The sequence below is a fragment of the Pongo abelii genome, chromosome 8 (assembly GCF_028885655.2).
Source record: "Pongo abelii isolate AG06213 chromosome 8, NHGRI_mPonAbe1-v2.0_pri, whole genome shotgun sequence".
Classification (NCBI taxonomy): domain Eukaryota; kingdom Metazoa; phylum Chordata; class Mammalia; order Primates; family Hominidae; genus Pongo; species Pongo abelii.
This window is the reverse complement of record NC_071993.2, coordinates 47,784,047-47,836,912: the sequence shown is the minus strand read 5'-3', so window position 1 is coordinate 47,836,912 and position 52,866 is coordinate 47,784,047. Positions and strand designations below refer to the sequence as shown.

Sequence of the window (52,866 nt, the reverse complement as noted above, 5' to 3'; positions counted from 1 at the left end):
TGGGAGGCCAAAGCGGCTGGATCACCTGAGGTTAGGAGTTTGAGACCAGCCTGACCAACAAGGTGAAATCCTGTCTCTACTAAGAATACAAAAACTACCCACTACCCAGCTGTGGTGGCAGGTGCCTGTAGTCCCAGTGACTCAGGAGGCTGAGACAGGAGAATTGCTTGAACGCGGGAGGTGGAGGTTGCAGTGAGCTGAGATTGTGCCATTGCACTCCAGTCTGGGTGACAGAGCAAGACTCCATCTCAAAAAAAAAAAAAAAAAATTTCCCAGTCCAGGCTGGAAGATGGCTAGCAGAGGTGACACTTTAAGAAACAAACCAGAAATGAAAGCAAACACACCCCAAACCTCGACCTCCCCTCTGACTCCTGTTCAATCTCCCCACTGGCACCTCCTCCAGTCTTTGATAAAGTGTGGAACATCCTCACCCTCTCCCATTCCTTATCTCTGATTCACAATTTCCCATCTTGATTCTCCAGTCTCTCTTTCCTACCATCTCCTTCTCCCCTGTGACCTCCTCACTTAGTCAGCAAGTTCTCTATGTCCAAAAAGCCATGGGAAGTTTTTCAGATCTTGGAAGTTGTCACTCGCATCCCCTTCCTTTAGTGAATCTCTCTAACCCCTCACTTCAGAAAAACCCCCAAGGCTTCTGATTCTTCAGTACTTTCTCCTTATACTCCCGGGGTTCTCCTCACTTGACAGAGAATTCAGTGGATCTATCAATCAGGTGAATTTGTCCTCCCCAGCACTCACCAGACTGCTCACTATGTGCTGATCTCCTGAGCAACCAAGTGGGGAGAGAGAAACCTGGCTTCATGAGTACCCTGGCCAGTGGATTCAGGGCTGAATCGCCTCTGCTTGTAGATAATGTATGCTTATTTCAGCTGCAATTTGTATATGAGATAACCCTTCCCTTAAGAACTCCTTATAAAGTGAGAATTGTGCATCCTGTTCCCACTGAGGAGGCCTACATAGAAAGCTAAAGACTGAGACATCAGGCGGCTGCCCTGAGGAAGAACCTCACTCTGTCATTACGCAGTGAGTGGGCAGGGGTCCTGGCATGGTGGAAGCAGGAGCCTCTGTGAAAACCACCCCTCCTCTAGTCACAGAGAGGATAGCCTGTGGGCCTGCCCTGAGGGGACCTGTGGGGCTCTCAGCTGGGGAAATGAGGAAACAGACACTGATCCTGGCCTCCGCTCAGGACTCACTGGGCTAGAAGCTGAGTCCTCCCTGGGACCCTGCAGAGCCTCAAGCCAGGCTGAGCACAGGCCCACGCCTCCCAGAAATGACACCCAGCCACAGGGCAGCAGGAAAGACCCAGCGAGGGTTTGGTTGGCCAAGGATTTGCATGAAGGGCCCCTGTTTCTCCACGGTCTGGAGGGTGGATAAGAGGCCTGCAGCATGGCTGCCTCGGCACAGCACTAGGGTTATCTGGACAGTGGCATACACCCTACTCCTCCTCTTCATCCTCCTCCTTCAAGGGACAGGCCAACATGGTCCTTGGCATCCTGATCCCTGGCTCACTCATGGTGGAATTTTCCCCTCTTCTCCTTCCTCCACGATGTAATGAGTTTGTTTTCAGGTTCCCTCTCCCAGCCAGGGAGTCTCCGCCAAGCTCACCTGCACACTGAGCAGTAAGCATAGCACCTACACCACTGCATGGTAGCATGGCCAGGGAAGCCCCTTGGTGTGTGATGTGGCTTAAGAGTGATGGAAACCACGGCAAGAGGGACGGGATCCCTGACCACTACTCAGGCTCCAGGTCTGAGGCTGACCACTCCTTAACCATCTCTAACATCCAGTCCCAGGACAAAGCTGACTGTATCTGTGGTGTATCTCACAGCACTGCAATGCCATGTGAATGAAGCACAGTGACACAGATGAATGGAGATGTGGGACAAAAACTGTTTTCTCCACTACGAAGTCTGCCACACAGCTCTCGGAAAATGTCTGGTGTCATAAATTCCAGGAAATGTTGACGGATTTTTTGTTGTTCCTGTTGTTTCCTTTTCAATTTTGTGAGGAGTGACATAGATGCATTCTGATTCCTGCCAAGAGTTCCCTGGGAACCAGTTTGCTACACAGATCTTCAGTAATGCTGCAAATATTACAACAGATCTTGACACCCCTGCTGGTCATTGTCTCTGCATGGGGGATGCAAGGCCATTCACTCTCCTCTTCAGATATAAACACTGGGACTCAGCTACATGCCTCCCTCCTACCACATCGTGGTTCATCCTAATGACCACCCTTTGAAGATAACACCTTTATCTTTTTTTGACAATTTTAAAAATAATTTCTATTTTTATCTTAAGATTCATGGGGTACATGTGCAGTTTTGTTACATGGGTATACTGTGTGATGCTGAGGTTTGGGGAACGGTTGATTCTGTTATTCATGTAGTGAGCATAGAGTGCAACAGGTAGTTTTTCAACCCTTGCCCTGTGTATGTTTAACCCAGAAAGTCCAAATTTGGTTTTCACATTTTGAAACTAAACGTTTCATTCAATGTCCCCTTTTCAACTGGTTTCTCCGTTGTTTGTGTGTAATGTTATGAATGGCATGAGATTCAGTTTTTGGTGTGGATCTCTGGATGAAGGCTATCAACCTTTCTAATCTGTGTAATGCTCTGTGCCCAGTTAATCATGGAGTCTGTATCCAAAAGTACAAACACTGAGTGACCACTGGGACTCAACACCTTCAACCTGGTATCAATAGAAAGCCTGTATCTGCATCACAGATGTGAATCCACAACAAATCCTTCCCATGGCTTGGAAACATTTCTCTATACCAGGCTGTCTCCCAAGAGAATCTCAACAAAGAATCATTCTGAACTCAAGTCAAAGGATCCCCTTCAAGCATTGTTTAAGCAGAACTCCTACCCTGGCATACCAACCAGAGAGCAACTGGCCAAAGAAATCGGCAGTCTGGAGTCTAGGATACAGGGGGGCTTGTATTTCCATTTCATTTCCTTGGAGTCAAAGAAAAAAGACAAGCTGGGCTAAGCAGTCTCCAGTCATACCATGTTAAGAATGAACTGAAAGTAAGACCCCTATCTCTGCCTTTTACCAATCATGGGAACATGTGGTCTGGTGTATTAAATTGGGCCTTTCTCCTGGTAGGAGAAAATTAAATCATATTTGCATGCTCTAGAGGATATAGGTAATATGGTCACCATGATCATGATAAGTTGTCATTGATACCTGGCACCAATATTATAGAATGCTCAGATAATAGGTAATATTGAGGACAGTGAGGTCAAGGCTGCCATAAAGTCTTGTTTCTCATCCCATGGTTTTTGTTTCTTTTCTACTGTTTTGTTTTGAGACACAGTCTCACTCTGACACACAGGCTGGAGTACAGTGATGCGATCTCAGCTCACTGCAACCTCCACCTCCCAGGTTCAAGCCATTCTCATCCCCTACACTCCCAAGTAGCTGGGATTACAGGTATGTGCCACACCTGGCTAATTTTTGTATTTTTAGTAGAGATGGGGTTTTGCCATGTTGGCCAGGCTGGTCTTGAACCCCTGGCCTCAAGCGATCCCCCCACCTTGGCCTCCCAAAGTGCTGGGGTTACAGGAGTGAGCCACTGTGCCTGGCCTCTACTGTTTTTATGTGGGCTTTACACACTGCAGAGTTTAATGCCTGATCCCATTTTGGAATATTTTGAGTGGAATAATGGATATAAAAATAAAACCGGCTGGGCGCGGTGGCTCATGCTTGTAATCCCAGCACTTTGGGAGGCCAAGGTGGGTGGATCACGAGGTCAGGAGTTCAAGACCAGCCTAGCCAAGATGGTGAGACCCCCGTCTCTACTAAAAATACAAAAATTAGCCAGGTATGGTAGCGGACCCCTGTGGCAAAGAATTGCTTGAACCCAGGAGGCAGAGGTTGCAGTGAGCTAAGATCACGCCACTGCACTCCAGCCTGGGTAACAGAGCGAGACTGTCTCATTAAATAAATAAATAATAAAATAAAACCATTCTGTTTCTCCAGTTAAGAAATAGCTGGAAAGATCACAATCACACCAGGAGAAGTGTATCCAGACTGTCAACAACTAAGTAAAAGGGACTCTGTTGAAGAAAAGTCTATGGTCAGGGTTTTATATCAAATGCTATAATCCTGAGTAAGCCCTGGGATACAGGGATCTGAGTTTCAGGCAGGCCAAGTGAAGACATATTTCCTTCTCTTTATGCACCCAGTCCAGGTGTCAGAGTGCTACATCAAATCCCAGAACGAAAGTGTGGCCCAGGCTGGGGGCAGTGGTTCATGTTGGTAATCCCAGTGCTTTTGGAGGCTGAGGCAGGAGTTTGAGACCACCCTCGCCAACATGGTGAAACCTCGTTACTAAAAATACAAAAATTAGCCAGGCATGGTGGCATTTGCCTGTAATCCCAGCTACTCGGGAGGCTGAGACAGAAGAATCACTTGAACCCAGGAGGTGGAGGTTGCAGTGAGCCCAGATCGCACCATTGCACTCCAGCCTGGGCAATAAGAGTGAAAATCTGTCTCAAAAAAAAAAAAGTGTGTCCATGGGAAGACATGGAGATTGGCTGGAGCATTGGCAACCAGCCCACTGGAATTGACGGTGTGGAAGGAAAGCACAAGAAACCATGTGGAATGAGGTTGGATCCGCCAGGGTGTTCACTAATGTATTTGTTGCCCCCACATTTCCAGCCATGTTTAAGACTTCTTTCCTGATCGTATTTGAAGTGACATATTGAGAGAATAGATGAAACAGTTTTACAGACTGCCTGGGACATAAGAGCAAGTCAACAGGTATTGCTTGTCTTTTAGGATAGAATCCTTATCGTGAGTTATCAAGTCCCCACATGAAACACTAAGGAATGATTAAAAGCACATTCCTGGCTGAGCATGGTGGCTCATGCCTGTAATCTCAGCACTTTGGGAGGCCGAGGCGGGTGGATCACCCAAGGTCAGGAGTTCAAGACCAGCCTGGCCAACATGGTGAAACCCCGTCTCTACACAAAATACAAAAATTAGCCAGGACATGATGGTGCATGCCTGCAATCCCAGCTACTCGGGAGGCTAAGGGAGGAGAATTGCTTTAACCCGGGAGGCGGAGGTTGCAGTGAGCTGAGACCGCACCATTATACTCCAGCCGAGCATTGCAGAGAGACTCTGCCTCAAAACAAACAAACAAAAAACTGCATTCCTCTACGCCCTCCAGTAAGGAGGAGGCAGCCACAGGGTTTGATTATGACAGTCACAGTCTATTCAGAGTTAGGTTTTTGGCTCATAGGAGTCTCCTTATCTAGTACAGCATCTGGAATGAATGAACTCTGTGGTACATATGAATGATTCCAGGCTCAGCAGTAAGTATTGGTAATTAGTGAGCTCCTCTTTAAATGAATTTTCATCAGAGGTCCCTTCACATGGATTGCATGTTATGAAATGCCTTTGATTATGGGGAGATGACAGACAGCCAAGGAAAGTCAGTCAGTCCTTGACCAAAGCCTTTGTGAGACCTAAAGAGTGAGAGGGAGGCAGAAAGAGCAAGTGAGCGTGAGACAAAAACAAGTGTGGGGTGGGGAAGAGGTGAAGGAAGAGTGGACACACACCCGTCGGCCAGTTCTGGCTTTAGGATGCCAACCAGTGTCTCCTAACCCAGGGACCTTTCCTTTGAAGACCACAGATGGGACAGAGAAGGAAGTGATTCTTGGTGTTGAGCTCAAATAGATACTTAAAATTATGTAGACTAAATCGGATAAAACTTGAATCTTCTTTTCGCACTTAGATTTGGCCTCAAAACCAGAGAAGACACCTGAGGCTGAGCTGGCTGCAGTGTGGATGCTCCTCGGGAGGACAGCAGCTCCAAGGACACGAGAAGCCTCAGCCCTGAGCCCCAGGTGAGTCCCCAGCAGTGCCAGTGCACTTCCTCAGTGCACCTCTTTGAAGTAGAAACATCTCTTTAGGTTATTTCCAAATTTGTTGCAGAGAACGCTGATGTCTCTTCCACAGCACGCTAGTGTTGGAGATGTGACCACCATCACCACCTCATGGGAAGGTAGTTTGGAAGAAGGGAAGGCCATGGATCTTTCAGTCCTGGTGTGGCAGGCAGTGCAGAGTCCTCTTCTTCCAGCACTGCAGGGGTTTAATCCGAGGTCCAGGATCACTGCATGAACACCTCAGAGGCCTGGGAGGGAATAAGCATGGTGAGAACAATATTTGAAAATGTCGGTCTTAGGGTTGATGTGAACATGGCCTGAAAGCCCTCTTTTCTTGTGTTTTCCTACAGAATGCTTAACCAAAGGAGGGAGACAAAAGTGATGCCATCACTAAACCACAGACAGGTGTCCTCCTTCAAGCTTTTCAGAGGAACCGATTCCCTGGAACTTCCATCAAGGAAGAGCTGGCAAAACAAACAGGCATTCCAGAATCCAGAATCTAGGTAAGTTTTCTGTCTGTGGTGCACAATTTGGGTACTAGATAAATGGGAGGTGGTATCTTCAAAGAAGTTGAGAGTTCTTTGTTATGAGGGTGCTGTCTTATGTGTCTTATTCATCTTATGTCATATGTGTCTTATGTCTTAAGTGACCTTTATCTCCATCCCAGGCTTCTAGGCACTAGACAACAGTATAGATCTTGCCCCTCCACTAACCCCCAGGTGTGATAATCTAATAGTCTAGGGTCTTCATTTTTGTGGGAAAATCTTGCCATTCTAGCAAATCAATGTGGCATCCATTCACGGGCCAGTGCAATAATTCCCTTAACTCATCCATATTTTGCAGACTAAATGTTATGTACAGACAGAATCACCGAGATAAAGCCCAACAGATGTCACTTCTGCCTCACAGATGAGGGAATGAAGCTGGAACCTCTTACATCTTCTGACATCCTTGTTTCCCTTTCTCTTAGATGTGGGCTCAGAACCGAAGAGCTCAGCCCACAGGCCAGAGCAGAGGCAGCCCTGTGAATTCCCTGACAGCCCCAGTCACAGACCTCACCCTACTGCTCAGCTGCAGCACAGCAACCTGTCCATTGCCCAAGCAGCTCTGCACACAGTCCTCCCTCCAACTCCCCCAACAGCCATTGGTCATCTGTACCAGCCCTTCCTCCACTAAGCAGGTCTGTGGAGGCTGTGTGAGCCAGGCACCAAGGGCCATCCTGCACCAGTCCACCTGGGTTGTGCCAGGAGATCTCTCCTCTCAGGACCCATGTGTCAACAGTACCAACTCTTGAAGGGGTACTCTCACCCACTTAATCTCCTTTCTGGGAAGTGTACCAATGAAATTCACAGAATGACAAGTATAGTGATGGCACTAGCCTGGGAGTTCTGCCCTTCAAGGACGCTACTCAGCCTCCGTCTGGTCATCCTGAGCAAGGATCGCAACAACAAGGTCTGCAAGACAGCCCACTTAAGCAATGGTGGCTGTGAGCAGTCCCAGGGTGTGGTGATCAAATTGCCACCTGGGGACAGGGTGCTGCTCCACAACGTGCTCACATGGACACACCTGCAGCAGCCTAGGGCATGGCCAAGCAAGGGGCCATCCCTTTCCTTTGAGCTTTTTTTTTTTTTTTTTGAGACAGATTTTTTCTCTTGTCACCCAGGCTGGAGTGCAATGGCGCCATCTCGGCTCACTGCAACCTCCGCCTTCTGGGTTCAACCAATTCTCCTGCCTCAGCCTCCTGAGTAGCTGGGATTACAGGCACTCACCATCATGTCCTGCTAAATTTTGCCTTTTTAGTAGAGACGGGGTTTTATCATGTTGGCCAGGCTGGTCTCAAACCCCTGACCTCAGGTGATCCACCCACCTTGGCCTCCCAAAGTGCTGGGACTACAGGTGTGTGAGCCATTGTGCCTGGCCTCACCTCATGCCTTTTAGATGAACTCCTGACAACCTCAGAGTTTCAGAAATCAGCATCACCAGTTAGGATTAGGACAGGAGAACCCTCCATGGCCTGCAGCCAGGAAGAGTTTCAGGCTCTGCTCGATGCCCTGCAGAGCTCACTAGGGCTTTGGGTTTAGGAGGGAGAAGGCGTCTTTCTCACCATCCCATCCGGCTCCTCCTCAGGATGAAGAAGTTGTGTGACCCACAAGAGGATAAACAAGGGGACACACCATGTTCTGGAACAAGACTAAAGCAAGAGGACACTGACCACTTGGAAACCCAAAAGGAGCATCTTTTCTCTGCCTTGTGGACACCACTTTAGTCTCTGGCCTCACTTCATGGCCTACGTGATTGTTTCTAAGCTCCAGACTGTCCTGCAGGCACCACGGACACCAGGCAGTGGGTACCTTTTCTGAATCCTAAGAAGCCAAAGTGTTTTTATAATGAACACGACCTCTCCCTGCGATCATCACATCCTGGGCAGTCTGGACAATGCACTAACTAGAACTGAACCAAGGAGAAAATAGGTAAGAGAGACACATCCACACTTCACTCCCTTTGGTGGGTTCACAGGGTGAGCCTGAAGTCAGGCTGATGCAGAGAAAATGGGGGTGCTATATTTCGTCTTGATGTCAGTTCATCACAAAGGGTGTGCATCTTAGCTCTTACCAGAGAAGATGGGAACTAGAAGTTATCTCACTAGGTATCTACCAATGATTGATAACACAAGCTTAGATGCGTAATACTGAATAGTGTTCACATGTAATCCTCCCTTTAAACATGTAGACAGAAAACATGACAAGGAAATGCAAAACAGCAACTCCATGAAATCACTGAACAAAGTAGGATGTTCATCTTCTGACACTGTTAGCATTATGTATATATTTACATGTACCTTGCTGCCCTTTTTGTTATAAATAAATTTTTTGGCAAGTTTAAGCCTCTTGGTTGTCTTTGTGTCTCCTCTCTTCCATTCAAGTGGTACCTTCTGAGAATACATCACAGATTACCAAGCTGTGTGTGCTTCCACTAGTGCCTTAAAAATATCTTTAAAAAGGAAATGTGATTTATCAAGATGCCTGTCTTTCCCACAATTATTTCATTCATTTGTGCTGTCTCTTTCCATGTGAACCTGTGGGACCAGAGTCAGGATGCCTTGTTCTAGTTCACAGCTTGAATCTGCAGATGCCAGTCTGTTATTACTACACACAGATACAGATGCATTTTGCTTTAGGGTTTCTCTAGGGTGTGCATACTCCAAACCCAGTGTTTACTTCCAGATGATTGGCACAAGATAATTTTCCTCAGAATTTTTTTTTTTTTTTTTTTTTTTTTGAGACGGAGTTTCACTCTGTCATCCAGGCTGGAGTGCAGTGGCACCATCTCAGCTCACTGCAGGCTCCGCATCCCAGGTTCATGCCATTCTCCTGCCTCAGCCTCTCGAGTAGCTCCGGCTACAGGTGCCTGCCACCATGCCTGGATTTTTGTATTTTTAATAGAGATGGGGTTTCACCGTGTTAGCCAGGATGGTCTCGATCTCCTGACCTCATGATCCACCCACCTCGTCCTCCCAGAGTGCTGGGATTACAGGCATGAGCCACCGCACCTGGTCTTTTCTTTTTCAAAGAGACAGAGTCTTGCTCTGTCACCCAGGCTGGAGTGCAGTGGCACCACCGTAACTCACCGCAGCCTTGAATTCCTGGCCTAAGCAATCCTTCAGATTAACTATTAACTGGGGTATTATAAATTTCTCTCCCAGCCCCACCTCACCTACACATAGGCTGCATGCACACACATGCACACACAGTCATACTAGTCTTACAGTTTCCCCTGAAAATAATCTGACAAATGTCTTAGGCAGCATTGGGACCATGCCATTAGGTGTTGAGTTTGATTTTTTCAGTAGTGTCCCAACATATTCCTCATATGCAGAGATGAGAGTGTAGCATGGCCAAATGCCAAATTTCCAAGAGACATTTTGTCTTCATCCATTTGTGGGAACCATGGACTATAACAAACCACCTGAGACTAGGTCGTTTATAAACAATAAAAATTTACCTCTCACAGCTCTGGAGGCAGGGAAGTCCAAGATGAAAGCGCCAAAATGAAAGGTGAGTATCTTGTGGGGACCAGGTCTCGGCTTCAAAGGCAACCCCTCCTTGCTGTGTCCTCTTGAGGGGAGTGACACTGAGCATGTCAGAAAGGGGAGGGGCAAAAAGGGGCCTAGTGTGTTCTCTCCAGCTGGCTCCTAAGATCACTAATCATTCATGAGGTGGAGTTCTCATGACCTTACCACCTCCCAAAGGCCAAACTTTTGCAAGCTGTTGCACTGAGGATTCAGTTTCAACATCACTTGCTTTTTGTTTTGTTTTGTTTTGAGATGGAGTCTTGCTCTCTTGCCCAAGCTGGAGTGCAATGGTGCCAACTCGGCTCACTGCAACATTCACCTCCTGGATTCAAGCAATTCTCCTGCCTTAGCCTCCCGAGTAGCTGGGATTACAGGTGCCCACCACACCCAGCTAAATTTTGTATTTTTAGTAGAGATAGCATTTCACCATGTTGGCCAGGCTGATCTTGAACTCCTGACCTCAAGTGATCCTCCTGCCCCACCCTCCCAAAACGCTGGCACTTGTGCTCGGCCTCCCAAAGTGCTGGGATTTCTTCTTGGCCTCTCAAAGTGCTGTGATTTGTTGAGCCACTGCACCTGGCCTCAACATGACTTTTGGAGGGGACACAAACACTCAAAGCACAGTGGATGTCACAGTCACTCTCCCTATGCTCAGGGTAAGGTCATATAGGCTGTGGCCCAGGTGAAGGCCATCAGGTCCCATGATTCCAAGGTTCACCCTGTGGCATGTTGGCAACTAGCAGTGCCAGGCCATGCTCAGGCACACTGGTGAGGGTTTTGCATTGGGAGAGCAGGAGAGTTACTTCCTCTGGTAATCTGGTGAGAACTGGTACCTTTTTCTCTTCTCATCAGCACCTGGACCATGGGCCACCATGCATGTGCATCTTGACATTCTTAGGGGTCAGGAAAACATGTGTGGTGGCAGCAAGTGATGGAGCAGCACAGGGTGCAGGTACTACCCTCCTGAATGCCTCCTCAGGCAACTGGAGTGCCACACTCACCTCTCTCAGTTGTCTCATGCCTTTCCACAAACCTCACAATAGGCCATCTGCATGCACAACCCAGGGGTGTGCAATAACAAACAACAGTCTATAGGGATGTTCCATGCAGTCAGTGATGATAATCAGAGAGCTCCAGCCAGTCCTTTGGAAAGTGGGGCTCAAATGCTGACCAGTTTGTGTGCAGTGTGATCACTACCTTTACAGGTGGGAGCCTCAGAGACCAGCTGCCAAACAGGCTGAGCCCAAGTCAAGTCATGCAGGGATACAGCCAATGGGAGAGCACTCTTGTCCTGAACACAAGAGCATTTTAGCATGGGAAGAGATGTGACACTCACCTCCCCTAAGAAAAGTGCATTACAGCACAGGCCAAGTGCAAACCTGCCAGCAACTGGTGGTTCTGTCCAAGAAGCCTTTGCCATAATATGGAACCTGTCAGTTAGCCAAGAGCAGTTAGTTAAAATTGGACTAGATGACCCTGGCTTTGGATGGGCCATCTTGTTTATGCCAGTGGTTGTAACTGCTTCCTTTTCACCCTGATGGTGAAGGAGGGATCCCCACTCTGATGCTATAGAAAGGTTGAACACTGAACACCTGACACTGAACAGTTAAGATCTAGGTGAGTTTGTCAGTCACACCAACTCTCAGAAAGGTGAGGAGGACACCACATGCTGGGCAGAGCCACAAAGGGTTCCACTTGGGAGCAGAGTGGAAAAGAAGGGGTTGTGGTGAGCAGCTGTATTATCCAGAGAGTACAGTGACCACTGTTTGCTGTGGGAGGATGTGAGGGGTTTGGTGAATAATTCCAAGAGCTGGTAGGGAAGCAGATCTTACTACTTAGGAATAAGCAGGAACTGTGCCTGGCCCCCCTGACAGGGAGGACTGTCTGCTAAGGTACCTCACCTGTGGAAGCAGAGTGGGGATGGAAATGAGTTTAGGTCATTTGAGGCTCTTTTGGCTTCAGATGTCAAGAGAACCAAGAATACTAGTCCTTAATTTCAACTCACAGTTACCATAATTTAAAATATATTAAGGACATATAAAAGCAATTCAAATATTCATTAATGGTGATTTACAGGTTCAGTCAGAAACACACGACTAACAAAAGAACACCTTAGTACAGAAACAAGATGTTCCTCAGGGTTGGTTGGTTATTTTCTTATTTATTTACTTAATACACTTCATTTTTAGAGTAGCTTTAGGGTTACAGAAAAATTGAGCAAAAAGTACAGAGAATTCTCACATAAACCTTTACCCCCCCATCCTCCACAGGTTCACCAATTATTAACATCTTACATCATTATGGTTCATTTGTTACAACTGATGAGCCAATAGTGGTACATTATTATTAACTGAAGTCCAGAGTTGATATTAGGGTTTACTCTGTGTTTTCTGTTCACTGTTTTCCATTCTCTGCATTTTGACAAATTACAGTACCCTAGAGAGTACTTTCACTGCCCTAAAAATCACCTCTCTACCTGCCATCCTTCCTTTCCCCTCAACTCTCAGCAACCACTGGTCCTTTGACTGGCTCGTTAGTTTTGCCTCTCCCAGAATGTCATATAATTGCAATCATACAACATAGAAAGCCTTTTCAGACTTGTTTTCACTTAACAATAAGCATTTAGGGTTCCTATATGTCTTTTAATGACTTGATGTCTAATTCTTTTTTATCATATACCTGAGGACTATATTCTGCAACCCTGCTATAATTGCTTATTAATGTCAGCAGGTTTTTATTGTTTATTTAGAATTCTCTACAATCATGTTATTTGAGAACAAAGACAGCTGTATTTCCTCCTTCCAAATTTATGTGCATTTTATTTCCTTTTTTTTTTTTTTGGTATCACTGCATTAGATAGCACTTCCAGTACAATGCTGAAAAGCAGGGGTGTTCCTTGCCGTGTTCTCAATCTTAGTAGGAAAGCATCTAGTTGGAAACATCAAGGATGATGCTAGCTGTAGGGTTTTTTGTAGTAGTTCTTCATCAAACTCAGTAAGTTCTCCTGTATTCCTTCTGTGTTGAGAGGTTTCATCATGAATGGATATTGGATTTTGTTAAATGCTTTTTCTGTACCTATTGATATGATCATATTTAATCTTTGAACTGCTAATGCATGCAATGGATTGCACCAAATATCAAATGTTGAACAAGGCTTGCATTTCTGATTTGCTAATATTTTGAGGATTTCTGCATCTGTGTTCACTGGAAATATTGATCTGTAGTTTTCCTTTCTTGTAATGTCTTTGCCTGGTTTTGGTATTAGGGTAATACTGGCCTCACAAAATGATTTGGGAAGTGTTATCCCTGCTTTTATTTTCTGAAAGAGACAGTAGAGACTTGGTATCATTTCTACCTTAAGTATCCCAAAAAATGCACATCGGTGAATCCATCTGGTCCCAGCACTTTTTTTGGAAGGTTTTATTATTATTTTTATTGAGATGGAGTCTCACTCTGTCACCCAGGCTGGAGTACAGTGGCACAATCTTGGCTCACTGCAATCTCCACCTCCCAGGTTCAAGCGATTCTTCTGCCTCAGCCTCCTGAGTAGCTTGGACTATACATGCACGCCACCACGCCCGGCTAATTTTTTTGTATTTTTAGTAAAGTCAGGTTTTCACCATGTTGACCAGGCTGGTCTTGAACTCCTGACCTCGTGATCCACCTGCTTCGTCCTCCCAAAGTGCTGGGATTACAGGTGTGAGCCACCGTGCCTGGTCTTGGAAGGTTATTAATTACTGCTTCAATTTATTTAATAGATATATATGCCTATTGAGGTCTACCTTGCATGAGCTTTGAGAGAATGCATCTTGCAAGGAATTGATCCATTTTAGCTAAGTTATCAAATTTATGGACAGAGTTGTCCATATTTCTTTCTAATCCTTTTGGTGACCATAGGATCAGCTATGATGGCCTCTTTCACTTTTGGTATTAGCAGTATTTGTCATCTGTTTTTTCTTAATCTAGCTAGAGGTTTATCAATTTTACCAACCTTCTCAAAGAACAATTGTGGGTTTTATTGATTTTCTCTTTTCAATTTCACTGATTTTTACTCTAATTTTTTTCCAGGTTACTTTGGATTTAATTTGCTCTTCTTTTTCTAGTTTTCTAAAGTGGAAGCTTAGATTACTTGTGTAATCTAGGGTCACCAGACTGTATAATCTTAGGTTATTTGTATGATCTGATCATGTAATGTAGTGTACAATCTTGACACTGTCAATAAAAGCCCCATGCCAGCTTATTCTGGCTCTGCTCCAGCCTCAACCCTCCTCTTCATATTCTCAAAAGTCTCTGAGGGCCCAGATACCTGTCTGGGTACAATGAGCCATGAAATGACAGTCCAACAGCCCTGGGCAGCAACTGGGCTGTATGTGTGGGCCTCTTTCCAGAGGCCTGTCTTGGAGAGCAGCTGCTTAGAGAAAATTTGGACTATCACTTACACTGAAGGCTGGAGTGTTCACATACGTACCCTAGGCACTTCATGGCATGGGATGAGCCACAGGTAGGAAGAGAAAGGGAGTAACATGGAGGCAGGTCTAGATCTTCACACATACAGGATAGATTTTTTTTTAGATAATTTGTTATTTTGATTTATAACTTTTAAATGGATAAACATTAGCTCTGTGGGTCTCTTTTTAAATTGTTTCAGAACATGACAAACACCTGGGATGGGCCTGATGAAGTAACCACTACCAAATTAGGATACCTACTTCCTATTCACAATTATGTTAAATACCATTATGCATATGAAACACACGATTTATATCACATACCACTTGTACATATGTAAGTCCTATGAACTTCAGGGATAATTCACAGATGTGTTTAATGTTATTGCCCTGATTATTCAATTTATCTGTGCTTTACAAAAAGTTTCATAGTCAAGTGGATGCCAGGGATAGGGTTGCAGAAAGGGTGTGATTATTAATACAACAAGGGAACTACTTGAGGCTAAATCCTGATTCCTTTGTAATCCTGAAACAATACAGATCTCAGACTCCTTTTCCGTTCTATAAACTAATTGTTTTGATGGTTACTCAAATGTAAAAGTGGTAAAAGTTTGATATAACTACACACACACACACACACACACACACACAAACACACAGGGTGCACGCAAACCATAGCAAAATCTGACTAAGTCTGTATCTACTAGCAAGGTAACATCGATTTCTTGGACTTGACCATATACTATGATTATATATTATCCTTAGAGGAAGCTTGGTGAAGGGTACATGGGAATTCTCTGTACTCATTACAACTTCTTGTGAGGTGATTATAATTATTACTTTTTAAAAAATTCTTAAAGCTTTACATTCCACAATGTACATCTATAAATTATTGTTAGGTACCCTAAAAAATATTATGGTATCAAACTCAAAATAGAACTTGTCATATTTTATTTCTAAGCAAAATTTTCACTTTAGATTTCTTAAATTGACAATTTTCTCCTCAGTGTAAACTCTAACATAATCCTATTTGTAGTTTTGCCAAAAACTTTCACAAATTCAAAAAAATCTGTGAGGTTTTATGCCAGTATTAACCATCTGATATTCAACAGAATATCACTTCCTAACAAAAGCTGTCCTATAGCTGTTGCAGTCTATGGGTTTATCTCCTACTGTTACTTTGGAGTAACATAAGGCGAGTTTGTGGATAGTTATTGAACATTCAGGATGTCAACAGGGCTTTCTCCACATTGTGAATACTCTGAGGCATTACGGAGGCTGACTTGTGGATGGAAATTTCTAATATCCAATTCATTCATAAGGTTTTCCTCCTATGTGTGTTCTCTGATGTACAATGAGATTTGACTTTTGAGAGAAAGTTTTCCTGCATGTGTTACATTCATAGGGCTTTTCCCCTGTATGTGATCTCTGATGTTTAGCAAGGTCTGATTTATGGTAAAAGATTTTTCCACATTCATTACACTGACAAGATTTCTCTCCTGTGTGAGCCCTGTGATGTACTGTGAGTGATGACTTGTGACTGAAGGATTTCCCACATTCATTGCATTCATAGGGTTTCTCCCGCGTGTGCTTTCTCTCATGTAAAATAAGTCCTGACTTCACACAGAAAGATTTTCCACATTCATTACATTTATAGGGCTTTTCTTGTGTATGGGTTCTCTGATGTACAATTAGAGCTGACTTATGGCAGAAAGCTTTTCCACACTCATTACATTCATAGGGTTTCTCCCCTAAGTGAATTCTCTGATGCTGAGTGAGTTGTGACTTCTGGCAGAAGGTTTTTCCACATTCATTACATTCATGGGGTTTCTCCCCTGTATGTGTTCTGTTATGTTTAGTTAGGTATGATTTATTGTAAAAGATTTTTCCACATTCATGACATTCATAGGGTTTCTCCCCTGTGTGTGTTCTATAATGTTGAGAGAGGGTTGACTTATGGCTGAAGAATTTCCCACATTCAGGACATGCAAAGGGTTTCACTCCTGTGTGCATTCTCTGATGTACTGTGAGGTCTGACTTCAAGCAGAAGGTTTTCCCACATTCATAACATTCATAAGGTTTCAACCCTGTATGAATTATCTGATGCCTGGTGAGTACTGACTTGTGGTAGAAAGTTTTCCCACATGCATTACATTCATAAGGTTTATCTCCTATGTGAGTTCTCTGATGCTGTGTAAGATGTGACTTTTGACAAAAGGATTTCCCACACTCAAGACATTCAAAAGGTTTCTCACCTGTGTGAGTTCTCTGGTGTACTGTAAGGTGTGAATTCATAAAGAAGGATTTTCCACATTGATAACATTCATAGGGTTTCAGCCCTGTGTGTGTTCTCTGATGTTTAGTGAGGTCAAATTTCTGGTAAAAAGTTTTCCCACACACATTACATTGATAGGGTTTCTCCCCTGTATGTGTTCTCTGGTGTAATGTGAGGGCTGACTTATGGCTAAAGGCTTTCCCACATTCATTGCATTCAAAAGGTTTCTCCCCTGTGTGTGATCTCTGATGTTTAGTGAGGTTTGACTTCTCCCAGAAAGTTTTGCCACACTCATTACATTGAAAGTGTTTCTCTCCTGTGTGCATCCTCTGATGTCGAGTGAGATGTGACTTCTCCCAGAAAGCTTTCCCACATTCATTACATTCAAAGTGTTTCTCTCCTTTATCACCTTTCTGAAGCGTGACAGACACAATTTCCTCCTGAAATTGTTCCCACTTTCACCACAATCATAGTGTTTCACAGGTACCCCATGATGTCTAGGAAGGGTGGACTTCACACATAAGAACTTCTCACAGTCACTAAATTCATAGTGACTGTCCTTTGACGGAGGTATCTGATGGAACAAGAGGGATGAACTATCACAGAAAGTTCTCCCAAATTCATTATATTCACAGTTATTCTCTTCTGTGTTCTCTCTCTTCCATTTGTTGAATACTGCCTTTTCAAGGAGGGTTTCCTGAGATATACTGTATTCAAAATTGTGCTCTAAAGTTTGAATCTTCTCATGCTGCAAAGTGCTCTCGTGATGATTCAGAGTGTTCCTATTTTTCAAAACTTCATTTTTCTCTCGAGTATGAGTTTCATCATGCTTAATATTGAGTAACAATTTCCCACACGCATTAAATTCATCAGACTTTTTTCCTAAATAGTTTCTCTTACTGATAACCAATTCTGAAACAGTGTTGAAACTCATTCCACATGAGTCACACTGACAGAATATTTTTCTGGAAGGAAAAGAACTTACGTCCACGTTAAATGGTATTCCTGTTACATTACCTTGTTCCTTAGTCAGCATTTCATTATTGATGAATACAACTTCCCACAAATGTTTAGATTGGTTTTCTTGGCTCCTCTCTTTCAGGTGATCAGCTGTCCAGACTTCTACAAACAAACAAAATTAATCTTACCATATAAATACCAAAACATCTCTTAGGGAATGAAATCTCTATACAAATGCCCTATGTTGTGGCTGACTCTGGTTTTTTGGCCAATTTCCAGAGATGAGCATAATTGCATGTGCATATTTTTTTGTATTTCATGAGTTTGGGGTAAAAAAAACAAAAAAAAAACCAGAAACAAAAGGCCTAGGCTAGTGGAAAAACAGAGAGGAAATTAACTATTTGAATGCACACATTTGGTTTCTAATGTAAGAATAATAATACCAACTGCTTACATCTGCATTTCCGCATGCATCCCCCCAAGAACTATAAGGGTCAGCATAAGTGGAGCAAATAATATTATCTATAGCAACCCATGACTTTAGCATAACTAGGAGATGGAGAATATTACTAATTTCAAATCACCACTATGCAATAGATATTCAAATACAGCAAAAAGTGACAGCCCATGCCTACAAAGAGAGTCAGCCAGAGACTGTGGTGATCACATGGAATAGAGGAGACAGACAGCCCAGAGAGGATGAAACAAAAAACTACTCCCAGACAGGGAAAGTTTTACTATGAGTGGGAAAATACTCAGAAGATGTCTGAGTTCACGTAGATTAAACCTCAGGCTACTGGGAAATCCAAGAGAAGAGACTTGGATTGTATGCAAACTAAAGAGGCAAAGGGTAATCAAACTCAGGAATGAAGTTGTAAAGAGGACAGAGTAATCACAGAAAATAAGACTTGTAATTCAAGTCTTATTAAAGACTTATTAAAGACATTCCTTATTAAGGAATCTGTCACAGACTAAACTGTGCCCCCCAAAAATGTGTATGTTAAAACCCCAACCTCCAGTGTGACTGTATTTGAAGATGGGTACTTTAAGGAGATTAACTAAGGTTTAATGGGGTCATAAGGGTAAGAGTAATGCAATGGCATTCAAGTCCTTATAAGAAGAGGAGAAGACTGGAAAGCACATGCATGAGCTCTCTTTCTCCCCTTACCCACCACACCCAACCACTAGTCATATGCACAGAGAAAAGGCTGTGTGAGCACACCAGAAGAAAATGCCATCTGCAAACCAAGGAGTGAGAACTCACCAGAAACCAACCCTGTTGGCACCTTGACTTTAGACTTACAGCCTCCACAACTGTGAGAAAACTTACTTAAGCTACCCAGTCTGTTGAATTTTGTTACAGCAGCCTGAGTAAACTAAAAAGGAGCCAAATGGGAAACTACACTTGACTGAAACTTGAATAAACAGCATTGTAAAGGAGAATGAAACAGAAAAAAGGGAAGAAACAATAATTTTAAAAGAGTAAGAATAAAGAAAATTGGATCAGAAAGAAAGTTCTGGATAAAGCTGGTCTACAATTAAATACATAAAATTATAATATAGTACATATGTTACTGCAGTCCTTAAAGAAGAAAAAAGAAAACAATGGAATAAATCTAATATTAAAAAGTATAATCGAAGCAAACTGTCCAAAAATAAAAGACCTGATCCATGATGGTTCCTATTCAAAAGAACCATCATGAACCTGGGAAAACGGTTCAGCAACAGTTTTCTCTAAAACATATCTTAATAAAACTACTAGATGTTAAAATTGAAGAAAAAGTACTCTGCACAAAAGGACTAAGTCTCAGCAAACTTTTACTTTGATAATGAGTCTTGAAATCAGGTAATATTATACATACGACTCAGCTTTTATTTTTCAAAGTTTTAGTTATTCTAGTTCCTGTGTATTTCCACATAAGGTTTAGAATTACATACTCAATTACTACAAGAAATCCTGCTAATTACTACATGGAATTATATTATTTTAAATATATAAGTCATTTTAATGACAAAACATGTCAGCAATATTGAGCTTTCTGACATAAGCAGGGAGTTCACTTGTTTAGGTCTTCAATTTCTCTCTGCAGTGGATTATTGTTTCTAGTGTGGTCTTTCACATCTTTTGCCAGACATAGCTGTAAAAAAAATATTTTTGATACTACAGCAAATAGAACTTTTAAAAACTGCAATTTCCAGTTGATCATTGCTTATAGAAGATTCATTTTTACATATTTTTCTCCTGTCACCTAGCTACTCTTAATAATTCTAGTCATTCTTTTTCCCATATCTTGGGAGACTCCATTAGATTTCCTATATAGATAACCATATCTTCTGTGAATAAAGACATTTCTACTCCTTTCCACTCTAGTCTCCTTTCTTTTTCTTCCCTGGTTATACTAGGTTGTATATACTATACTGTCAAGTATGAGTGGACGTCCTTGTCATGTTCCTGATATTGGAAAGAAATCATTCCGTTTTTCACAATTATATACAATGTCAATTGTACATTTTCTATAGATGACTTTTATTAGATTAAAGAGTTATCTTCTATTCCTCATTTGAGAGTTTTAATCAGAAATGGATGCTAAATTTTGTCAAATGCTTTCTCTGCATATATTGAAATGGTCATATGGGTTTGACTTTTTTTCGATTTTTTTCATTTTAATACAGGGCAGAGATGACTACATAATTGATGGGGCCAGTGCAAAATAAAAATGTGAGGTCAGTTACTCAGAATGTATAAAAAGAAGTATAGTAAAAAGTAAATAAATTATGCTTTTTTCTTTTAACATATTTTACTACTTGTAAAATGTAATAGGTATAATAGTAATATAAAACAACATAAATTTACAAATCACAAGAAACAGTTTTGTTGTAATAACTTTAAATAATACAGTAATTACTAATAGTTTGTCAATATGATATCTTGATTGATCATAAGATTTTCTGGGACTCTTTTTGCAAATTCATTTATTAAGTCATCAAAATTTATATTTTTAGCAACTTCATTTTCAATATATAATTCAAAGTAACGACCCTTGGCAAATGCAAGATAAGTAATTTTTGCTAATTTTTAATTTTGAGAAAGTTGATTTTTCAGCTGATGCAATCATTAGGGACCTGTTGGTTCTTTATACGTTGTGACAATATGGGCTAAATTTCTGATTTCTGATACATTACTGCACAATAAAAGTTAAAAAAAATACAAGTTTTGGTATATATAGACAAAGACTGGAGTAGCAGTTCCCTGAAATTAATTTTTCATGAATATTAGTTTTGTACAAAACTGAATTCAATTTTACATGTAAATTTATACAACGGCATTTTAATGTTTCCTCTGACATTTCCTATATCTTGTACAAGAAACCAAAAATGGCTTCATGATTTGCATATAATTGGAAACACCTGTTTATGCAGTGTATTGCTGTATTTTCAAATGCAAAAAAAACTATTTTTAAAGTTGATGTCTTTGTTAATACTTGATTCATCAAAAATTTTAAATGAAAATAATGTTCTCTCCCATCAAATGAAATTCCTATTTCTAAGCCTGGGGATATTTGCTTTGCAATGTTGCAGCAGTTCTTAACACCAGAGAATCTACACTCCAAAGAATTCTAGTAACTGCCTAGTGTGCCTTAACACGATGTCCACAAGTATGCTTTTATTTTCTAATACTTTACTGACCATGATGACTGCCTGAAAGCTGGAGGTTACTGTCCCAGTATTCAGCCCAGAAAATTAGTATTTCCTAAGAAGGTCAGAGGGACAGACTTAGGGGACAGACAAACCAGCCTCACTCTGTGGGTCCTCTCTGGGGTGCAAATGTTCATGAGTTTGCTGCTGCTGCAACCATTGCAGACAAAGGTCATGGCCTTGGCCACCCACACACAATTCCAGGACACTCCCAGGCCATACTACACAGACCAACAGCTGAGTAGGGCACTGCCTCTCAAGTATCCTGTCTACTTGCACACATAGTCCAGTGTCCATCAGACTTCACATACAAATCACAAGTTCAAAGATAAAACTGTGAAGAACTTCAAGATGGCAACAGCAGGGTATTAAGTGAAGTACAGGATCCCTTCTTACAAGAGTGTAGCAACATGTGACTGCACAGGTCACCTAGCCATGAAGTTGGCCGAGACACAGGGAATTACACTGACTGCTTTTCAAATGTTGAAAAAGCCTGCCAGGGATTAACCACACTTGGTCATGAGGTATTAACCACCTTGTTATATACCACTGGTTTCTAATCCCTAGTGTTTCTGAATTTATGTTCATGAAGGACACTGGTCTACAGCTTTCTTTCCTTGCAATGTCTCTGTCTGGTTTTGTTATTAGGGCAATGCTGGACTCAAAGAATGATTTAGGAAGTATTCCCTCTTCTTGAATTTTCTGGAAAAGTCTGTATAGAATTGGTACTATTAATTGTTTGCTGGAATTCACTACTGAAGCATCGGGGGCCTGGGGTTTTCTTTGTGGAAAGGTTATCTATTTGTTTTGGAGTAAGCCATAGTAGCTGTTTATTTGAAGGAAACTTCATTTCATCAAAATCGTCAAATTGATAACTTATAGGTATAGTATTCCCTCACTTCCTTCATAATATCTATAGAATCTTCAGTGACACATCATTCTTTTTGATATTGATAATCTGTTCCACCTAGAAGTTTATCCATTTTATCGATCTTCTCAATGAAACAGCTTTTGGTTTCACTGATTTTCTCAACGGTTTTTCTGGTTCTACAGATTATATTGTTCTCCATTTTGTTTTTTGTTATTTCCTTTCTTCTACTATTATATGGATTTGTCTTCTTTTCTACATTCTCAAAGTGGAAGTAGCTAAGACCATTGATTTAGACCTTTCTTCTTATCCAACACAAGGTTAAACTTCATACATGTGTATACGAGATATAAACATATGTATAAATACATACACATATGAAATTCCCTCTATGTGAAATTTACACATTATATATTTAATATATATTACACATAATACATTATATCCCATATATGAGAAACTTCATCTATGCATTTACATATTGTGGAAACTTCATATATGCATTTACATATGATGGGTATATATGCACACAATACAAATACACACAATGCTTATTTGTGTCGCATAAGAAAGATCTCAAATCAATGACCTCAGGTGCTTCTACCTTAAAAAGCTAGAAAAAAGCAAATTAGACCCAAAAGTAAGTAGCAAAAAGGAGTAAGGATCAAAATGGAGAACAATGAAATCAATGAGTATTGTATGTATTTTATATTTCCTATAAATTTCCTATATGTAAATTTCCCATAAATTCCATTTTCATTAACCCAAAGTTCAAAACACTTTCTAATTTCCTCTTTGAATTCTTCTTTGAAGCATCCATTATGTAGACTTATATTCATTTTCCAACTATTAGGGATTTAATAGATACTTCTGTTATTGATTTTTAATTTAACTAAATTTAAACCCCTTATGGTGGGAGAAAATATATGACTTCAATCCTTTTACATTTATTAAGATTTGCTTTATAATCAAGAATCTGATTTACTTTTGTTAATATATTCATTCATCTGCCCTTGAAAAGAATGCATATTCCACTGTTTTATTTGGGGAGAAGGGTGCAGAAGAATATTTTATAAATGTCAATTAAGTTATTTAGGGTTAAGTCTATTATATCTTTGCTCCTTTTCCATTTCCTGTTTTATCAATTATTAAAAGGATGCTAAAACCTCTGATTATAACTGTGGATCTATTTCTCCTTCCAGGTCTATCAGATTTTGCTTCAAATATTTTGCAAATCTGTTACTAAGTTTAGGATTGTTAAATCCTCTTGATGAAATGATCTCTATCAATATGAAAAAAATCTTTATCACTTGTATTCCTGGCTCTGAAAGCTACTTCATCTGGCTGTCACAGCACTGCAGCCTTGTGAATAATTTTACCATTCTACATCTTTTCCCATTCTTTTTGTTTATCTATTTGTCTTTGAATCTAACATGTTTCCTTTCTGGCAGCATGACTGGATCTTATTTTTATTTATCTTATCCAGAAATCTCTGCCTTTAAATGGGGTGTTATACACCATTTATATTTTCTGTGATCATCAATGTTTATAAAAGCTTTAATCAGTGTACTTTTCAGTAACAGTATATATATGAACCTTCCAATAGTATATACTTTACTTCTTTTTCATAGCCTTTTTAGGCTGTGATTGTCATATATTTTCAATATACGTTATAAACCCCACAATATATTTGATGTTATTTTTGTATAAAGTAAATATCCTTTTTAGAGATTTACATAAAGAAAAATATCTTGTATACATATCCAAGTAGTCAACATTTCCTTTTCTTCATCCCCCTGAGTAGATCTAGATTTCCATCAGACATCAGAACATGTCTTGTGATGCAGGTCTGCTGGAGAGGAAATCTTTCAGCTTTGTTTAACTGGAACGTCCTTATTTCCTCACTGATTCTTATAGTTATTTTTACCAAGTATATAACTCTACATTGAGTTTTTTTGCTTTTAAAACTAAAAATAATGTTCTACTATTTTCTCTGTTGCCTCATTTAAGAAGAAATCTGCTATCATCCCTACCTTTGTTCCTCCATAAAACATGTCCTTTGGCTGCTTTGAGGACTTCATTTTAACACTGATTTAGAGCATTCTGGTTATGATTCATGTGGCTTGGTGTAGTTTTCTTCATGCCTCTTGTGCTCAGGGTTTGATGAGCTTCTTAGATCGGCAGGTTCCCAACACATTTGGAAATTTTTTCATTATTCTCAAAATACTCTTTTCTGTTCTTATCCCACTTTCCTTTTAGAGACTCCAATTCCATGTGTGTTAAGAGACTACTTGAAGTTCTCCTAAAGCTCACACGGGCTTGCTTTTTTATTTTTTTTGAGACACAGTCTCACTCTGTCACCAGGCTGGAGTGCAGTGGTGCAATCTCAGCCTCACTGCAACCTCCGCCTCCCATGTTCAAGTGATTCTCCTGCCTCAGCCTCCTGAGTAGCTGGGACTACAGGTGCCTGCCACCACACCTGGCTAATTTTTGTATTTTTAGTAGAGACAGGGTTTCACCATGTTCGCCAAGATAGTCTTGATCCCTTGATCTCGTGATCCACCCGCCTTGGCTTCCCAAAGTGCTGGGATTACAGGCATGAGCCACTGCAACCAGCTCAAGGGCTTGCTTATTTTTCAAATATGCTTTTTCTCTGTTTCATTTGGATAGCTTCTATTACTATGTTTTTAAGTTCAATAATCTTTGTCTTCTGCAATGTTTAAACTGCCATTAATTCTTGCTCTATGTGTTATGTATTTTTTTTGGGGGGGGGAGACAGGGTCTCACTCCATCACCCAGGCTGCAGGGCAGAGGTGCAATCTTGGCTCACTGAAACACCCACCTGCCAGGCTCAACTGATCCTCCCACCTCAGCCTCCCAAGTAGCTAGGACCACAGGCATGCACCACCACACCCAGCTAATTTTTTTGTTGTTTCATTTTTGGTACAGATGAGGTTTCATCATGTTGCCCAGGCTGGTCTCGAACTCCTGAGCTCAGGAGATCCACCTGCCTTGGCCTCCCAAAGTGCTGGCATTACAGGTGTGAGACACCAATGACTGGCCATGTATTTTTCATCTCAAGCATTATAGTTTTCATTTCTAGAAATCTGATTTCTATCTTTTCTGTTATACTGAATTTCGATTTGTTTTTTTTTTAAATCTTCTCTACTTAAGTTTTAGAACATATGGAACCAAATTACAGTACTGTTTTCAATGAACTTGTCAGTTAATTCTAATATCTATGGCAATTCTGAGTCCATTTCAATTTCCTGGTTAGTCTCTTTCAGAAAGCTCATGTTTTCCCATATGTCTGTAAGTCTGGTAATATTTCAATGGACGGAAGACTGAGAGTTTTACTTGGTTGGATGCTGGGTACTTTTGGCTTCCTAGAAGTATTTTTGTGCTTTGTTCTAGGATGCACTTAAGTCACTTGGAAACAATGTGACACTTTCAGGTCTTGCTTTTATGATTTGTTAGGCAAAACTGGAGCAGTACTCAGTTTGGGGCACATTACTCCTCACCACAGAGAAAAGACCTTTCTGAACACTCTACCCAATACTCTGAATTATGAGTTTTTCCACTCTGGCTGGCAGATCAGTCCGTTTCCAGGCCCTATGTGAGTACTGTGTACTGTTCCCTCTGATTCTTTTCAAAGGTTATTTCACTCATTTCCTCATATACATAAGCTGATTAGTACTTTGCTGAACATTCATGGAGGCCCCTTTACAGATCTCCAGACCTCTCTCTGTGTGCATCTATCTCCTGCAAGCCACCAGTGCTCCTCAACCCCCACAGCTTCAAATTCTAGGAAAGAACTGCCAAAAGGCCTTGAGCCAGCTTCCTCCACCACCCAAATTAAAATATCCAGCCCAGTCATGGCAGTCTGAGAAGAGTGGAGTACAATGCCTACCTAGGTCACTGAGAAGAGATTCCAAAAGAAACCAAGAAGACCAGAGACTACTGCCCCAACCCAGATTCCTGATCATAAAGCACAGTATCACCCACCCAGAGAAAAGCAAAACACTGCTGTAGCCTCCAGATCCCGAATAATGGAGCAGGACTCTCACCTAGGGCCAGCTGTAAGGACAGAGAGTTCCAAAACTCTCCTCCAGAAAACTCACTTTGTTCAGAACAGAGTGTGGGTGAGTGGAAGCCTAAGGTCACCCTCAAAAAGAATGGAAATTCAATGATATCCAATTAAGAAGAGGGTAGCAGTTCTATGACAGCAACAAGCTAAACCACAGACCAACTGAAAGTTTACTGGAGAGAGCAAGGGAAAGAGATGGCTAAGAAGAGATATTCAGGGCAATTAGATGTGTTCCTATCTACCAGAAACACTCACACAAATACATACACAGATTTTCCACAGTAATGATTTTTCAATTTATGTTTTCTAGGAGGTGACTTTCAGAATGGCAACATAAAAAGCAAACTCAAAGCCTCAAAGACAACCCTCTAGAAGGAACCCAAATTTAACTGGGGCAAACTAAAAGCAACATGTGGTCCAGGACAGTGTTGAAAACAATAGAGCAATATGTCAGCAATCAGCAGCAGCTATCAGCAAAGTGTGACAGCAACAGAGGCAGACAGGCTAACACAGCAACCACAGAAAGAGACACTCAAAGAGAGCACTGTTAACACTACTGCTGTCCTAAAGATAGTGTGCATTTCCAAGGTGGAGCCCGCTGACAAGCATCATCAGTGAGAACCCAATGGGAGTGAAAAAGCTTCTCTCAAATAGTACAGTGAAGTCACCTAAATAAATAAGAAACAACAACAAGCCCTAGAGAGAATAGAGGAACCAGTATCTAGAGAAAGTACAAAGTATTCTCTAAAATGTCTATTCTTCAACAAAAAAATTACAAGACATACAAAGAAACAGGAAACTGTCATCTATATACAGGAAAAATGGCAGGCAACAGCAACTGCCGTTGAGAAGATCCGGATATCAGACTTAGCTGACCTCAAAGCAGTTATTTTAAATATGTTCAGGCCAGGCGCAGTGGCTCACACCTGTAATCCCAGTACTTTGGGAGGTTGAGGCAGGTGGCTCACCTGAGGTCAGGAGTTCAAGACCAAACTGGCCAACATGGTGAAACCCTGTCTCTACTAAAAATACAAAAATTAGCTGGGCGTGGTGGCCGGCACTTGTAATCCCAGCTACTCTGGAGGCTGAGGCAAGAGAATGGCTTAAACCTGGGAGGCGGAGGTTGCAGTGAGCTGACATCATGCCTCTGAACTCCAGCCTGGGTGACAGAGCAAGACTATATCAAAATTAAAAATAAAAATAAAAATAAATATGTTCATTAAGGAAGCACTACTTAGAAAAGGGAGGTACGTTGATGTCTCATCAAACAGAAAAATATTAGTAAGAAGACAGAAAAGAATACAATGAAAATTCTGGATTCAAAAATTATAACTGCAATGGAAAACTCACTAGAATGACTCAACAAAAGACTGGACCAGGCGGGGTGGCTCACGCCTGTAATCCCAGCACTTTGGGAGGCCGAGGCAAGCAAATCACCTGAGGTCAGGAGTTTGAGACCAGCCTGACCAACATGGTGAAACCCCAGGGTCTCTACCGAAAATACAAAAAAGTTAGCAGAGTGTGGTAGTGCACGCATCTATAATCCCAGTGACTCTGGAGGCTGAGGCAAGAGAATCACTTGATCCCATGAGGTGGAGGTTGCAGTGAGCTGAGATAGTGCCATTGCACTCCAGCCTGGGCAGCAAGAGCAAAATTTCATCCAAAAAAAAGAGAAAGGTTGTAGCTGGCAAAATAATCAGTAAACTTGAAGATGGATCAATAGAGATTAAGTAATCTAAAGAACAGAGAGAAATAAGAGTGATGAAAAATGAAGAAACCCTCAAAAAAATAAGGAATACCATTAACTACACCAATATATTCATAATAGAAGTACCAGAAGGAGTGGAAAAATATCAAACAGCAGAAAAAATATTCAAACAAATGAATGGCTATGCTCACCTTGCAACACATATACTGAAACTGGAACAATACCAAGAAGATTAGCACAGTAGCTACACAAGAAAGACACAGAAGTTCGTGAAGTGTTGCATTAAATTAAAAAAAAAAAAAAAAGAGGCCAAAAACTTGCAAATCTGTTGACGAAGAGAAAATCCTGAAAGCATCAAGAGAAATACAACTCCTCACACGAAGGGAATGTCCTAAGATTAACATATGGCTTCTCATCAGAGACAGCAGAGGCCAGAAGGAGGCAGGATGACATATTCAGTGGACTGAAAAAAAATTTTTTTTAAATACTTGTCACCTAAAATAGCAGAACTATTTGCAAAACAGAGGGTGAAAATTTAAAATCCTCCAATTAAAAAACAAATAGAAACCAAAAAAACCTTGAGAATCCATTGCTAGTAGACTAACTGCAGAAGAAAGAAAAGAAGTTCTTTAGGATGAAAACAAGTGATTCCAAACACTAGTTCAAATCCACAATTATTGTGGGTAAAGGCAATGATATGAGAGAGTAAAAAAGGCCCATTTTTTTTTCCTTTCTTTTCCTACCCAATTTAATAAGCAAATATGTACAAGTCAATGTTTATAATTGTATTTTTGGACCTATAACACATAGAAATGCAATATATTTAACAATAAGGCAGGCCAGGCACGGTGGCTCATGCCAGTAATCCCAACACTTTGGGAGGCTGAAGCAGGAGAATCACTTAAGCCCAGGAGTTCAAGATCAGCTTAGACAACATACTGAGACCCTGTCTCTAAAAAAAATTTGTTTAATTAGCTGGGCATGGTGGCACACACCTATAGTCTCAGCTACTCAGGAGGCTGAGGTGGGAGCATTGTTTGAGTCCAGGAGGCTGAGGCTGCAATGAGTTGCGATCTTACCACTGCACTCCAGCCTCAAGGACTCAGAGAGACCCTGTTTCAAAAAAAAGAAATACATTGATAAACAAGGAAACAAATAATAAAGCAAAAAAAAAAAAAAAAAGAAAGCAAAAAGATAAGCAGAGCAGCTGGGTGTGGTGGCTCACGCCTGTAATTCCAGCACTTTGGGAGGCCAAGGCGGGCAGATCATCTGTGGTCAGGAGTTCGTGACCAGCCTAGCTAACACGGCAAAACCCTGTCTCTACTAAAAACACAAAAATTAGCTGGGTATGGTGGCGCATGCCTGTAATCCTAGCAACGCGGGAGGCTGAGACAGGAGAATCGCTTGAACCCAGGAGACAGGTGTTACAGTGAGGCCAGATGGTGCCACTGCACTCCAGCCTGGGTGACAAAGTGAGACTCCATCTCAGGGGGAAAAGAAAGAGGAACAAATCTGTACTGGAGTAAGAAAATTACACTAGATGGTCTGAATCCACACAAACAAATGAATTAAAGCAGAAATGATGAATAAGAAGGTTAGTATAACAAACTCTATGAATAGATACTTCCTATCTTTCTTTCAGCTTCTTTAAAAGACATCAACACATGAGCACAGGGAGGGGAACAACACACACTGAGGCCTATTGAGGGGTTGGGGGTGATGGGAGGAAACTTAAGAGGATGCGTCAACCACCATGGCACACATATACCTATGTAACAAACCTCCATGTTCTGCACATGTATCACAGAACTTAAAGTAAAAAAAAAAAGACATCAAATGACATAAAGTAACAATTACAGGTTGAGTATCCCTTATCTGAAATGCTTGGCATCAAAAGTGTTTCTGACTTTAGATTTTTTTCCAAATTTTGGAATATTTACATTATACTTACTGGTTGAGCTTCCCAAATCCAGAAATCTAAAATCTGAAATGCTCCAACAAGCATTTCCTTTGAGCATGTTGAGCATGTTGGCACTCAGTTTCAGATTTTGGCGCATTTGAGATTTTCGGATTTGGGATGCTCAGCCTGTATAACAACGTATTGTTGGGTTTTAAATATATATGTAATATATATAAAAATAACAAACGGGGAAGAGGAAATAGAGCTATATGTAAGTAATGTTTCTGTATTTTACTAGAGTTAAGGTAGTAGAAATCTGAAGTAGATTTTGATAAGGTAAGATTTATTAGGTAAGTTCTAGAGCAACCACTAGGTAAATAAATTTTCAAAGAGACATAGTAATTTTAAAAATTAAAACGTTATACTAAAATATATTCATTTCATGTTGTGTACACATAAACATAGAGAGCGGAATGACAGACACTGGAGACTTGGAGGGCTGGGGAGGAGGGTGAAGGATAAGAAATTACTTGATGGGTGCAGTGTATACTATTATGCTGATGCCCACACTAAAAGCCCAGACTTCACCTCTATGCGATATGTCTGGGTAACAAAACTGCACTTGTACCCTCGAAATCTATAAAAATAATAAAATAAAATATATTCATGTCATGTAAAAGAAAGCAGAAATAAAAGGCATAGAGTATCAAAAAAGCACGAGACTGAAAACAAAAATGGCAGAGGTAAATCCAACTACAGATGCTCCTTGACTTATGATCAAGTTATATCCTGATAATAGTCAAATTAGTTGAAAATATTGTTTTTCCACTTAAAATGGGAACACATTCTAGTAAAGTCAGAAAAAATAGTTAAGTTGAACCTTTGTAAATCCTGAAAATACAAAGGGGTTTCAACCCAATAAACCCATTGAAAAGTTAAAAAATCATAAGTCAAACCATTGTAAGTCAGGAACCATCTGTATAGCAATAACAACAGGAAAAAGGGAATGATTTGAAAATCCAATCAAAAAGCAACAATTCTCAGGTTGTTGAAAGTGTGAAAGGCCAAACATGTGCTATCTATAAGAGATAGATACAAACAGGTTGAAAATTTGATAACAGAAGAAGATATATCAGGCACATGGCACCTATAAGGCTGGAGTAGCTATCCTAATATCACACAAAATACACTTTAACACAAAAATTTTACTAAGGATAAAGAGAGGAATTTTATTAATATAACAACAAAAGGGTCAATCGATAAAGGAGACATAACAATTCTAAGCATATGTACTACTAACAGAGCCTCAAAGTATGCGTAGCAAAAACTGACAGAATTAAAAGAAAAAATACACAAGTCTATGATACTAATTGCAAACTGTAATAACCCATTTTCAATAATGGCTAGGACAACTGGGCACAATATAAACATGGAAACAGAAGATATAGATGACACTCTAAAGCAACCAGATCTAAGAGATATAGACAGAACATTCCACTTGAAAACAGTGGAATAGGTATTCTTTAAAAGTACACATGAAACATTCCCCAGAATAAATTTAAAACGATTCTCTGACCACAGTGGAAATTACAAATCAGTAAGACAAAGGAATTTTGAGAATGTACAAACATGCACAAATTATATAATACATTCCAAAGTTAAAAAAAAAAGTCAAAGAAGAAATAAGAAGGGAAATTAGAAAAAATGCTATGAGGTAAAAACGAAGACATACTCAAACTTACGGAACACAGATAAAGCAATGCTTAGAGAGAGATTTGTAGCTGTAATAACCATATTAAAAAAGATCTCAAATCAATAAACTAATTTTCCACCTTAAAACACTGGACAGGAGCAGCAATACAAACCCAAAACAAGCAGAAGGCAGGAAGGAAAGCAGAAAGATTATAGAGTAAAAATTAGTGAACTAGAGAACAGAAAAATAGCAGATTCCTGGAAAAGATCAACAAAATATACAAACCTCTAACTAGACTGACACTGAAAAAAAAAAAAAAGAGAAGATTCAAATTACTAAATGTAGGGATTAATGATGTATTACTAGTACTCTTACAGAAATAAAAATAATTACAAAGAATGGTATGAACAATGTATGTCAACAAATTATTTAACTTCAATAAAATGGAAAAATCCATAAAACAAAAACGACTAAAACCAACTCAAGAAGAAAAAGAAAAATCTGAAATGACCTACACAAGTAAAAAGATTGAAGTTGTAAATTTAAAACTCCCCATTACAAATGGGATGCAGTGGCTCATGCCTGTAATCCTACCACTTTGGGAGGCCAAGGCAGGCGGATCACTTGAACTCAGGAGTTTGAGACCAGCCCAGGCAACATGGTGAAACCCCATCTCTACAAAAAAAATTACAAAAAATTAGCTGCATGTGGTGGCATATGCCTGTAGTCCCAGCTACTTGGGAGGCTGAGGTGGGAAAATTGCCTGAGCCTGGGAAGTCAGGCTGCAGTGAGCCATGACTGCACCACTGCACTCCAGCCTGGGCAATATAGTGAGGCTCTGTCTCAAAAGAGACAAAAAACAGACAAGAAAACTTCCCATTACAAAAACAAAAACAAAACCCAGGTCCATATGGTTCACTGGAGAATTTTATCAAACATTTAAAAAGAATTATCAATTACTCAAAAACTCCAAGAAAATAAGAAGAAACACTTGCCAGCTCATTCTATGATCCCAATACAACCCTGGTACCAAAATCAGACATGAAAAAACTACAGATCCATGTGTCACGATTACAGACATATAAACCCTCAACAAAATACTAGCAAATTTCATCTAGTAGTAGTATATTAAAAGGATTATATACAATGATCAAATGGGATTTATACTAGTAAGGCAAGTTTGGTTTATCATTTGAAAATCAATTAATACGCCACATAAGCAGAAAAGAAACAAAAACAATAACCACGTGATCATCTCAGTATACAAAGAAAAAGCATTTAACACAATCCAATGACCATCTTCTCTATAAAAACAATCAACAAACCAGGAATAGAGTTAAACTTCCTGAGCCTGATTAAAGGCATCTACAAAAACTCCACCACTAACATCATACTAAATAATGAAAGGTACAATGATTTTACTTTAAGAACAAAAATAAGACAAGAATGCCCTCTTGCCGGTTACACATCACACAGGAGATTCCATCAATAAAAGCAAGGGGAAGGGGAATTCAGATTGAAAAAAAAAAAAGTGAAACTATCTGTATTTGTAGTTGACTGCTCATGCATATAGAAAATCTTAAAGAATCTACTAAAACACTATTAAAACTAATAAAAGAATTCAACAGTGTTGTAGGGTGCAAGTTCACTAACAACAAACAAATCATAAATGAAATTTTAAAAAGAATTCCGGCCGGGCATAATGGCTCAAGCCTGTAATCCTAGCATTTTGGGATGCCGAGTTGGATGGATCACCTGACATCAGGAGGTTGAGACCAGCCCGGTCAACATGATGAAACCCTGCCTCTACTAAAAATACAAAAAAGTTAGCCAGGCGTGATGGCATGTGCCTGTAGTCCTAGCTACTTGGGAGGCTGAGACAGCAGAATCGCTTGAATCCCAGAAGCAGAGGTTGCAGTGAGCCAAGATCGCGCCATTGCACTCCACCCTGGGCAATAAGAGCAAAACTCTGTCTCAATAAGTTTTAAAATTCTTACAGGCAAGCATTACTCTATGCTACCTTTTAGAAAAGGTTTGTTTTAACCAAATCAAGAAGATAGTATGGATTTTTTGCTCACAATGGTTCAGTGCAACATCTCGTATCTTCTGCTAGTTTTCAGAACATTTAATGTGATGCTCCTGGCAGCCCAAAACTATTCCCTTGGACAAAAAGAAACCAGCATTGATGGAAATAATTCAGTGTCAGTACTCCATGGAGGGGTGCTCCCCCTTGCTAAGGCTCCATCCTCTGGGCTAGGCCTTCTACACCATGGGTGTCCTGCTGCAGCTGAAGCTGGAGCTTGGAAGGAGCTCTGTGGGTCTTCCCAGCACACAATAAGTGCCCAATTACCATGGCCAGAATCAAGCTTCTCCCTCTCACCACTTCTTTCTCCATTTGTCCCTTGTGTGGAATGGAGAGTCCTGGAACTGAGTTCAGCACAGGGTTGAAGTTCAAATCTCAGCTGATACCTGGTGCATGTTGACTTTTTTGAGAAGAACTTGGGAGAATAAAGCACAAAAACAGTCCTGGCCAGGCACGGTGGCTCATGCCTGTATTCCTAGCGTTTTGATAGACTGAGGAGATAGGATGGTTTGAGGCCAGGAATTTGACACCAGCCTTGTCAACATAGTGAGACCCCATTTATAAAAATAAAAATAAATAAATAAATAAAATGAATTTAAAAAATCTAGCCAGGTGTTGATGATGCCAAACTGTAGTCCCAGCTATGTGGGAAATTGAGGCAGAGGATGACTTGAGCCCAAAAGTTCTAGGCTATGGTGAGCTATGATCACGCCACTGCACTCCTACCTGGGCAACCAAGCAAGATGTTTCAAAAATAAAATCTTTTATTATTCTTCACCCTTATAATCTCTCCAGAACTTGTGCACTATGTGGAAGAAAGAACCAAACTCCTCAAACTTGGGGAGTTTGGTTTTTGCTAAAGATTTGGTTTACTGTTGCTTGGCTGCCTCCTCATGTCCTCATTTTGTAAAAAAATAAGAACCCGCAGGTAAAGTGGAGGTTCTCCCATCAGAGGGTCTCACCTAGGCCCCAGGACTGGCACTTTAGGTGGAGGTTTGCCTCCCAACCTCTGGGTAATAATTGACACTAACATTGACACAAGTTTTCTAGACACCAGCTTCCTGAAAAAAGCATCCAGCCAGAAGACAAGATGTGGTCGGTGGTGAAGGTGACCTAGGCTGAGTGCAGAAGTCCACCAGTGCATCTGAAGACTGATGTAGGGCACGGTTTCCCTGATGTTCACTCCTTCTGCCTTCCAAACATTCCTCTACTTTTCCCAAACCTCCCTCTGACATCCTCCAAACTTTGTATCCTCCAGGGCTTTCTTGCCAGGGAGTCTAAAGAAGCAAAAGATTTAAAATTGCTTTGATTTTAAAAATAATTTTATTTATTATTAAAATGTACTGACACAAAATTAGAATATCCATTATTGAAAGTGTTTAAAAAGTAAATTAAGTGTAAGTTTAAATTTAATTAACTTATTTGATTTTTAATTAAAATTGAAAAAAAGAATTTGAGACAGGGTCTTGCTCTGTCACCCAGGCTGGAGTGCAGTGGCGAGATCTTGGCTTATTGCAACCCCCACCTCTTACGTTCAAGTGATTCTCATGCCTCAGCCTCCCAAGTAGCTAGGACTAAAAGTACACGCCACCAACGGGCTAATTTTTGTGTTTTTAGTAGATACAGGGTATTGCCCACACTGGTCTCAAACTCCTGGTCTCAAGTGATTTACCCGCCTCGGCCTTTCAAAGTGTGGGATTGTACAGGCATGAGTGACCATGCCTGGCCTTAAAATTTTTTAAAGTTATAGGTAAATTTAAATTACTCAGAAATAGCCAGAATTAACTATTGGATACCCTGAATCTTTTTCTCATGCATAAGCTTTCTAATCTTTCTATTTAAATTTGGATTTGACTTATTTCTAGTGTCTTAAAACCTGCTTTTTTCCTTCAAAGAAATGCAGACCCTCTCACAGGCCAATGGGCATCACAGACTTTCTGATGTTTAGTGTCTGCCTGGTTGTTTATCTGCAACCTCCCATAATGTATTTCAGTAACATCCTTTTGATGATGGGGTTAAGTTGTTGAAATTACCTTGCTCTCTCTGAAGCACTGCGTGGACAAAATTAGATCTTGAAAGAAACACACAGACCCATATCACACCCTTCCTTTGAAATTCTCCACTGCTTATTTAAAGAGATGTTTATTCCTAATTAAGGTCCTACATTACACTCTCTGTAGAACTTTTGGAAATTATAAAAGTACAAAACAACTAATAATGTAATTTAATTTCTCACAGGATCCTGCTTCCTGTAAGCAACACCCCAATTCTTAGAATTTGGCATATTTCCTTCCATCATTTTTCTACGCATTTTGAATTTTGAGCTCTACTGTATAATTTTGTTTATACTTTTTAATGTATGCATTTAATTAATATGTTTAATTGTATATCATCTCATAAGCAGTTCCTCATGTGATAAAAAATTATTTTTACATCCCATTTTTAATGCATGTCTGCAACTCCAAAGAAGGGGCATACTTTGTTTCCTCTTCTAATCCCCTGTTACCGGAAAAAAAATTTTTCCAATTCTTTGAGATAATAAACTGGTTAGGGTGAGTATTTTGGTCCTCATTTAAATTTTCTAAGAGTTGCCTTCCTATAAGTGACTAAATGACTATTACAAGGAGAAGAGCCCTCCTGCAGGGGTGTTCCCTGGGGCTGAGGCCTCCTGCAAAGTGCCTTCCTTGTGGCAGATCCCCGTGTGTCTTTCTAAAATCATTGCAGTCATCCTGAGGGTGCTTGGAATTCTGCAGCTGGAACCCCTCTTGAATCTTCCTTGAATTCAGGTGCAAATAATGTGCTCCATGGTGGACACCAGGAAATAGGCTGTAGAGCATTCTGTGACCTTGAAGAATGACAGATGTCCTTGACAAAGAAGGTGGAAATTCCTGAAGGAGAAATAATGTTTTTGCAGCAGCAGAAGTAGATGAAGAGTCTATTCATTGACTGGGTCATGGAAAGCCCTGTTCTCTACAGGTAGATGCTGGCTTCCAGGCAAACCCACACCCTAGGTGTATGCCAGAGGCTTCAGAAACTCAAAGGAGCTCATGCAAGATGAGTAGTAATGAAGTCTCAAGAACTTCCTCTGGAACAGGAGGTAACAACTTACTGTGCAGAATTGTTTGCATCTCCCTGCCCACCCCCTAACTACTTAGTGCAACTATGCAACTCAATTGCATGCAACTATGAATATAACTACAGCTATGAAAAGAGCTGAGATTGTAAACCACAAATACAGACAACTACGAATATAGATGAGATTGAAAACCACAAGTCTCCTAAAGGGTGTACAACTTGTAACACCAGCTCTCATTAACTCATGTTTAGATACCAAGAAAATAATAGCAGGAAAGTTTTATGTTCACATTCCAAACAAAACCTATTATCATTTATCATCAGTTCATTCAGTTCTATTGTATTAATACTTGTTTTACTCTATCTTATAAGCACATATGCTTCTCTGCTAGAATTCGAGAAATAACTTAGTCCACTCATAGTATCTCAAAGTTATATAAGTCATTCTATCAGAAGCCTGTTTTTAAGAGTACTTGGCACAGTTATTTCTGTGGGTCTCTGAGACATTCTTATTTTGTTGAAGACAAAGCCCTGTGGAGCTGATTTGCAAGCACTTTCAGAAAAACAGCAGAGTACAACAAAAATTATATACTAATGAAAAAGTAAGCCATGCCTACAGGCATGTAGTTAGTTGATATCACTGAAATATTCTTTTATGTAATGCAAACAGCACTAACACTTTGACAAATAGAACTATATTATGCACAATGAGGGCACTGGAAAAATTTTTTTAAAACTTTAAACAATTTCTGGATTATTTATGTTAATAACAATTATGTAAAAAATGTAACCTATGAGAAGCTAAGCATATGTCTGGTTATTTAATATAACAAAATACAAAAGAAAAAGGCAAATTTCCATTTATGATAGTAAGATATAAACACTTTGTTCCAATACAAATATCAAACAGAAAATATAAAAAATAGAAAATAATGACCGATATATGTTGATTATTTATATGTGTGTATATTACTATGCAAAATTATATTATCTTTAGTGACTTAGATTATTTATATATTTATTATATTTTAGCCAACAGTAAATATTAACACACTTTTTAATGTGTAGCTTAGATAAAAGTTGATGATTATAATTTATTAATATTAGCTATTTACAACAAATGGTTACTCAAAAATAAATTTTAAAAATAAGTTTATATTAACCTTGAAAATTTTTAACTCTTTTCTACAGAAGTTTTTATATTACAGGTAATAAAATAGAAAGTTTATAAAAAAGGAAAGGCTATTGAGAAATAGTTGGATTTTGATTCATTAATTTTTCTGACTTATTACTACTTGGCACTTCACTGTTAATAATTCCAGTAGAGCACACAAATTTTCTCTTCAGTAAAATGGCAAAACAAAAGACATTCAATTTTTAAATATATGATGCAATTTTTTTTACCATTTTTTCTATACAAATGACACAAAATTTAGACCAATAAAAACAGAATTTCTTCCAAGAAATTTCAAGAGCTGAGCTGAGCTGGGAAGAGCTAAAGTGCTTGGTATCAGAGTTTTAAATTAAATCAAGAGCGCAACATCGAAGTAATAGTTATGCCTTTTTGTCTTCCTTTCTGTGATTGTGTTAAGCAACAAGCAAAATCAGATGAAGCACCGACTCCTCATTGTTCCATTTTTCCCTTATGGAAAAGCACCAGGAAAGAGTCAGATGGATCAGCACAAACATGAGGCACTGCCTCACGCTGAAGTAGCCTCCTCATAAAAAACAGGCCTGCAATTTTGTGGAAAAGGGGGCAGGAGAGGATAGAGGAGAATGTTATGAGCAAGAGTAAAAAATTATTGAGTATTAAGTAAGAATGTATAAAAAATATTATCAAAGTTCCATTCCTTCTACAGAAAAAAGGATCTGAACAAAAGTTCTTGGGGAAGGCCTCAACCAAAACCCCTCAGGAAGGTGACTCTGAATGTAGGTGCCTTGACTGGGAGTGAAAATCTACATGTGAGCCTCAGTGGCCAAGATGGCCTGTATTGTTTATTTCAACCCCTCAGAGACTGCAATGCATTGACATTGATATGTTTCTCCTAAATGTACATGTCAGCAGGAGTCTGACAACCAATGCTTTCAAAGATACAATGTGGATATCATAATTTCTGGCAAAAAATTCAATAATCTTATCTTTTCAACCTCAAATAACCATGTATGCTGAGAAACTTCAAAGGCATGTATCTCCACAAATAAATTTTCAGGAAAGAACTAAAGAAGCACAACTGTAGAATAAAAAATAGACTAGAGGTTGATGCTGCCTGTGGGAATTGCTAATAATGGAAGCGCAGACTGTTAGAATTTAACAGGTCTGATTGGTGAATATAATGTCACAGCAGAATAGATGCAGGAGTATTTGGATCTGACTAGGCTATCTAAAGCTAGAATCCTTACATTTTCAAAACTTTAGAAAAAATAGGTTAGAGTAGAGATCTTTAAGTCAGAAAGATACAATAGCAGAGGTGGTATTTCTCTTCTTTGGTTGATTGGGGAATTAACACCAATCCTCATATTAGTTTCTGGTTCATATGTACACCACGTGTTTTAATCAGGAGAATTTAGGTAAATACATTGACTTAATCTTTTTCAGGTATCTGTAAAGGGAGCACTATTAACACTACAGATAGCTTTTCACTGGAATAAAATACCTCGACCCAGCATCTTCAGTGGTCCCATCAATTGAGGTCAATCATTTATAATCAAATGAAATCTACTATTCTTTTTAAAATATACAAAGTAAAAGTCATCAAGATCAAAATTATTCAGAAACACAGTGAAACCCCGTCTCTACTAAAAACACAAAAAATTAGCCGGGCGTGGTCGCGGGCACCTGTAGTCCCAGCTACTCGCGAGGCTGAGGCAGGAGAATGGCGTGAACCTGGGAGGCGGAGCTTGCAATAAGCCGAGATGGCGCCACTGCACTCCAGCCTGGGCGACAGAGCCAGACTCCGTCTCAAAAAAAAAAAAAAAAAAAAAAAAAATTATTCAGAAATAATCAAAACACGACTGTACAATTAGATCTTAATAAATCCCAAAATTGTACATATAGTGTAGAAACAATATAAGAAGTTACAATGTTTAAAGATATTAGAGGAAAAGTTTAAAAGTAAGATAAAAGTAAAGTATATTATCAAAATAATTAGGTAAAAATTTTAAATGTAAAAACATGAATATTTAAAATGTAAAGAATAGAATAAATAGAAAAATTATATATAAAAAAATTATGAATTAGAAGAATTGGATGAATTGAATATTTAGAAGTCACAATAGGGATAAAGCAAATAAACAATATGAAAAATTAAAACACATTAAAAATGGAATAAGTGGTGGTGTTTAAGTACAAGTTTAAATAAATATAATGGAGTGAATGTCAGATGGAGAATAAAATATATATAATTATTAAATAATTATAATAGCTTAAAGTCATGTTTATCAAAAAACAAACAATAGTAAAAAGCATAATACCAAAATAGAGAAAATAATGTAAAACCATCTAAGATAAAATTCAAATTAATTAGAAAGCAATGAAAACAAAACTATTTCTCAATATGTGAATGAAATCAAGAATCCAATAGATTATGCTCTTCAAAGTTCTGAGGGAAGAAACATGTCAATTTAAAATGACATATATTGCAAAAGTTATTTTCAGGATTGAGGACAAAATGTAGCTTAGTACACAAATGCAATGTAAATTGAGTATATTTACCTCAGTAAAATGCATTTAAAACTTTCTGATAATTGAGTTTATGAAGAAAAATACTCTTCCTGAAAACAAACATTGAGATAAAATAAATGTGCAAACATTTAAATAAATCTAAACTATATTAACACTGTGTCAAATTATATACAATGTGTGATATATCCATACGAAGCACATTTATGCAAGAATAAAAAAGAATGTTATCCCAAGGGTTACATTAAATTAAAAAGCAAATTTGGTAATGGATGAGTAACTTATTTTATGTCAGTATAATGTGTATTTAAGAGATTTCTGTAACTAAATTCTTAACTATTGACTGGAAATCCTACATACTGTTTGAGCAATACTATCATTTTATCAGCAAAGATCAGCACTGAAAGACTGACTTCTGCATAGCCACTGACCACAGCTTCTGGAACAACAGAAGTATTAAATCATTAATCCTGTATGTGGCCAACAAGCATGAGATGAAGACATGTACCCAGTACATGACCACAAAGCAACTCACCAGCAGCTGGATGGTCTGGGTAGCTTATTTCTCTGGAGAGACTCTTAGAGAGTGGCTGCTGTTATAGAGGTGCTGAGACTGCCTTTTGTGCCTGGAGGAGAGAATTACCATGTGTGCATTTGAGAGCATCAGTTTTCCTCCAGAGGAGACATTTCTAAATGCTGCCAGTGTGGAAAACAAGCTTATGTTCATGTAGCCCCTGGGGGAAGAAAAACTGTAATAAATGAGAAAAATAATTCTTGCCCAGATTACATTTGATTTAGCTTCAGTGGAATAGAGCCAATCACCACTAATACAGAAGTTGAGAATCCATGAGAGGAAGACAAAAACATGGTGTATAATTCACGTAGCTGAGTTTGAAATTCGCCAAGCAGTAGGTTCTGAGATTAATGGCGATGGCCTGTAGTATGCTCAAAGAGCAGGTGGTGCATGTGAAGAAGTTGCTCATTATCCTGTTAAAGTAGACAGCAGGCTTTTATTTGAGGTGACTCTAGAAAACATCTTCCCAATCTATGTCTATAGAGAACAAGTTTGCCATGGTAGGAGCATCACTGTGCAGATGAAGTCCAAATTACTGATGCTCTCAGGTCACAGGACCTGAGTCTGCAACCAAAAAAGCATGCAAAAATACAGAAGACGGGAAGGAAGATGACAGAGATTCCAATGCCACCTTTGGAATAGAAAGCACTTTTATGGCACTATTATTTGAAGATATGCTCTTTATTAGAAAAGTAAATGCATATCTGGGAAAACAAACAAGAGAAAAACCAAAGTCTCTTCTTAGGAAATCTCTGTGATTATGTCAACCATGACCACCACTCTCCTCAGTGCCTACCATAATTGTCACCTCAATCAAAAAGTCCTGAGTCATCCCTAGCAATCCATGAGCACCATCCCCCCAGCCTGCTACTCTTTCGTTCACTTCTCATAAGCATCAAATCTGCAATGATGCCATTGAAGCTCCCTCTTTTTGTGCATTTATTATCTTCACACATCCTGAACAATTGTAAGTGCCATGTGTCCTGGAAGTTGCCATTTATTTGTGTATCTTCTCTTCAATTCCACAAGATCATGGACAATGACTTATGAACATTTGTATCTGTACACCTGGTACAGTGCTAGGTTAATGTTTTTTGAATAAAGGTGAATGACTGGAAATAAGCAGACAATCAATTGGTCAGTTTTTTTTCACCCTACTAATTAATATGAGGTGGAGAGAATTTATAATGTGTAATTGACCAAACTTTCTTTATCAAACTTTTTAATAAGAACAGTATTCTATGGCCAGGCCGTCTGTAATCCCAGCACTTTGGTAGGCCAAGGTGGGTGGATTGCTTGAGGTCAGGAGTTCAAGACCAGCCTGGCCAGCATGGTGGAACCCCATCTCTACTAAAAGTACAAAAATTAGCCGGACGTGGTGTCACATGCTTGTAGTCCCAGCTACCTAGGAGTCTGAGGAAAGACAATGGCTTGAACCCGCGAAATGGAGGTTGCAGTGAGCCAAGATTGTACCATTGCACTCCAGCCTGGGTGACAGAGCCAGACTCCTTTTAAAAAAATAAAAAGAAAGAAAAAAAAAAAGCAGGCCGGGCACGGTAGCTCACGCCTGTAATCCCAGCACTTTGGGAGGCCTAGGTAGGAGGATCACGAGGTCAGGAGATCGAGACCATCCTGGCTAACACGTAAAAACCCATCTCTACTAAAAATACAAAAAATTTGCCAGGCGTGGTGGCGGATGCCTGTAGTCCCAGCTACTCAGGAGGCTGAGGCAGGAGAATGGCATGAACCCAAGAGGCAGAGCTTGCAGTGAGCTGAGATGGCACTGCCACTACACTCCAGCCTAGGCGACAGAGCAAGATTCCACCTCAAAAAAAAAAAAAAAAAAAAGGTAATCTATTAATCTGTTGATGAGAATAGAGAGCTCTCCGGACCTAAAAACACATAGCATGCGTTTTTTGTGCATTTATTGAAGATATGCTCTTTATTAGAAAATTAAATGCATAGCTGGAAAAAAAATTAACCTAGCACTATACCAGGTGTACAGATACAAATGTTTGACAAGTCATTGTCCATGATCTTGTGGAATTTAAGAGAAGATATACAAATAAACTGGCAACTTCCAGGACACATGGCACTTATAATTGTTCAGGTTGTGTGAAGATAATAAATGCACATCCCAAAAGACCACATCTCCCAATACTGTTGCTCTGGGGATTAAGTTTCAACATAAATTTTTAAGGGAAACAAAAACATGAGAGTCATGCCTCATGTCCCCAATTTATTTTTTTCTTCCACACAAAATACAATCATTCCATCTACTAGCTTCTATAATTCTTAGCTCATCCCAGAATCAACTTTAAAATCTAAGTCTAAAGTCTTATTCAAACCTCATATGGGTGAAACTCAAGGTATAATTCATTCTAATGCTAATTTCTATTTAGCGGTGATTCTATGAAATCTAATATGTATTGTTTTGTTTTTGTTTTTTTAGATGGAGTCTCGCTCTGCCCAGGCTGGATTGCAGTGGTGCGATCTCCCCTCACTGCAACTTACCCCCGGGCTCAAGTGATTCCAGGGTTCCCCTGCCTCAGCCTCCTGAGTAGCTGGGATTACAAGCATGCACCACCACGCCCAGCTAATTTTCGTATTTTTAGTAGAGACGGGGTTTCACCATGTAGGTTAGCCTGGTCTCAAACTCCTGACCTCGTGATCTGCCCACCTCGGCCTCCCAAAGTGCTGGAATCACAGGCATGAGTCATCACGCCCGACCCATGTTATGTGTTTTTGAAACAAAATGTGGGAAAGGCAAAGGACAGACATTGCTGTCTCAAAAGGGAGAAATAGGCAAGAAAAAATAAATAACAGGTCAAAAGTATGTTATAAAAAAAAAAAGGCAGGGCGGACACGGTGTCTCACGCCTGCAATCCCAGCACTTTGGGAGGCCAAGGCGGGCGGATCACAAGGTCAGGAGATCGAGACCATCCTGGCTAACAAGGTGAAACCCCGTCTCTACTAAAAATACAAAAAAATTAGCCGGGCATGGTGGCAGGCATCTGTAGTCCCAGCTACTCAGAGGCTGAAGCAGGAGAATGGCGTGAAACCAGGAGGTGGAGCTTGCAGTGAGCCGAGATGGGTGACAGAGCGAGACTCCATCTCAAAAAAAAAACAGAGATGAAGATCAGTCCAGCAACATGGTGAAAACCCATCTCTAATACATATATATATATAATTGTGTGTGTGTGTGTGTATATATATGTGTGTGTATATATATATATATATACACACACAAAAAAAAAAATTAGCCAGGCATGGTGGCATGCTCTTTTGGTCCCAGCTACTCGGGAGGCTGAGGCAAGAGAATCGCTTGAGCCTGGGCAACAGAGTGAGAATCTGTCTCTAAATAAATAAATAAATAAATAAATAAAATGGACAAAAACTGCTCAAATTTGAAAAAAGAAATGGACAAACTCAAGAACTTCAATGGACTTCAACCAGTATAAATTTAAAGAAAACCAAAGTGAGACACATTATAAAACTGTTAAATATCTCACAGAAAAAAATTTCAAGGCAAATTTTGCAGTTCAGAGTGTGGGATGATATATTCAAGTACATAAAAGAAGAAAAATTACCAACTAAGAACATGATATACGGCAAAACTCTTATTGAAATATGAAGGTGAAATTAAGAATTTTTCAGATAAACTAAAGTTGAAGGAGTTTATGACCACTAGGTTTGCTCTTCAAGAAATGCTAGAAAGTCCTTTGAGATTAAAAATGAGAGTACAAAAAAAAAAAAAAACAACATACAAAACCATAAAGCTCTGTTGTAAAGTAAATATATAGACAAATATAGCATCCTATATTATTGTGATGTTGGTGAGCAGGTATTTTTAATTCCTTTATAAAATTTGACAGAAAAACATAAAACATATTATATGTATATGTTAAAGAATACACCATATAAAAAGGCCTAATTTGTGACATCAAGAATAAAGTGTGTTGGGGGAGATAGTCACGTAAGAGACTGGAGTTTTTATATGATACTGGAGATAACATCAGATTAAAATAGATTGTTATAACTTTAAGACATTGTGTGTAATCTGCAATCACAAAGATAACACACAGAATATACACAAAAGAAAAAGAAATAAAAATGTTAGTACAAAAATTAATTAGACACAAAAGAAGACAGCAAGAAAGGAAAAGATAAATAAAAGAACTACAAGAGAGACACAAAACAATGAACAGAATGGCAACAGTAACTCCTTAACTGCAAATAATCACCTTAAATGTAACAATGTTAAATTCCCCAATAACAGATACAAGGACATTGAAAAAATAAAAATATAATGTCAAATAAATTCTGTTTATAAAAGGCTCACCTTTTATTTAAGGACAAACATGGGCTGAAAATGCAGGGATGGAAAATTACATTCCATATGATAAACAAATAAAATAGAATTCCATCCTAAATAGCAATCAAAACAGCACAAAGTTGGTCACACTTACACTAGATGATTAGATGTTCAGCAAAAAACTGTCATAAAAAAACTAGAACATGATATAATAAAAATAAATCTCTAAGAAGATATAATAATTAAAATATGCACATGTAACAGCAACTGTTCCAAACATATAACACAAATAATGACAGAATTAAAGGGAGAAATAGGCTAAGTACAGTGGCTCATGCCTGCTTGTAATCCCTGCATTTTCGTGGAAGCTGAGGCAGGAGGATGGCTTGAGCCCAGGAGTTGAGATTAATCTGGTCAAGATTGCAAGACTTCATCGCTATAAAAATAAATAAATAAAAAAATAAAAGGAGAAATGGACACCACCACCAAAATGATAGGAGACGGAAATACTCACCTTTAATAATGGAGAGGACAACCTGCAGACCAATATGAAGACAGAAGATTGAGCAAGGAATGTATCAACCAAATCCAACAGACATACAGAAACAGTCTACTCAACAACAGAATGCACATGCTTCTCATATACACATGGACTATTCTTCAGACTATATCACATATTGGACCATAAAGAAATAAATTCGAGAAAATTAAAATCACACAAACTATCATTTGCAGCTAAAATGGAATGAAACTAGAAATGAATAGCAGAAGAAAAATTTCAAAAAAATCACAAATACAAAAAAATCAAGTAACAGGCTCCTAAACAACATTATGGGTTAAAGAAGAAAGCACAGTAAAAATTTCAATGTAACTGGAGACAAAAAGCATAATAAAATTATTGAATGCATCTAAAGCTTGTATTCAATTGTAGTAGTAAATACGTACATTAAAAAAATCTATCTCAATCAACTACTAAATGTAACCAAACATAGGTAAAGAATAAAAATTTCAGCATTTATAAATAAATAACAATTAAAAGCCATAGAAAAATCAATTGAAATTTGGTTTTATTGAAAAGATTAAGAAAATTGACAGATTAAAAGAAGAAAATAAGATATCTCAAATAATTAAATTCAGAAATAAAAGAGGAGCTATTACTACTTATGCCACAACAGTAGGGAAAGAAAAGATTATAAAAGTTTAAGTCCAAGTATATGCCACAAAATGCGATAAGCTAAAAGAAATAGACAAATGTCTAGAAATATAGATTATGCTAAAAATAAACCATAAAAAAATCTGATAGGCATATAACTAGTAACAACAACCTCCCCTCAAAAAGCCCAGGCCCAGATCACTTCATTAATAATTGTTTTCAAAATGTTAAAGTAGAGCTAATACCAACCCTTCTAAAACTACTTCAGAAAAATGAAAAGGAGAAAACAATTTCCAACTTATTTTATGAGCCCAATATTAACACAACACCAAACCCCACAAAGACACTAAAGAAAAAAAATGCAACTACAGATCTGATGACTATTGATGTAAAAATTCTCTTGGAACATTAGACAACAAAATTCAAGAACATATTGCAAGGATTATACACCATGACCAAGAGGGAGTTATCTCTCCAATGCAAGTATTGTTCAACACATGTAAATCAATCAGTTTAATATATCACATTAACAGACTAAAAGATACAAACCACACAATCATTTCAAATAATGCAGAAAAATCAATTGACAAAATTAACCATCTTTTCGTGATAAAAGAAAATCACACTCAGAAAACTAGAAATGAAAGAAAACTACTTCAACATAATAAAAGACATATGAAAAACTCATCACCAACCAGGTGCAATGGCTCATGCCTATAGTCCCAGCACTTTGGGAGGCTGAGGCGAGTGGATGATTTGAGGTCAGGAGTTCCAGACCAGCCTGACCAACATGGTGAAACCCTGTCTCTACTAAAAATATTAAAATTAGTTGGCCGTTGTGGCATGCACCTGTAGTCCCAGCTACTAGGGAGGCTGTGGGAGGTGGAGGTTGCAGTGAGCTCAGATCGTGCCACCCACTCCTGCCTGGGCAACAGAGCAAGACCCTGTCTCAAAAATAACAACAACATAAACACACTCATCACTAACATTATACTCAACTCTGAAGGGCTGAAAGTTTATCCTCTATGATTAATAATAAGGCAAGATATTCACTCTTGGCACAGCTATTCAAAAATAGCAGGGACTGTCCTAGCAAAAGCAACTAGGCAACGAAAAAGAGAAAACGTCCACATTTTAAAGGAAGAAGTAAAATTACCTGTTACTTATGATATGATGTTATATATGAAAATCATAAATGCTGGACAAAATGCCTGTTAGAACTAATAGTTGAACTTAGCAAAATTGCAGAATACAAAATTAAGTGTGTTTCTCTTCACTACAATGCACAATCCAAGTTTTAAAAATTCCATTTAGAATAGCATTAAAAAATATACTTTGGTATGAACAAAGAGATGAAAGATTGGTATACTAGAAATTATAAGATGTTGCTGAAGAAAATTAAGTCACAAACAATGGGGAGATACTCTATATTTATAGATTAGACAATTGAAAAGATATTCCATATTCATAGATTAGAAGACAATATTCTTAAGTCTATACTAATGAAATCGATAACAGATTAAATGCAACAACTATATAAACCATAATAACATATATTTGCAGAAGTAGAAACATTCTAAAACATATGGAATCTCAAGACTGAAAATAGCCAATTAAACTTGCAAAAGAATGTCAAGTGTGGAGCCCTCACAATTTTTAATTAAAAAACGAATTGCACTGCTGCAGAACTATTTTTAAATGTGGTATTTTGAGGCCAGGTTCTATGGCTCACACCTGTAACCTCAGCACTTTGGGAGGCTGAGGCAGAAGGATTGCTTGAACCCAGGAGTTCAAACCAGCCTGGGCATCATAGTGAGAACTCCCATCTCTCCAAAAAAAACAAAACAAAACAAAACAAAACAAAAAAAACAGGCATTGTGACATGCACCTGTAGTCTCAGCTACTCCAGACGCTCAGGTGGGAGGATTGTTTAAGCCTGGGAGATCAAGGCTACAGTGAGCCATGGTCACACTACTGCACCCCAGACTGGATGACAGAGAACCTGCCTCAAAAAACAAAAAGAAGAAAATCAAAAAAAGAAGTGTATTAAATAAAGGCATAGCACATGTACCCTAAAACTTAAAATATAATAAAATAAAATAAAATAAAATAAGACATAGTAAATAATAGAGATCCCACACACACACCTCCAGAAAAGCCTTGTATACATGGTCAAAGTGATCTTCAACAAGGGTGCAAAGGCCAAACTATGGAGAGGGAATAGCCCCCTTTAACAAACAATGGTGGGAAGACTTGCTATCAACATGTAAAATACAGGTCAGAATTGTAGTTTATACCATATTTTTAAAAACTCAAAATGGATTAAAGACCTAAATGTAAGGCCAAAAGCCGTAAAATTCCTACACAAAAATAGAGGAAAAAAACCCCAACATTATGCCATTGAATTTGGCAATGGGTTCTTCACTGCCAGCGGCCCCACCTCCCTGGAGCGTCCATCCGCTCACCGCTGCCTGGTGTTGGGTCCTTCCACACCTGCCCCGCTGCTTTGTGCGGGGCTCCAAGAGGCACCAGCCAGGACACCACGCAGAGCACAGGGTGCAGGCCGGGCATTCTTAGGTTATTCGCGGGCAGGCTGTCCCCACGCCCGCCTAGAGTGCCGGAGGGAGGATGGCCCGCTCTGAGTCTGCGGAAAGTGAAGGAAGCTTATTCCCTGAGCCGGCAGGGACACGGGCGGATGCGGGAACGGCCGGGCTCCTGCTCCGGGACTTCTCTGGTCTCCGACCGCCCCTCACGTATCTCCCAGGGCTAAGGGGCCACCTGGCCCGGCCTTCGTCCCCTTGTCCCTCCGATTCCCCACCCAGTTCCTGCAGCGCCCTCCTGGGGCAGGGCCTGCGAACCTTCCAGAGCTGGACGCTCCCTCTCCCGGGGCAGCACCGCTCCGCCCCTCTCTGCACCTGCCCAGTCCCTGGCAAAGGACGCGCCTGGGCCTGGCCCGCTGCCCGTCCCCCCGACGCCTGCCCTGTCCCTGCAGCGGCGACGCTGCCAACGAGAGGAGCCAGAAGCAGCGGCGCAACCCGCCCAGAGCGCACCATTCCCGCTCACCTGGGAGCGGGGACAGGCACCCCCGGTAGAGGGTAGGGGTAAGATTTTTTTCCTTATTTATTTTACTTAAAACTGGTAGAATGTTACTATTATATGATGTACCCATGATTCTGTCAGTAAATTTGAGCATACGTTTATTAGTTTTTGTCAAACTAGTTCTTTTGTTTGTTTCTATTATTAAGGTGAAATTTAACTTCTAACTGAAATCAGTAAGATACAGAGAGATTTTAATGACAAGTGAATATTTTTTCTCAGGGGGAGCTGATATCTCTGACTGAATATTTGTCCTCTTGCTGAGGTTTGAAAGTCAGTTGTTTTATTAAAGTTTAATTTTATTATAATATTAACAACTATTAAAAAGTCCCTGTAGTCGTTGGAATGATAAATTTTGGTGCAGTGTCAGTATAAAAATCTTTGGAATTTTTAAATATTCTAATTATTCGAATTGCGGGCATGCTTTAAAAATACATGCCATAGAAGTTACATTATTTTAAAATGCCATTCTTTACTGTGGGAAGAAGCAGTAAATTCACTGTAACCATAGCGGCCTGGAGAGCTGGCTAAAACACCCTTTACAGGTTAAATTTTAATGAGGTAGATCATCAATGCAAAAAACAGTTTTTTTAGTTGTTCCACCACCTGTACAAATCTTATTAAAAGAATGTTCAGAAATTAAAATCTGTGTTTGTTAAGACTTCATTTTGCTGGGGGTTTTAGAATGTAATAAAAACTAAAAACAAAATTCTAAGCATTGCAATTTGCTTATTATATCAATTTGCTTATTATATCAACTGCAATTTGCTCATTATATCAATTTGCTCATTATATCAATTTGCTTATATCAATTGCAATTTGCTTATTATATCAATTGCAATTTCCTTATTATATCAATTTGCTTATTATATCTGCATTGCCATTTACGTGGGATAAATGTTGTTTACCTTTAAAGGTACTATGTGTGTGTCTTTTCTTCTCCCCTCGAGCATCTCCTGCACAGAACACCTCTATTCCTGTCATAGCCAGGAATTCAGTTTTTAAGTTTTTTCTGGGGTCTCCTTGGTCAAGAGGAATTATGTTCAGTTGATAGGGGGCTTAAGGAGATTAAGTAACTTGCCTAGGGTTACTCATAGCTATAACTAAATCTTTTTTTATTTTTATTTTTTTGAGATTTTTTTTTTTTAGAGACAAAATCTTGCTGTTGTACAGGCTGGAGTGCAGTGATGTAAACATGGCTCACTACAGCCTCAAACTCCTGGGCTCAAGAGATTGTCATACTCCAGCCTCCTGAGTAGCTAGGACTATAGGCACATGCCACTACATCCAGCTAAATTTTTGTGGGGTTTTTTGTGTTATGAAATATTAAATTTAACCTAAGAACATACAGTAAGTTAAACTAAGAAAAACAGGAAAAAGTAAAATACAATTGCAACTCAAATACAATGCTACAAAATTCCCAAAATTCTTTTAAAATTAATACATCTGTGACCTCATAAAATTCATAAAACTAATCTTTTTATTTGGAAATCTCTACTGTATTTAATTATTTTGTACAGATGGGGTCTCACTATGTTGCCCAGGCTGGTCTTCAATTCCTGACCTGAAATGATCCTTCTGCCTTGGTCCTCCAAAGTGCTGGGATTACAGGCGTGAGCCACCATCCCAAGCATAAATCTAAATCTTATGACCTCAAATCCCATGTTCTTTCCACCAAACAGTGCTATCTTAATGATTCTTATCATTTGCTACTATGGGTTATAGTTACTTGTATAAATGTCATATGTGGTCTGCTACTTTGTACTGTCCTCAGATGAAGAGTTAATGCCTTATTCTTTGTCTCTGACATCCCATAGCACAGAGTATTGTGTATAATAAGACTTCAATAAACATAGCTGAAAGGCTGACAAGTGCAAGAAATGTTGATGAATGCATGTGCCTAGCACAGTGCCTGGCACATAGATGCCTAATAAATATTTATTTAATTGTAAAATGGATCAAAGACCATAGTTAATAAGAGCTTATAGGGTGCTTAAGAAGTGCCAGGCAACTGGACATGGTGGCTCACACCTGTGATCCTGGCACTTTGGGAGGCTGAGGCAAGCGGATCATGAGGTCAGGAGACTGGGACTATCCTGGCCAACATGGTGAAATCCCATCTCTAGTAAAAATACGAAAAATTAGCAGGGCATGGTGGCGCGCTCCTGTAATCCCAGCTACTTGGGAGGCTGAGGCAGAAGAATCGCTTGAACCCAGAAGGTGGAGGTTGCAGTGAGCCGAGATCATGCCACTGCACTCTAGCCTGGGTGACAGAGTGAGACTCCATCTCAAAAAAAAAAAAAAAAAAGTGCCAGGCACTGTTATAAATGATTTATGTCAAATTAACTAATTTAATCCTAACAACTCATCTCCATTTTACACTGGATGAAACTGAAGAACAGGAGAGCATAGTGACTTGCCCAGGGACACACAGCTGGTAAGCAGCAGAGTTAGGTTTCACAATTTGGCTCTAGAATTCTCATGTACTCAAACATTGTGCTATAATTAGTTGTTCATAATATTTTTACAATATTAAGTTCTTCCTGAATGCCTGTCTGTCTTGAGTGTAGCTCAAAGAATGAAAAGCAGAAGCAGCATAACTTGTTGAATATATTCTTGAGCCTGCGTCTGAATCACCTGGAGTTCATGTTAAAACACAGATTGCTGGGTCTCACCCTCAGTTCTGATTCAGTAGGTCTGGGGTGGGGCTTGAGAAATTGTATTTCTAACAAGTTCCCAGGAGGTGCTGATGCTGCTGTTCTGGGGAACACTTGGTGTAGCATATAGGTATTAAGAGCATGGACTCAAGCTGCTGAGGTTTGAATCTTAGCTCTGCCATTTATTAACTGAACTTGGGCAAGCTCTTGAACCTTTCTGTGCTTCAGTTCTCATCTGTAAAGTGTTTTACTGATACCACATATATCATAGGATCTTATGGAGATTGAATTAAATAAGGTTTAAAGTGCTTAAAATGGTGCTTGGCTCATAGTAAGCATGCAGTCTTAGCTACAGTAATGGGAATAAGACATGTTTCTTGCCTTATAGATTTTAGAGTCTAGTTATTAGACTTAAATCTAGTAAATAATTTTTAAAAGTACAAAATTAGGTATTAGTTTACATGGCTCTGATTCTGCCTTCGATTTGGAAAGATGAAATGTGTGTATCTTGGGGGATAGGGTGGGTAGTGGGAAATCAGGAGGAAGAAAGGTACATGGGACTAGAAGATAATGGAAAGTTGTATAGTCAGAATTTAGAAAGGTTGGAAATGCC

At 39.4% G+C, this 52,866-nt stretch overlaps 1 protein-coding gene, 1 non-coding gene and 1 pseudogene across 2 annotated transcripts; 1 reads left to right on the top strand and 2 right to left on the bottom strand.

Moving 5' to 3' along the window:
- Positions 1 to 15,335: 15,335 nt before the first annotated feature.
- LOC129048435 (zinc finger protein 33A-like) lies at positions 15,336 to 17,909 on the bottom strand. The gene is given in 3 exon segments (XM_054523240.2): positions 15,336 to 15,762; positions 15,764 to 17,130; positions 17,133 to 17,909. Coding segments are annotated over 3 exon segments (2,097 nt in total). The 5' UTR covers positions 17,746 to 17,909; the 3' UTR covers positions 15,336 to 15,645.
- A 10,302-nt stretch (positions 17,910 to 28,211) lies between these two features.
- Positions 28,212 to 28,317, top strand: LOC112131504 (U6 spliceosomal RNA). Its single transcript, XR_002913560.2, has one exon. It is a non-coding gene; the product is annotated as a U6 spliceosomal RNA (small nuclear RNA).
- PONPYGV1R-PS1866 (vomeronasal 1 receptor ponPygV1R-ps1866 pseudogene) lies at positions 40,791 to 41,614 on the bottom strand (annotated as a pseudogene).